We start from the raw sequence: 72,089 nt of genomic DNA on the forward strand, positions 1-72,089 counted from the left end.
CACTATAAAGTAGATAAACCCGCACTTTTGTTGAAATCATGTTTAAGCCTTTTGACAAAAGCCACCAATGTAGATTCTACAGTGAAAATCTTAATTTGTTGATGTGAAATGCATTACCAACATCATGTAAATTCAAATGTATATTGAAAAAGAAAAGCTTCATGCTACTTGGAAGAACATTTCTCATAAAATTTAAGTGGGAAAGGAGCACTAACTTACACGCCTCAAAAATGAAGGCTTTCTGAGAAGCAAGCTCAGGTTTTTAACAGCTTTCAGCCTTCCACTGAACTATAGCGTGTGGTACTCTCAATAGGTGGCCTGAGCAGGCGGCTGTGATGGTCTCCTAGGCAAACGTTACTGGCATCACTAAACTTCTAAATGGCATATGCGCCATGTCAAATGACCAACATATGTTTAGGTACTTCAGTTATCTCAGTAACAGCATGAAAATAACTTGGACCATTTTTTCGTTGGTTTCATACAGTGCTCTGATAAACGAGCAGAACGAACGGAACAGAGGGTAGTCAAGCTTGGCTTGTTTCCTGTATTGAGCCAAACTGAGCTTCAACCCATGAAAAGCCCAAGCTAACCAAACTGAGCACGAACAAGCTCCTTTACAAAAAGAAATATGTTTTTTTTAATTTGAAAAGAGTAGAATTTAAATCTTATACCTACAAAGCCATGCCCAAACTAGCTCATTTAAAAAATAAACTGTTTCAAACTTGTAAGCAATAGGATTTTAACTCTAAACTTATTGCAGGCAAGACAAACACTTCAACCATCTTAATTCTATAATATAAAATATATGTAAAAGTATTTATTATTAATAAACAAGCCGAGATAAACATTGGTTGTTCAAGCTCGAGCTTGTCAAGCCTAATTCACGAGTTCAAATGAGTTCTTTACTAGCTGAACATGGGCCAAGCCACGAGCGGCTCATCTGATTCCCAGCCCTAGTCGCATGCATAACAGCTCAGGTGTATTAAAGCCACAGAGACACAAGAATCCGTCTCCAAGAAAAATCCATTTTGAGACCGACCAAATGACTTTAATAGAAGCCACTCTACCCTTTCAAGACTGTCACTGTAGGAGGTGGGTGACGAACACCATGGATTTCATCAATGTCCGGTATGAACACCAGTGTAAGGCAGCATAGACATATACATGCATGCATGCAAAACCATGGCTACAAGGCCAAGGAAACGAAGAGAAGCCAACACTTGGTCCCCTTCATAAAGGATATACTAAAAGCATTTGGTTAACATCTAAATATCATCATAAGACGTGATAATAGTAAAACATAATCCAATTGAAAGAAAGCTAAGCGTTTTATTTTTTTTTCTCTCTTGCCACACATGGTGGACCTCTTTGTACTCCCATTTAATCCCCTTGAGAAAGGAAATAGCAAAAGCATCCAGTTAACATCTCAATATCATCACAAAACGTGACAATGTAAAATGTAATTCAATTGAAAGGGAACTAACCGTTTCTTTTCCTCTTTCCACACACGGTGCTCTTGTACTCTCATTCTTGTTTACCTGAAGTATATGGAAACCAATGGGATGTCAATGTCATTTTCTTCCTCATCCTCACAAGCCACCACGATATCAAAACGACAACGGTTGGGTGGAACCTCCAACTTAGCAATCTCCCTAGCCAAATCCACGACCCTCCGATCCATCCGCTCTCTGTGCCTGGGAAATATGCTGTTGTAGAGCAGGCTCTGCCCACATGAAATACTGTAGGCAGTCAGTCCTTTGGCTTGGAACCATTGCAGTAATTCCCTCAAGGTCAGGTTCTCCCTTATTATCCAACGGTCCCACACAGTCCAGCTCAGATCCTGATGTTTAATCACCTTGGGTGGAACCGGCTCGGCCATGGTAAACAGGGGCAGTGCCAAGTTAGCGAACGTATTCCTGTAATCATCTAGTTTATGACCTCCACCCAATGCCTTGTACAACTCCAAGCACACCAACCCTGTAGCCATTGCAGTTGTTGTAGCAATTGCTGGGATGATTCTCCCTGCTATGAACTTGGCCTTCAGCTTGTCAACTTCAGGGATGCCATAGTTTCTTGCACGCATGTTAGCAAGACCCGAGATCATGTCTATATGGTAATTTGTATCATCATCCTGCAAAGAACTACATGATGAAACCAGGATAGAGACAAGAAGGAAAAAGATATGGTTGAGTTGTAGTAGAGCAGTTCAAAACCTTTTCAAACTGTATGGGGTTCATTCTGAACCCAGGTGGCAGCACAGAAGCATGCTCTTCCAGTTTCTGTATTAGAGCATCAATAACAGCATCATCGTCAATGGAGACTGTGGTGAGAGTGGTAGCTTTATCATCAGTCACAATTTTCACGCCCTTCTTGGGCTCGAATTCAGGGACTATTACTCTCTTGATTGCTTCAGCCAACTCAATGCTATCAGGCTTTTTAGACCAACCTGGTACATTTATCCCAAATGTTTCAGCTCGTAGGATGGAGGCAGCCATGATGAAGTGACGATGGTCAAGGTCCTCAACTGAAAACTCCAATGGTTTAGGGAACCGCTTAGGAGCAGACCAGAATGGAGCCCCAGTACTAGTGGCAGCATCTTCTGGAAAAGTGAAAGTCAGCTGCTTCACACGATTTGAAAAGTAGTCCTCAAACCTGCAAAAGTTTACCAATGAGCCCGAGGAGAACAGATGAAACAACTACTTCAAGCACAAAATAAAAGAGAAGAAATGTAATTACTTCAGCCGTGACCAAGCAACACAGTCTTGGAATGTTTCACAACGTTCAGCACTGAGACATTCAATAACACGCTCTAAAAGTTCCCTAGCCTGAGCGTCCCCTGCTGATCTCATAGCAGCCTTGTATTCGGTTGGGTTGGATAGGAAGGAGTTTACTTCAATTGGTGTTTTCTCAAGCAAACCTTCAAACTCAGATCTAGCCCAGGTTAGGCAGTGATCAATGTTGTGTGGGAAGGAGTGCACTGTGCACATAGGTGCTTGTTTCTCAGGAGGATCCCTAGAAGCCCCATAGTTCTCTGTGAGATGAGGGATTACCATCTGAGTATTACACTTGGTTCCCAGAGTTCCCGACTCCAAAAGTGGCTTCTGATAATATAGGCACCTAGTATCAATATAAAGTCTCGCATTCACATTATCCAATGCATTGATAACAACATCTAAACTCTCCCAAAATGCATCATCAAACACATTCTCAGTTTCAGGATTAGCACGGTTTTGCAGAGCTTCTATTCGAAGGGAAGGGTTGATCAATACAGCTGCTGCTGCAGCAACAGTAGATTTTGCTTGGCCAATGTTCCAATCTCTAAATAGAAACTGCCTGCTGAGATTACTCTTCTCAATAACATCATCATCTGTAATAACAAGCTTGCCTTGGGTACCACAGGAGACCCCCATCAGGCCTAAATTTTTCAAAAACTCACATCCCAGTGCACCGGCTCCAACCATGAACACTTTGGCTTCCTCAAGTCGTCTCTGCAGCTTGGAACCAAAGACTGATATTTGTGGATCATAACGGCTATTTAGTGGCATCAAATCAGCAGGCTCCAGTGGTTCAGCAGGGAGAGACTCTAAAGAGTCAAAGTAAAAAAACTGACAAAAGTCCACCAAACCCGTCAGATACAAGAGATAAGATAAACAAAGGCTTAGATAAGATAAACAAAGTGCAGAGACAACAGACAAACCAAACTTTCAATTTCCTTGAATAATTCATTATGAAACCTTACCTGGAAAAGAGGATGAAACTTTCCAGTGCAAGCTTTCACAACCTCTTGTCCAACAATTCCACCAAACATAGCAGCCATAGGACTAAGCACTGCCCTTGAACCATTAGCAAAATGTTGAAGAACCTTCTTATCAATTTCTCCTAGTTTAGCATCACCCGCCAACTCCTCATTCATTAAAGTAACCATGGCTATCAGCCAGTGAACATCCTCATCTGATCCAGCAACAGGGAAGCGTCCAAACTTGGAGATGAACTTGTCAAGAGCTTGAAATGCCAAATGCAGCAGAGGTGAACGGAAGGACTTTGCAAAGTCACTAAGAAGAAAATAGCCAGGATCATTGAGGGCAACCCTTAGAGGTTTGAAATTTAAGTTCTTAGGCTGCTTAACCTGGGTTACTATGCCACCTTTCTCATATTCACCAAACTTTGTTGTGTCTTCTTCGAGGAGAAAGGAAAATGGTCTTGTGCTTTTAATCTTTCTAGGTTTCCCATCATTCAGCTCAGTCATACCCTTGACTTCAGAAAATACAACCAGATCTCCGTCTTGGAACTCAAGCCGCTCATCATCAACAAATGAAACAAGTGAAGGATTATCATTGCTGATGGAAGCAATGATGCCTGTGTGTGGTTCCTCACCATCAACATCTAAAACAGTAAATTCAGGACCAAAGTCACAAAATATGCTTCCAAACAAGCCTCGGACTTCAGATCTGATAAAAGCTATTGGAGGCTGATGGTTATGACAATAATCATCAAATTCAATTGCTTTATCTAGGCTGATATTAGTGAAAACTACAGCCTGCAATGAAGAAAGAAAAATGACATGAGTGCTGTTACACATGATACAGATCTGCATCTAAAGAAACGACAAGGTTTGACATTCAAGAACTATTATGAAGTAAACATATAAAGCCCCTCTAAACAAAAAGAAGTTGGCCATAAAAAAGAACCAAAGTGCAAGCAGAGAAAGCCATATTCTGACAATTGTTGCAAGATTGAAAATGCACAAGAATCAAACAGTCAAAATTCAGAGCTGACAAGAACGAAGACGCACATAAGTAGATCCATAAAATTCTTTTATGACACAAAAAGCAAGGAAATACTGTTAAGGTGTAAAAATAGGTCATTGGCACTTTTACAATGAAATTACTTGCTCTGATTGTTATAAAGTATGCACAAACAGTGTACAACCTGCATGAACATGTGAAAACTTGGAATCCATAACCAAACTTTTCAAAGCGGGAATATACACACACATACTAGATTTTTAATATGAGAAACTCTTATCAAAATTCAGTATTTATCTTTTCCTGCGTTTTTCAGTGTCTAACATGTATTATTTCCAAAATTTGAACAGGATAATCAGTCATATGAACTGTTGCATAATTTTCCTGGAACATCTTAATAATAAAAAAAGTATGAAGCTGTTAACTCTGCAAAGATATCTAACTGTGTCATCTTTCTTGAGTATGTACGTTCTTAATCATTGTGAACCTGAAAAAACACCACTCAAAATATTCTGTGAACAAGGTTGTGCATACAGATTCTGTGGGTAAGCACAGATATCTATCTCAACAGGTTTTTTCTACTTGTGCAACTTGACATTCAGCTACACTATACACATACAAGTTTACATTAACTTTGACATGACTATTGCCTTAAATGCCTATCCTTGTCTTTGGTAAGAGTACAATATCTTTTTATGTTAAGACTTTTCTTTTGAGGAAAAAATGAAGTTTAATTGCATTAAAAAATGTGAATGATGAGGGATCATTCCGCAGGCATAATAAGAATATATAAAAATGTGTGTTTTTTTGTTCTATAGGATCATGTTCCAATCTAGTTGTAAGCACGAATGAGCTGCAAACCATAGGGATTAAGAATTTATTATGGGAGACAAATAACCCATGACATCATATGGCCAACTACAGGAACATCTTGGGTGGCGTCTCTTGCCTCAAGGTTCGAAGCTGGGTGTACTCCCTTGGATTATCGAAAAAAACTATAGGAACATCTTGTGTGGGCAAGCCACCACGCTTTTATAAGCAATTTAAAGATTACTTGAGGAGGAAATTTAAAAAAAAGAGGGATGCTGACTCCATGTTATATGAAGACGGATGCAAGGATGCAACTACTTGTATGGAGTTTTCAATATTACAGAATATAATATCAGAGTAAAGATGGAGTATTTTTCGGAAGTTCAACCCCTTACTCCAAGGATCAAAACTCAATTTCAATGATCAAACAAAATGACTCAAAAATAAGTGAATCGATGTGACATTTGGCTACAAAATTAAGGATATGAAAATGTAACAATGAACTTGCAGTGGTCCGAGTGAGCAAAGCAAGGACTATATGTTGACATATTTGGCCTCTACAGAATTGGAGGCATGGTTTACCATTGCTTGGTGGATTCCTGCCTTTTTATTCTTGCATTTTGGTGTTCGTGATTGCCAGATCACTTGTCGCAAAGGAGATCGTTGCATCCATAGTGAGAAGCCTTGCCATTTGCAAGATGAATATTTTAAGGTTCATCTCCCCTCTCTGCAAATCACTTACCCTCATCAGCCCAGTCAGGCATCATATGATATGCGATGGAGATCCCAAAATCTTTGACTTTGATGATGTCAAAATTGTGCACTTTCCCCCTTTGACTTTGATGATGTCAAAAGTGTGATCCTTTCCTCCTCTCTTCACAGACTAAGCACTAGAGACAAATAAAGATGAGGCCTGTCTACTTTGGATGTTATTCAGGGTGGTGAAGATGTTGGGTTTATCTGTTAGCCGAGAGATCATAACAAAGATGGAATTTCAACTGATCGCACAGGAAAAAAGATGATGGCCAAGGAGATTGCAAAGTTAAAAAGCAAGAAGAACAGTGGCCTATCTAGGGTTGTGGATCTTATACGCAATCTATTTCCAGATGAACACCTTGTAAAGGAGGGAATGGAAATCACTTTTACAAAGGAGGAAATGAATTCACTGACATGAAGATTGAAGCTTGGAATAATAGAGGGCTCAATGCCCATGATCATCAGTTATCAAATGTCCAGTGTTAGGGGTTTGATATTTTCATTGTGTCTGAAATGAAAATCGAGATAATTCACAATAGATTGAGCAATTCTATGTTGAGGGAGAGCCATTATTAATTAATCCTATTTGGAGGGAGAATAGTAGGCTTTCAAACCATTTAAGGGGAGTTGCCCACTTATGTTGACAGAGTGCAGTTTGCACTTCAAGAATGAGTTGAGCTTGGCCCCCTAGCACTGGAGTAAGAGAGAAGGCATGAAAGAGGTTAGTTTCAAAGGAACCTAGTACCATGGAAGAAAGGATGAGAACATTGAGAAGGTAGATGTTTACTGGTCAGAGAATTTTCTGTCAATATGCACTTCTTCTGGCGTAGGGGCAAACCTTTTACAATGATGGATGTATATGGTTTAGTGACCAGTTCTTATAATCTCCCTTGATGTGAGTGGGGACTTCAACACAATCTTACCTTGTAAGATGTGAAACAGATATTAATAAAGAAATAGAAGACATACTAAAATATTGAGGAACATGAACTAGTTGGTTGGTGAGGGGCCACAATTATATAGATCAAATAATCATTCTACACCATGCTTGAAGAAACTTCATACATTTATCAATATGCTAGAAATCTCACTGCCTTTTGGTTGGACGAAAACGGTTGATCAAAAGATATTCCCTCTTCCGGTTTTGGCTACTTCAAAAAAGAAAGGTGACCCTTATTCAATGCAATCCTCCTTTGTCGACCTGAAGCTGAAGTGAAGGAGGGAATGGAGCTGTAAATCATCTTGGCTTTTTACACACACCGTACATGGCTTGACTGTAGTTCTCATGGGCTAGGATCCCAATGATTTTCTAGTCAGGCACACGGCGATGCATTAGTTGAAGTGGTGGCTAGAGATAGGGGTGTGAGGGCCCTAAAAGCTCTTCAGCTGGAACCGCTTCACGGTGTCACCTCTTAAGAATGGGAGGAGCTTGTGTCTGGTAACGACTATTCAGATGCAAAATTGGAAGACACATGTCCTTAGAGGACTTTGGGTGTTAACTGGTGGTAGGGAAACCAAGAAGATAGTTGTGCAACATTTAGAATCACGAGAAAGAGTTGGTACATGGGAGGGAGAACCAAAGAGTGGGCTAAGTTTGAATGCTAGGAGAAATCAACTAATATCTGATTATGGGAAATGAAATTGCAGGAACAGCTGGGGAGCTTTGAAGGAAAAGATCCAACAGAAAGTAGACATCAAAGAATGGTAAATGAGACGAAATCCAATTGAACCAACTTCTTGAATATCTTGGATGAAGAAAATGAGGACCAAAACACCAAATTCTTCCACTTAACATCATCAGAAAGGATATGCATCAGTCACAGCAATCCACTGTCATTGGAGGAAGAAGGTTTCAAGGTATCTACATAATAAATTGTATCTATACTTCAACACATAGTTTGGAAAGGATACAGCAGATGATCGTCACTTGGAAGGGTTGTCATTTAGCATTTATTGACTGCTAAGGCTACCATGCTTGAGGCACCATTTTCTAAAAGAGAATTAAACTCAGAAATGTAACATTTAACTGCTGATAAAGCTCTTGATCCTAACAGGTTTCCAGTTCAGTTCTCTCATTTCATTTGGGATGAAAGCAAAGTAGATGACGTGAATGATGGACGAACAACATGCAAATGAAAAGATTCTAAAAGAAATCAATAAAAATAAAACCTCATTTATTTATTCAAAAGAAAATCAGCACAGAAAAAATTATTGCTTCGATCAGTCTACAAGATACCCTTAAAGATCCTAACACAAAGACTTGAAGAAGTGATCAGCAATGTAACATCTCCACTCAAACAAAATTTATTTCTAGGAGGGAAAATTCAAGAATCTGCCATAACGGAAAATAAAAGTCATTTACTCCACCAAGGCACCCATGGATGAAGATTTCATTTTAAAGGTAGCCATGGAGGAAGCCTTCTGCACAATCAGGTGGTTGTTTCATGTTCTCCGCATGCTGGGAATGGTGTATGGTATAAGTGGAGGCCTAATATAATGAAATTTACTCCAAAGTAATTGTCATTGTTTCACTTCACAGAAAGGTTAAGGAATATTTTAGACCTGATTGGGGGCTTTGAGAAGAGATTCATTATCTTTATTGCTCTCTTGTTGAACAATGAAGTGGATAGCAGTTTTCATTTCAGGGGCTTTTAGCACATGGCATATCACCTCTGTCTCACTTAGTTGTTCAATGATGAAATATTTCTGTTTGGAACTGCACATAGTAAGCAGCTTTGAAGGTATTGGCTTTTGTTAAAGATTTTTCCAGAGTTGTCTGGGCTAGCAGTGCGTGAGCCCAAATGAGGACTGCTACTGTTTAACATGGCAGAGCAGATAAAATAGAAGCAGTGTATTTTCAAATGTGATCTTGGTAACATACTGCAGAAATACACTGAAAAATTCATTCAGTTTGGTTCCGGTAAGGAGTTACTCCCGCAGAAATGGAAGATCAGGCCACAAGAGCTTCAGAATTGACCTACTCATTACTTATCACAAATGGGAAGGATCACTTTAATTGATCTCGATTTAGCCACATTCTCTATGATGTCATTAAATTCAACAAGTGAATGGAGAAAGAACATCAATGTTGTTTCAGAATTTGATGCAGCAGGGCAGTAAGTTCTCACTTGTTTTGCACAAAACAAGTTAAATAATGGAGTTAGGGGGCTACCAGTGAAAAAAGGAGAAAAAAAAGGGTCTATTGAACAACCAATTATTGCAAAAAAGGGTGTATCAAGAAGATAACTGGTGGGATAAGCTATTAAAAACCAAAGTATTAGTTGCAAGATTGGCCTTAGAATTGGCATCCATATATAGATGTGCTAATAGGCCAAGGATTTAGAAATGTCAGCTCAAGGTTTTCCATCCTTCAGAAAGAGTATTGAAGCTAATTCAGGCAAGGGTAATAACATTGCTTTTTGGTCGGCCCTTGGGCTGATTAACGCTCTTTGCCATCCATGTTTCTGGCACTAGTTAACATTGGAATATAGAGAGTTGAAAGGTTACTGATTGTTGATCACACCATAGTTCTTCAAATGCTATGAACATCCTTATGATTCAGACTTAGGGGATACTTCAATCATGTCTCTTCTATCTGAATTAAAATTAGACATGGAGGATTCTTTGGAATGGTTAAATCATGCTATCATGCAGGCTTGGAACTTGGCATGCCTGTCTTCCCGAAGATGGGGACTGGAGGCCTCCCCTCATGCAAGGGCGTTGGCTTGGCTGATCTCAATAATTGGATCAACAACTCAAGATAATCTTAAAAGCAGCGGTATTTTCATGGACAGCAGATTTCTTATGTGTGAAAGGCTGAGAAATATCCACTTGTTTTGAATTTGAAACAGCTTTCAAGAACTTTTCAAGGCCCTAGTTAAAACCTGTCACATAGACACTCCATTTTGCCCTCCGTACCTGTGTCGACACGCATCGACACCTGGTCACACCATTTTACCCTCCTTACATACAAGTTTGTATTCAATTTATAGTTTATAATTATATTTTCAGTTTATAACTTTATATTTTCAGTATATAATATATATTTTAGATATAGCATATATATTTAGATTATATTCAGTGTATTTATGTGATATTTAATATATATAGCCATGTCGTACCCTCCGTACCTGTCCCCGCATGTGCACCCGTACCCAAGTGACATAGGTTAAAACTGATAAGATCATTATTTCCATAATTTGTGTCTCGTCTTCTGGTTGATTTGAAAGAAAATTATGCAGCCTCTCTCGGATATGTTGTGGTGTGGTGGCTGCATACAGCTTGGTGGATAAAGACCCTGGAGAAAAAGTCATGCATCTTTCAGGACTCAAAGTCAGAACCACAGTTACCGGAAACACCTATGGACTAGGGGAAACGCGCTTCCCCGAGACTCGCTTCGGAAGCGCGAAACGTGGCGCTTCCGAAAGGCGTGGGGAAGTGCATGTTCAATTTAGGAAGTGTGTCCCCGTTTAAAGGGGGATGCATAAAACATGACGAGTTTGCCCTTTTTAAAAAAAAATAACATGTGAAAAACAAAAAAAAAATTAAGGAAACATTTTCTTAATAAGGGAGCAAAATGGACATTGTACAAAACCCGTGAAAAACACAAAACCGAAAGGGGCTTAGGGTTTTGCTTTTCACCTATCATCCGACTCCTCAAGAGAGAGAGAGAGAGAGAGAGAGAGTTTTGGCCACCGACTTTCGGCGACCTCCAAAAATTCCGGTGACCTCCTCCACCGACGTTCGGCGATGAATGTGTTCAGGTACGCTCTCCTCTCACTCTCTCTATCTCGATTCTCTCCATCTCTTCTCTCACGCTCTCTCGCATGACTGCAACCCCTTTACACATGATTTTTGGATAGCTACTTTTATCATCCTTTGGATAGCTGTAAGCATCACGGCACCTATCCTTGAAAAAATGGGAGTAGTTGGGTAGTGCAGGGGTTGTTGCACCCGCCGGGCACGCGCAACTCATTGGGACACTGGCTGTTGATATCGGCATTGCAGGTGATTCCCCTACAGTTGTTGCTTTCAGGGTTGAATGCCATGGGGATGTTGAATCCATCCACAAGGGATATGTCAAAGAAGTCAAGGTTGTTGAATTGGTTGAGTGCATACTCAGCCAGTGTGTTTGGTGGCTGGCCAAAGGCTTGGCAAGCCAACAGTCCACCACAGTCTCCTGTATGGCAGCTGCCCCGGCCCCTTCCGTCGAAGTTGCAACCGGTGTGGCCCCATATGTGTGCCATAGTGGTGTCGGAGCTGACGCCAATGGTCCAAGACTAGCTGGGGTTGAGCTGGCGGCCACCATCGGGAACGACAGCAGCCCAAAGGGTGTAGGGGCATTGGTTCCTTATCTCAAAGTTGGCTCCATGGGTGAGAGGGGAGAGTGAGATGAGGGTGATGAAGAGGGGGACAAGGCTCATCATGGCTTTGTGTTTCTCTTTTTTTGCTGGAATGGATGAGATGGGTAGAAGGTTAAGCAGGTTATTTATGGTGTTGGGTTGGTTGCTTGCGTATGGTAATTGAATTCTTTAAGGAAAGAGTGTAACAGAAACAAGAGCACGTATTGGAATATGTGGTTGTTTCACATAGTGACAACCAAAAATCATATTTTGATGTGTCTAAACTCTAAAGTCTCTAATCATCGAAAAAACCCAAATCCTACCTCACACAAACACTTCAATTTGCAAGTGCATCTCATAACATGGACAGCAAACATGCCATATCACTTCATGGACACAGTCAAACCTATGGCAGATATGATCAACACGAATTCCCTAACTTCATGTGTTTTTATGGACAGAAATTACATGTATAGTCGTTTTTACCTTTTAAAAGTTTTCATTGATAATGCATTCAACTTGGATTTGGTGTTTACTGTTTTCTGTCATAATGGTTTAGCATCATTGTTCAAGAAGTTGCAATTTTAAGAGGAGTTTTTTTTTTTCTTTTGTTTTTTATGTGAATTCTGAACTTACATGTTTATCAAGTGTATACCGAGCATGATAAAAGAAACAAAAGAGATAATTATAAGTTATAATATATAAAAAACATATTATAGGAAAATTCTTGAATTCATATTATAAAACTATATAAGTTATAATATAAAAACATATTATACAAAATGTATACCGAGCATGATTGAGCTTATCATCCCTATTAAGCATGAATTCTTTGATATATCGAGCCTGGGCACACCCAGGCTCGGCTCATTTACTCAATCAGAAGAGTGGGGGCAACTAGTATGCTGCAGCTAGTTGTTTAAAATTTTAAATAAATATCATTATTGCTAGAAACATTCGGCCAATATGAATTTTGTCTTTCTTCGTTGTTATGTTGTCTTTCTTTAACATTTTTTCATAAATGCAAACTTTTGAAAGAACTTCCTTTCTTTTTTTTCTTTTTTTTTATTTTGTCTGCTTCATTATAGTATATTATAGAATCATAGATCTTTCACCTCCTTGAATGAAGTTTATTTTTTTTGTTTTAGTAATTGGTAAATTATGAGAGTAATGATTTGTGTTTTTCACTCTCCACCCTTTGTTGTTAATAATAGCTTTTTTAAAGTGTTCTAAAATGATTCCTACGCTTTTATAATGCAGGTATATTTGCTTATTTTTTGCTTCACTAATTACCATCACAAACTACGATCACGACAATTATGATGACGATAATGATTTTTTTTGTAATTTAGAGCATGAATCGTCTAGTGGTGTTGGGAATGACAATGCAAGAAAGGGCAAAGGGTATTCAGTTTGAGGACAAAAAAGAAAATTGTTTTGATGAGAAAGATGAAGAAGAATATGACTTGAATGACTACTATTCTGAAAATGACCTAAATGATGAACTACCTAGCATGCATAAAACAACAGTGTTATGGCGCCATGTATTGAAACAAAAGAAGAGTGGGCAAGGAAAGCAAGGTGGAACTCAGGTTTTTCACTGCAAAAATATTTATCATGGGTCATATACTTGAGTTTTTTGCAAATCTCATGGAAGCTCCAAAGGGACAAAGTGTTGGGATTGTCTTTTGTCCTGTAGTGGCAACAAATACAGAATTGGCAAGAAAAATTAAGAGGCAAGTTCGATGAGTGGAGCTTTCATTAAGTGCATTTGAATTTAAGAGATCAAGAATTGATAAACCGAAGCTTATTATTAGGACTACATCTTCTAGTGGAAGCTGAAACACAGTTGATATTCGTGATACCTTTAAAAAGGTAGAAAGAGATGATGTAGATTATAAAATTATCAGGTTTTTTTATGCAAATGGCATACCTTTCAATGTGTTCGAAGAAGAAAATAATATATTTGAAGATACAGTTCTCAAAGGAAAAAGGAATCTTACGTATATCATGTGAATATACAAGTATTTCATGCGGCTAGAGTAAAATGATCATGAAAACCACATTGTGGATTTTCAGCCACAACTAACATCCAAGTAACCGTGCAGCAAAAAGATAGCCATGGAATCACTAAGAACATCTGAATATACTTTCTCATCTCATGTATTTCTATGCATGACAAAGGGAAAAAGGCAGAGAAGCTACAAACACAAGAGCCCAGATGATATTGTGTGAAGATACAATTAAATGTTCAAGTCCACAAATAGTATGATAATGCTATAGATCCACAAAATTGATAAAGGCCAAATATCATCATTAAGATAAAAAAAGGAAAATTCTTGGCAGTAACTTAAACACGTATATCAATAATCATTGACTTGATCAAAATGATAAGGACTAATTCTGAATGATGCAGTTGACTATCCACAGCATGATTGTTCACTTATTATATAGATAATACTGTTGGAACCCTAAAAAAATTATTATTGAGTGCCGGGTTTTATCAGAGTTACCGGAAGCGCCTATGCCTGAGGGGAAGTCCCTGATACGCGCTTCGGAAGCCCGAAACGCGACGCTTCCAAAATGCACAGGGAAGCACACTCTTATATCAAGAAGCGTGTAGCCCTTTAAAGGGGTACACGTACCCCTTTAATGGGGTACGCGGAACCTATTTTACTATTTTACCCTTTTATTTTAAAAGAAAGAGTTTTTTTATTAAGGGCAAATGAGAATTTTAAAAAACTCGTGAAAACAAAACTTAGAAGAGGGCTTTAGGGTTTTTTTCATGCCTCTTCTGAGTCTCTCTTCCTCCCTCTCTCTCTTAGGATTTTGGCCATCGACCGGCGACCTTCAGAACTTCCGGCGACCTTTTCCGACGTCCGACGACCTCCACCATCCGGTGATAAGGATATTCAGGTACGCGTATCCCTTTTCCCTCCATCTCTTCTCTCCTATCTTCTGTCCATCTTGCCCACGAGATGCAAATTCACCGTTCATGATTGTGAGCGTGCATCTGTGCATCTTCTCTCCCAGTCACGTCTGATTTTTTTCCCCATCCACCGTTCAGTTGCATTGTTCCTAGTGGAGCTCGTCGTGAACTCCTCCCTCTCCACCCCTCCCCCTGCAGCCCTGCTATCTCAGTCACTTGAAAAAACAGTGTTACCTATTTTTTCCTTTACTAGCCATTGCAACAGACCCGTGAAACATTCATGGGTGTGATTTAGAATCAGAATGATTTGAAATCACAAGGCAACCCGTGAGAATTGAAATCGCAGGTGACTGAAAAGTGAAATCTCATATTCGGCTGCTCCTGAGATTTTAGTGATTTTAGAATCACTTTCTCAAGGAACCTGAGAAAGTGATTCTAGAAGGAAAGAACAGAAGGTGCCCTGAGATCAAAAAAAAGTCAGAGGTCAAATCAAGCTTTTTTTCTTGGTTCTGGCAAAGCTAGAAATTGGTGTCGGCAAATAAAGTGTATACATTGCACATTTTAGTATGTCGTTGCACCTGATCTGCCCTCCATCTTCTATTAAGCTTCACAGTTGACACACTGGTTCCCAGAGATAGCAGGCGGCCAGGTGTGGTGGCACACTATAAGTGAGTAATGTGATTGCACCTTGTTTGCCCTTGAAATTTGTGGAGATGGTGCAGCGATGGCTTTCTGACCCATCGATTGTCACAACTCACAAGGATCTCCGAATTTGCTCAAAATATTATCATATTGCTTAACATTTGTAACCAGAGACGATCAGAATTCTTTGAAATATAGAATTGGCTCTACGTGTTGTCGAATTATTGACTAAGTTTCTAAGCTTCTATATTCACTTACTATGAAGTATGAAACTATGAACCACCCAATGCAAACTTTTGTCTTTCTTTTTCTTTAACATTTTTCATAAATGCAAACTTTTGAAAGAACTTCCTTTCTTTTTTTCTTTTTCTTTTTTAAAATTTTGTTTGCTTCATCATAGTATATTATAGAATCATAGATGATAGATCTTTCACCTCCTTGCATGACGCTTATTTAAAGTGTTTTAGGTTGATTCCTATACTTTTATGATGCAGGTATATTTGCTTGTTCTTTGCTTCGTTAATAACCATCACAAACTACGATCATGATAATTATGATGACGATGATGATTCTTTTTGCAATTTGAAGCATGAATCGTCTAGTGGTGTTGGAAATGACAATGCAAGAAAGGGCAAGGAGTTTTCTAATTGTTCATATCTGTTTGAGGACATAAAAGAAAATTGTTTTGATGAGAAAGATGAAGAAGAATATGACTTGGATGACTACTGTTCTGAAGATGACCAAGATGATGAACCACCTAGCATGCATAAAACAACAGTGTTATGGCACCATGTATTGAAACAAAAGAAGAGTGGGCAAGGAAAGCAAGGTGGAACTCAGGTTTTTATGTGCAGGCACTGCAAAAATATTTATCATGGGTCATATACTCGAGTTTTTTGCACATCTCATGGGAGCTCTAAAGGGACAAAGTGTTGGGATTGTCTTTTGTCTTGTAGTTGCAACAAATACAGAATTGGCAAGAAAAATTAAGAGGCAAGTTCGGCGAGTGGAGCTTTCATTAAGTGCATTTGAATTGAAGAGATCAAGAATTGATAAACCGAAGCTTATTAGTAGGACTGCATCCTCTAGTGGAAGCCGAAACATAGTTGATATTCGTGATACCTTTAAAAAGGTAGAAAGAGATGATGTAGATTATAAAATTATCAGGTTTTTTATGCAAATGGACCTTTCAATGTGCTTTGATCACCTTATTGGGAAGATATGATATTTGCAGTTAGTAAAGTGCCTGGATATAAACCTCCATGAAAAAACGCGAACAACGTTGCTTGACAGTGAGAAAGAGTGTGTTTACAGGGAGTTAAATGAATTTCGAGAAAAGTTTGAGGAGTTTGGAGTTTTCATTGTCTCAGACGGTTGGACAAATATCAAGAATAAACACTTGATAAATATACTTGCATCAAATTGTTTTGGCTCGATGTTCTTATATGCAAGCGATTTTTCTAATGTACAACAGTCAGCTGCAAATATTGTCGAGTTTTGGAAGACGGGATTTAAACTTGTGGGGCCTTCTAATGTAGTGTAAGTGATTACAGACAATGCAGCAAATTGCAAGTTAGCAGGTGAAGAATTAAAACAAATGTATAAGTATATTTTTTGGTAACCTTGTGTTGTGCACACACTTAATTTGATCTTCAAGGATTTGGCACATGAGTTTCATTGGTTGAGAGAAACATATTTGCAGAGTAAAGAAATTGTGAAGTATATAACAAATCATTCAAAAGCACTAGCAATCTTAGAAGCAATGAAAAATTAGAGCTAATAAATATTGCAAAAATAAGGTTTGCTTCACATTATACTACTTTAAAGCGCTTGCTTGATGTGAAGGAGAGCTTTAGGCTCACAGTCATTTCAGATAGATGGAGCGAATGGAAGCAATCATGCACTGATGAGACTGAAAAAAAGAGTTGTTACAACATAAACAAATGTTCTTGATGAAGAATATTGGGATTATATTCATTTAGCATTATTGATTACAAAACCCATATATAAGATGATTAAATTTTGTGATCAAGAAGGCCCTATAATTGGTGAAGTGTATGAAGGCATGGACAACATGTTGAGGGAAATCAAAGACAATCTAAAAGGACAACTAGATTTGTATGAAAAGATTCATAAGATTGTCTCAAATAGATGGGATAGAATGAATGTGCCTCTCCATAGTCTAGCGCACATGCTTACTCCAAAATATTACGAGTCAGAGTATCTCAAGATCCCAGCAGGAAGAGTCAAATTAGTTTCTCCTGGTAAAAATTTTATTCTATCAATTTAATAAAGTTTAATGATTTAATTATTTTATTATTTCATTTGCATTTTTTTGTTATAGTTAAACATTTTTTCCTTCAGAAAAGGATAATGATATCTTAGATGGTGTAATGCTCGCGCTTAAAGTTATATCTGCTGAAAATGAAGAGCTCTCTACACTTTATAGGTTAATTGGTAGCGTTTTTATGGTAGTGATACACATGAGTCGAGAGCGTTAACCATTAAGGTTTTATCTCAACCTATTAACACATCTTCTGCTGAAAGAGTGTGGAGCACCTATAGTTATATTCACAATGTTAAACGAAATAGGCTCAATGAAGATCGTGTTGATACCTTGGTATATATTCATTCCAATCTTCGATTGATTGACAGGTATAATTAAAGTGTTGTACTTTTGTTTTGACATTTTCTTTTTCTCTTTTTCTATCATTGATTATTTATTAGCATTCATATTTTATATTCTTGTTATAAAAAGGTGCAACAATCGCTACAAAGGACTTAGTGGAAAATGGGATATCAATCTAGAACTTCCTATTGTAGAAGAAAATATGTTAAGATTAGAAGACATGCATTAGAGAGATTTAGATAATAGTGCACAACAATCAAGCAATATTTTCAAATCCAAACCCAAAGATGCACAACCAAGAGTTTCATTGCCTCCAATAATCATACGTACAAATGAAGTTAAAGAGGATACAAATCAATCCAACAGAGCTAGTAGAACTAGTGCAGATATACAAGAGCGACCATCAGTTCCTCAAGGCCGGATTGATCGTTCTTTTAGCAGAAGACTTAGGCAAGGTATATTGATCTTGATCATGTGTTTTTGTTTACTTTCTTCTATATATGTATTTTTTATATTTTAAATTAAGGTTTTTGAATATTTTAATTTTTTAACATATTCATTATAAGAAATGAAGAAAGAAGCAGAAGGCATGGTCGTGGAAGACAAGGAGGACGTGATGATGAAGAAAGTTTTCGATCTATTGCTGACCTGAAGGGGAAGAGAAAGATGACATATTATTGATTGTTGACAATGAAATGAACTCTTGAATTCTTAATTATTCTTTTGATGATGTAATTAGAGTAGTCCAACTTAGAAACTTTTATGTTACTTTTTTTGTCACGGTCTTGTAATATTTTGTTGGTTTGATATGTACTTTTTATTTTGAAGCTTGCATGATAAAGTGAAGTAGTGGATTATGTTAATTTTAAGTTTACACTTTACAATTTTGAACTTTATAGCTTATAATTTACAATGTAGGACTTTATAGCTTAAAAGTTTAACCATATCTCTATGTAATCTTTGAGTTTATTGATTTCTCATTTTCTATGTTACAGAGATCACAAGATTTACAACAATCAAGTCATTTGATTCTTTCGTTGAAAAATGTACGTTTTTTAATCAAATTTATTAGTTTTATTAATGCATTATTTAGTGCTTGCATGCATTTGTTAAATTGTTGCAACAGGAATGTGAATTATGATCTTCTCTTGATGTATTATTTTTTAAATAATTGAAAGTTGCAATAGAATGCATTTGTTAGATAATTGCAACTTATATTATTTATTATCTTAGATATATGTTTTATTTTGTGAACGATGACATAAATCTTATTTTTTACAACAACAACAACTACGCCTTCATCCCAAAACATAAATCTTGTTTTTTATAAAATAAAAATATATAATTACATTTTCGCTTCCCTTTCGATCCTTATTCGCTTCCCACTCAAATCCTAGGTCGCCTCCTTCTTTGCTTCCTATGTCACTTCTGGTTCGCTTCCTAAGTCACTTCTGAGACGCTTCCTAATTCACTTCTAAGTCGTCCCGCGCTTTCGCTTCCCTTATCGCTTCCCGCTCACGCTTCCTCGACTGACAACTCTGGGTTTTATGCTTCACTTGCAAGAGGCTTGGTTCTTTATTGATGCAAAGGAGGGATATAAGAAGGCAAACCACACAAGTGGGTGGAAAGGAGTCCAAAAGGTTGCTTCACTAGAGATATCCTACTTTAGTATATAAAGGAATCTAATGACCTCTAGAAATACTTTATTGTTTTACCTTTAATACAAGTAATAAATAAGAATAATATTATACGTGAAAATTACACCATAACATAATAAAAGCCCAATTTATTACACTTAATTGAAACCAGCTCAAAAGTACCAACTGCTTATTCCTCTAGCACCTAGGGGTGGGCATCGAGCTAGCCCGGCCCACTAATGGATTAGGCCAACTGGGTCCTGTTTACTAACGGGCCAGGTTTTGGCCTGGTTCTTAATGGGCTCGGGTTTGAAGAGAAGTCCATGGCCCGGCCTATTGGCCCATCGGGCCAATGTGAAGTGGGTCGGGTATGGCCTGGCCTAATCTTAAAATACATAAATGCTTGACTGAAATTATGGGTTAATGACAGAATAGCAAGTTCCCATGCAACTAATTCCTAATTAATGTAATTAATTAGGTAAATAATAATAATTAAAAAAATAGTAAGTTCCCATGCAACTAATTAGGTAAATAATAAAAGTTATCCAAGTTACTATGTAATAGTTATTTTTTTAAAAATTTATATTATTAAAAAATTTAATAAATAACTTAGGCCCATCAGGCCGGCCCGGTAGCCCGCGGACCGGCCCGAGCCTAGCCCACGTATATAACGGGCCAGGTTTCAGCCTGGTACCTAATGGGTGCAGGCCTAAAATCATGGCCCAAACCTGGCCCATGGCGGGCTGGGTCGGCTTGGCCCATCGGGCTGCCGGTTGCCCACCCCTACTAGTACCCAATGTTATTAAAAGCAAGCAATCACATACCAAAACATGATGCATTGTTATCGTTGTTCAATGTCAAGCCGAATTCAATTAATTTTACAATAGAACACTGACCAAACTAACAAACATATGCCGTGATGTACTGTCAACCATTCAAATCCATAAAATAAAGCTAAAGTGACAAAAAAACAAGATATGGTATAGCCTGTAGATTAACATGAAATGAGTTGCACCAAGGGAAGTAAATAAGTTCCAAATTCTCGACAAGGGAGAAAATAAATCTCTAACTCAAGGTCCCTTATTCAAGGTCTCTCCATACAATCACAATTCACATGTTGAAATACATTCCAAAACTCTACAAACCTCCATATATATTGCTATATAAACCATAAAACTGCAAAAATAGCACGCATGCACGCACACACTCACGTGTGCACGCACTTAATGAACGTTACAAGCATAAAAATTTCACCCAGAATATCGAAATAAGCATATCTTATGTGGCATCAGACCCAAAATTCACAATAAACAATTAAAGAACACAAGAACCTAAAAAATAAAAAGAGAAAGAAGCATAGAGTAAGGAGGAAAGAAAGAGAAATTTAGCTTTTGCAAGGGATGATGGAAATTGCCTGAAAACAAGATAGCTGATTTTTGGAGATCTGTGATGTCAAAGTATATATAACTACAGCACTATTTAGCTCCTGTAACTTCTGCACAGAGGCCAATGCACGATTCTTGCCAATATCTTCCTCGGAGAACAGAAAGTTGCTAGATAAATCCCACAGCTCAACTGATCCTTCATCGTGCAAAGTGACAGACTTCACACCAGCAAGTATAAGGTTCTTTGCTGCACCAACCAAGAGGCTAAATCAGAATCACTGTAAATAGACTATTGTTGAAATAAACACCTAGAGAAGGAGAACAGAGAGGCACGATCACAAGGTTATTTGCTGCACCAACCAAGAAACCATATAACAATTACTGTATATAAAACTGTATAGTTGAAATCAGTGTTATCAAAAATGCGCCTTGAGGCGCAAAAGGCACGCTTCGCCTTGAGGCGCGGCCCTCTGTGCCTCAAGGCGCAACCCTGAGGCGCAAAAAATTTATTTTTTTTTACAACAAGACTTTTGAGACATAATCAAAAATATTTTTGTAGGTTAATCTCATATATTTTCCAGTTATTTCAGTTATGTAATAAGTTTCTTAGTATATTACTATATTTTAACTTTTGTTGGTTAATCTCTTATATTTTTCAGTTATTTCAGTCATGTAATTAGTTTCTTAATATATTTTAACTTTTGTTGGTTAATTTCATATATTTTTCAGTTATGTAATCAGTTTTTTAGTTACTTTTATATGTTAATCTCATATTTTTTAGAATAATCTCATATATTTTAACTTTTGTAGGTTAATCTCATATATTTTTCAGTTATTTCAGTTATGTAATCAATTTCTTAGTATATTTTAACTTTTGTTGGTTAATCTCATATATTTTCCAGTTATGTAATCAGTTTTTAGTTACTTTTATATGTTAATCTCATATTTTTTAGAATAATCTCATATATTTTAACTTTTGTAGGTTAATCTCATATATTTTTCAGTTATTTCAGTTATGTAATCAATTTCTTAGTATATTTTAACTTTTGTTGGTTAATCTCATATATTTTCCAGTTATGTAATCAGTTTTTAGTTACTTTTATATGTTAATCTCATATTTTTTAGAATAATCTCATATATTTTAACTTTTGTAGGTTAATCTCATATATTTTCCAGTTATTTCAGTTATGTAATCAGTTTCTTAGTATATTTTAAATTTTATTGGTTAATCTCATATATTTTCCAGTTATGTAATCAATTTTTTAGTTACTTTTATATGTTAATCTCATATTTTTTAGAATAATCTCATATATTTCAACTTTTGTAGGTTAATCTCATATATTTTCCAGTTATGTAAACGGTTTCTTAGTATATTTTTTCTTTTATTAGTTAATCTCATATATTTTCCAGTTATGTAATCATTTTTTTAGTTACTTTTATATGTCAATCTCATATTTTTTTAGAATAATCTCATATATTTTAACTTTTGTAGGTTAATCTCTTATATTTTCCTGTTATTTCAGTTATGTAATAAGTTTCTTAGTATATTTTAACATTTTTTGGTTAATCTCATATATTTTCCAATTATATAATCAGTTTTTAGTTACTTTTATATGTTAATCTCATATTTTTTAGTACTTATTTGAGATTTTTTATTTCTTATTGGTTGTTATTTCATCAATAAAGCATTTCTTAATTTATTTATAATTTTAGATATTTTTTATAATTTTTTAAAAGTTTTCAAAAAAAAATTTGAGGCTTACACTTGACGCCTCGCCTCTGTTTTTGGTGGAGCACCTCTCTACGCCTCAACGCTTTTCACAACACTGGTTGAAATAAACACAAGAAGTTGAACAGGGAGACACAATCAGAAGTACAAGGTTGTTTGATGCACCAAGGAAGAAACCAAGTAACAATCACTGTATATAAAACTGTGTAGTTGAAATAAACACAAGGAGAAAGAGAACAGAGAAAACACACACACACACACACACACACACGTGTGTGTGTGTGTGTGTGCACGATTTACAATCATGCAAGTTGATAACTACCAAACCGATTCTTAAATTTCTTCTGCTTAAAGGCGCCCTAGTAAGAAGCAAAGCAAAGTCATTAACTGCAGTGAAATTAAAAGCTCATCCCCAGGATTTTCTTTTGTGGATTATAGAATTCATATTCCACATAAAACAAAAGATGTACAGCCTTAGGTACTGGTTAAGATTCTTCCTACCTCACTTTTCACGAAATATACACATTCAGGAATCAAACAACAGTATCGATTATGTGGAATAGGCTTTCAGTTACATGAAACAAAAAAGTGTCAGAAGCAACATTTCATCATGCAATCTGGCAATGATTTGAAAGGTAAGATAATTTCCCAGATCACAAAAGACCACAAAATCATAAAAAGATCCCTATAAAACAGCAAGGTTCATTCCAGTCCGAAATTTTAGACTAAAATTCCCTTGAACAAAATCGCAATCGTCTAAAACAAATAGCAGATCATGGAAATACACTAAGAAGCATGTTTCACAATTCGAATTGATCGACCACAACTCGAAAAGTTTTGATATACAACTACGTGGAATATACAGAGAGAATGTAGGAGCAATTATGCAGATCCATTTTCCAAGAGCTGGCCAATTTCATAGACAATCACAACCTTCCATAAATAGCATCAGAAAAACAAAAGAAGAGCGCGATCGGCATATACAACCCTGAGTGTCTCACATCACTCAGATCAACCACAAACAATTTGGGCAAAGGGAAAAATAAGAGAAGTTCAAGAACGCACCCACTTCGGTGCCAAGGCCCTGCATCCCGGAGATGAGGATGCTGGACGCCGCGAGCCTGCGCATCGTCTCCCTCCCGTAGACGGCGAGCTGCCTGCTGTGCAGATCCTCGTCGATGTCGGGCGGGTTCCCGTCGTTGCAGGCCATCCCCTCCAAGCTGCGGATGTTGATGTTGCTGTTCCCCGTTGCGATCAAGCAGTCGACGCGCGGCTTCTTCACCAAGCTTTCCGTGTTGACGTCGCCCTCGCCGTCCCTCCTTCTAGGAAGCATATAGTGCAACAGACTGCTCAAAACCCCACCACGGGACGCGGTCACCAACACTATTCCCGCGAGAAACCCTATTCCCAACCCCAACCCAAACCCTAACCTCCCCAGGACGCTTCCGACGCAAGGATCTTTGAACACCATTTAAGAGTCAATCTAGATGGACCCAAAGGGAGATGCTAACCCTAGATTTCGACGACTAATTTATGGTTTTAAGGTAACGAAAAGGGAAGGGGGAGAGGGTGAGAAAAGGGGGGAGGAGGAATAAAGGGGAAGACTTACCAGAGATTACTTGGAGTGGCGGTGCGGGAATGAATCAGATTCGACGGCCGGCGGAAGTGGCCGGAAATTGGCCGCTAGTGTTGGCCGGAGACGGTGGTGGCCCTAGGGTTTAGAGCGACCATCTTCGCACCGAGCGTCAGCTTCACAGTGGGAAATGGCGACGAGAGAGGAAACTAACAAACAACAAGAACTAAACAAACATTGTTGCACAGCATAGTCACCAAGGGAATCATGCACACAAAAGTAGGCTCTTGCACAAAAGTAAGCTCTTAAGATATCTACCCAAACACTAGGCAATAAAGTAAATACTTGTATTTCATCGGTTTCCCGGCAACGACCTTAAAAATTTAATATCTTTTTAAAATTTATTGTAGTTTTGAAAATATTTTTAAATAAAAAACATATGAAAACTAGACATCAAATAATAAAAACCGATTCTCACTAGTGGATGAGACTGGATCGAACTCAGAAAACGAAAATATTTTGTATTCAAACAAACAATTAAACTATTCTTTATTGCCGAAATGAAAAAAAAAATACAGAAAAAAAAAATCTAAATAACTACTTATTACAACAAATGAATACCCTACACAGAGGGCGTAAAAGACATTATTTACAAACCCAGAATTAAATTCTTAATTCTAAAAATAAAAGCAAAAATCTTTTACTCTCATGCTTCTGTGTTATTCGATCACTTTTGCTTCACTCTTGTGCGATCCTGCACAAGTCAAAAGAACACGAGCAGTACAAGAGATAGAAATAGCAACTATACTAAGAAGATTATACAAATCAAATGCTAAAAACATGAAAGAAATCAGGAAAAAATTCTAAACGACAATTTTAAATGAAAATGATTTCTAATTACATCTAACTAATAACTAACTAATTACAAACTAATTAACACTGAGAATTATCTTACTTAACTAACAACTAATTAATACCCCATTAACTAATATCTAACAGTAAAGTAAACTAATCATGAAAGCATATGAAATCAAAACGGGATATTAGAAATTTAAGAATTGAAAAATCACAAAAGATGCAATGAAAAGTAAAAAACTTAGAATGTAAAAGAAATAGGCAATTAGTAAAAAAATCAATAAATCAAAGAGTTGAAAAACAATACTTCAAAGCATGAAAGAAAACATGAAAAATGTAAAAACAAAGATGGGAAAACTAAATGTAAAAGAAAAACAAAACAAAAGATAACTTTGTAAAACAGGAAATAAAGGATTAAAAAAAACAAAAAAATGAAAGGAAAAACAAGAAAATGAAAAAGTTAAAAACAAGGAATTAGAAACAATTAAACAAAACAGGAAATCAGATTTTAAGAAAAGATGGAATTTACTGAATAAAAAAACAAAGAATTAACAAAATAGTAATTGAAATGTATTGAAAAACAGGAAATTAAAAACTGAAATATGTAAAAACAGGAAATTACAGAGAAAAATTTTTTACAAGAAATTCAGGAATTAATCAACAAGAAATCACTTAACAAATAGGAGATTGAAAAACTTAAGAAAAGCCAGAAATGAATATCAGTAAATGAATGAAATAGGGATCTAATAACTGATCGAAAAAATTATAATGAATGCAAGACTTTACTGCAGAAAAAACAGAGAATTAATGAAATAAAAAAATTAAAAGAAGTGAGAAAGAGTGAATCAAAAATCTAATGCGATGAATGAAAACATGATGCAAAACAACTAATGAATGAAAATTTATGAAAACGAAATGTGATGCAGTAACCAACAGATCAAACAGAACAACGATTGAATCAAATAAAGAGCAGAAAATCAAACGCTAAACATAAATTATGAAAAACGACAAAACAGGAAATTAAAAATGCAAAACAAGAGTTTAATGAACTATGCAGGATGAAGTGATTATGTGCAACATTGAAGATTGAGGATGACGATGAACATAATGTGATGCAGAGAAGAAAACAAATGCAATTCACGGTAAATGCTTGAATGAAATTGATGCTGGAATGAAATACGATAATGAAAGAGGGAAAATGCAAACTGATTACAGGATGAACAGATGAGAATGATGAAAACAGAATTAAAAATTAACAAAATAGGAAATCAACTCACAACATGAAAAGAATGAAACAAAATCTAGAAATAAAGAAGCTTAAACAAAAACGATTGAATGATTGAAAAGAAAGAAAACAGGGAAACAGATGCAGGAATAAATAGCTGAGTTACATTTTTTTTTCTTTCGTTTTTCTGTAAACAAACTTAAACAAGAATGATTGAAAAGAAATAAGAAGAAGATGAACTTAACGTGAAATCAGAGGGATTAGAGGAGAGGTGGCCTCCACCACATACGCCGCCATCGGACTTAACAATCTCCACCGGATTGAGGAAGAAGAGAAAGAGGGAGAAGGGAAATCCTGACAGGGAGAAGAGAGGGGAAAGAGAGGGGAAAGAGAGGGAAAAGAGGGGGATGGGGAAAGAATTGGCGCAAGAGGGAAGACGAATTGGGTTTTTCCCTTTCGTTGATTTAAAACCATCAGATGGTTTGTTTTGAGATTTTCAAAAATTCTAAAAACTACCTAAACAAAAAAATTTATTTACTAAAACCTCATTTCGACTTATATTAGAAAAACTAACTCTAATTTTTTTATTTTTAAAAAGAACTAAACTATTACAATTAAGCCAACACCTAAAATGCATTAAAATGTAAAATAAAGTTATTTTTCATGCATTTTCTATTTTTAAATCATTTTAGCTCATTTACTAAAAACTAGCATAAAATAGGGTTTTTAAATCATTTTCTCATGAAATCATGCATATTTTTATATGAATTATCCCTAAAGTATATGCATGATCAAAATGTCTTCGTCAACTCATTCTGCTTGTGTCAGTCTCAAACAAACTGATAGGCGAAGGATGACCTTTCCTTTTCTTTCGCAGCAAGAGTGTGCAGGGTCAACGATTGTTGCCCCGTGGCTATTTAAAACGGGTTGTGGCCTGAAGACTCGCTCTTCTATAGATTGTAACAGAATTATGTCACGTCAAGACGCTTTACCCATTTTTTCTGATTGGCACTAACAAAGTACCTAAAGTACTACTCAAGTATCTCGTTGATGTGCTCTGTTTGCCTATCGGTCTGTAGATGGAAGCTTGTTGAAAACCATAATATACCAGTTTGCACCTTATGAAACCATAATATACCAAGATTCAATATATCAACAATACATTTACTCCCTAACATATCTCCAACTAAATTCATCTTTGGGCACCCTAGCTTTACCAAAGCCAGCTTAATCATCGTCACCAACTCCTTTGTACCAGGATGTAGTAATTGTTGGACATGGTGCAAGATCCGCAGGGTAAAAGTTTAAATATTTTTATGCATGTTACAGGCATAATGTCAAAAGTTTAAGGGCACATTTGGAAGCAAAAAAAAAATATCATAGGAAAAAAAAATTTGTCTATGAAAAGTTTTGATATGATAACGTTTCTAAATAATTTTTTTTTTACTTGTTTGTGTAGTGGTTGCCTTAATCAAAAAGAATTTTTTATAGGAAAAATTCCTCCACCCCCGAGGTAGAGGAAATTTTCCTATAAAAAAATTACACTTTTTAGAAAAAAATTCTTTCAAAAATTTCATCTCATTTGGAATGTTTGGAAAAGTTGTCATTTTTCTTTCTTACTTGCATTTTCTTACTATTTTTTCACTTCCAAACGTGCCCTAAAATGGCAATAAAAGAGCTGTAAATTTCTCGTGAGAATTTAAATTTTTTTATGTTCCTACATTTTATTTGGAAAACTAAGAACATTTAAAACTTAAAACATAAAAGCAAAAAACAAAGATATATATAGGATGATATACAAATATGTTTTTCTCAAGAATTTGCCAATAGAAAAATGAAAATATTGCAATATTTTTCAAAACATTGGGATCCTTTTGTCCATATAAATTGGGCCACAAAATGAGCAAATATCCACAGTATTTAAAAAATATCATGGCATTTGTCACTGTGGTCACATCAGGTGAACCTATGGAGAAAAATTTGAAGTTTGGATCGCTTTGCTGCCATGCAAGATGATTCAGGAAGTTGCTTAACAAGTTTTCACTTTGTAATGTGGTTCTCACTGCAGGAAATCTGCGTTTTGCTGGCACACCCAGGCGGTAGCGTCAATGTAAAATGAGGTTTACTAGCGCATAGTTACTGTTGTATCAAAGAAAAGGCTAGCGCTAGGGAAAACCCAGCGCCAGTAAAAACATCATTTCTGGCGCAAAATACATTGCGCCAGTAAATGTAGTTTTTTTTACTGGCGAAGCTCCCATATGCAGCGGTAAAAGTGTTTTTTTTTTCGTCCAAAAAAACCCCTTCTTCCTTTTCCTTTTTCCATTTCGGACGCCCTCCGCCTCGTGATGGAACTTTGCCCCTCGGCCGACCTCTTCGAGTGAGTCTCCAAGCGGGCGCACTTCAAGCCGAAGGTGGCGACCGTGATGTCACCGCTGATGGAGGGAAGGAGTACAGCGAGAAGGTCGGATTCGCGCCAGTGGGAGCAACATTTGATCGATCCTCCAAACCCTTCGATCCACTTGTTCGATCCCCGAAACCCTTCGAAATAAAGAAAAGAGGCAGCAGACGCCCCAAAACCGTCTCTCTTTGTATGCAATGGCGGGCCGCCATGAGAAGGAGATGGGGGTCAATGTTCAGGTTCTCCTCCATTGCAGGCAGGGTCACCGGGATCCCTTTTTGTTTCCCTCTTTGCTTGTTTCAATGTCTTTCTTCGGATGCGGGATCGGTTCGATTGCGTTTATCGTTTTCTGATCTTGTTGAGCGAAATTCTCAGTCCGTTTAATGATGAGGAGTTGAGATGCAATGCCCCTCAGGTCATCACCTGCAACGAGTACCAGCGAGAGGTCGCCGTGTCACAGAGTATCACTGGCAAGCAGATCGATCGCCTATTCACGTTCGACAAGGTTCGAATTTTTCCCATTTCTTCCTCTTTCTTTGGTGAGCTTTGGTTTGTTATTTTAGTCAAATTTATGGTTTTCTTTTCAAAATTAAGGCTTTTGTTTACTTTGTCTTTGTGGATGATTGAGCAGGGCCACGATGGTTTACTAGTTCGCTTAATATATAAATATTTTGATGATTTTGATCATCTTGTTTCTATTTTTATGAAATCTTGATTTATTTTCTTTGAGTTCAGGTTTTGGTTAGTCTTTTTCATATAGCTGATTGATTCTCTTCATTTTTTATTATCGTGTGATAGCATTTTCCTGATTAAGTTTAGCATATAAGGTTTGTGCTTGTGTAATAAAACAATGAAATGTAAAAATATACCACAAAATTAAACAGTTTACATTTTAGATCTAAATATATACCTAAAAAACCCTCATCAATCTATTTTTGAATTTTTTTATTTTCTGTGAGTTTGTGATATTTTACTTTATTATAAAGATTTGTTTGAGCTATTCTTCTATATTGAAGCAGTTAATTTTGAGTTGCATATTGATTTAATACTTCATCTTTTGGCTAATGTGTATATGATTAATTGTTTATCTTTGTTTCATCTTTTCATTTTTTTTCTTTTTGGAAATGTAAGAAGAAATTTTATTGTTGATAGGAATAATTAAGCACAGTAGAGAAATATAATCGAATATAGTGTTGGTACCACTGCATATGTAGCTCAGACAACATGGATACAGAATGGGACTATCCAAGATAATATCCTCTTTGGATTACCAATCGATGTTGGTAAATACAAAGAAGTGTTGAGTGTGTTTTGCTTAGAAAAGGATTTAGATAGAGTTTGGAGATCAAACTGAGATTGGAGAACGAGGGATCAACCTCAGTGGAGGCCAAAAGCAGTGGATCCAGCTAGCTCGAGTTGTTTACCAAGATTCAGATATCTATCTTCTAGATGACATCTTCATTGCAGTTGATGCCCACACTGGTTCATATATCTTCAAGGTAGTTATAATTCTCCTCTCTTCAATTTTATGATAATAAGTTCCTGATCAGAGATGATGAGCATTGCTGGAGTAAGAATGGAGTGTCCAACATCGAAGGTGGTTGTTATGCTAAATGTATTGATCTTTCTCGAGAAAAGGAGCCTGATATCTAGAGCCATTAAATTTGGAACTGGTAAGGTTGAGCTCTTTCAAGGCTCAAAACAAATGATAGGGCATTACCCAATTCAATTTGGACCTTTTGAGTCTTCCTAGCAATTGGTAAAATGTTTTTATTACACACCAATAATAGAAACTTAATCTACTTCAAACTGGCTTTCTTGCAGTTTTGGTTTTGGTCAATATGTGGTCAAATTATTTCATCAATTTTAAGCTAATGATGGAACAACTTTCCTTTTTGTTTTGCAGTGCTGAAAAATGTAGTGTTTGATGAGCACACCAAAGAAGTAGATTATGCAAACAAGTCAGTCACAAATAATCTACCAACTAGATGTCAGATCAACATTTTTAAATAGAGATCTTAAAGAAGTTTATGTTGAAAAGCCTCTTGGATTTGAAAAGAAAGAGCAAGAAAAAATGTTTATATATTTAAAAAAGGCAATGTATATATGACTTGAAACAAACTCCTTGAACTTGGAACACTAAAGTTGATCAATATCTTCATAAAGCTTATTTTAAAAAATGCCCTAGTGAGTCATCACTATACGTGAATAGAGAAGGAAAATAAGATTTTTTGATGGTGTGATTATATGTCAATTATTTGATCTATGTTGGATCAAATCCAGAAATCACATACCAATTCAAGGAAAGAAAAAATATGAAATGACATATTTGGGGATTATGAAATACTTTCTTGGGATTCAAGTCAAGCGGAAAAAGAAATTTCTATTCATCAAGAAAAATATATGAAAGACTTGTTGAAAATGTTTAACATGTTTAACTGCAAAGTATTGAGCACACCAATGGCTATAAATGAACAACTCTCAAAATGCGACTATATCATAGTCTAGTTGGGCCTCTCATATATCTCATAAATACAAGATCTGACATTGTATATGATGTGAGCCTTGTCTCTAGGTTCATGAGCGGCAAAAAGGATCCTAAAATATCATAAAGGAACTAAGAATTTTGGAATCAGGTATGCAGCAGAAAATAATTTAAGGCTGGTTGGATATATTGATAGCGACTGGGCAAGATCCATCGATGATTAAGAAAAAGCACCTCAATGCTATTTTTGTGTCTGGGTACAAAAGTCATCTCTTAGTGTAAAAAAAAGAAGATACAATGTCACTATCATCTGCCGAAGCTGGAATATATTTCTGCCACCATTGCTGCATGTGAAACAAGTGAATCCTTGCATGCTTATATCAGAAGCAAGATAGGTCAACCAATAAGTCAGTCATTGTCATGACAAAAAGTCCAGTGTTACACAGTAGATGGAAACACAGAGAAATGCAACATCATCATATAAGAGAATTGATAGAAAATCAAGAAATATAACTCCCAAGTATGTTCATCCCCAGCAAAGATCAAGTTGTTGACATGTTAACAAAGCTGATCCCAGTAGACAAGTTTGTAGATTTTAGAAAAATGTTGGGAATTACAAATTAAAGGGGATGTTGAAATTAATTTGTAATTACTTCTGTTAAATTAATTTGTATTTACTCCCAAGTAAGTCGGCTATGTTTGGGAGGTGAATGGCTTCATGTACGAGACTCATCGATCTTTATGACATGGTCTCTTTAATGCTCCCATATGAGTCAGTCATGGGGTGACATGAACGTCAACGTATAGTACCTTAGAATTTGAAAGGGTGTCCTGAGATGGTGAGAACTCATTGGAATCTCACCCTCATCATTTAAGGCAATTAATTCTTAAGCTTAATGCAAGCCAATAAATACCTGTGTATCATGTTTCTCGATCACAGAGTTGGAATGAAAACATTATTTTTGAGTGGAATAGTACCTAGAGAGTGCCTCGTGTATTTTTTGCTTATTTTCAATTGGGTCCCTAGAACCAAATGATATTCTTCCGCTGCTGCACCAACATTAATGGTTGGGACGACTAGATAGGTTTGGTCATTGAACTTTGTGAGACCTTTCATTGCCCATGAGTAAACAGTTTCTAGGCCTTACTTGACAAAGTTTGTCTTTTTGTAAATGTGATTCTGTTTATTAAAAATATGGAAAGGTTGGGAACTAAAAAATTATAGACATTGTATTTCTTTTTTTCTTTTTAATTTTTTTTAATGCTTAAAAGTTTTTTAGGCCTTTGGATTCTCCCACAATAAAGATGGTTTTCAGGCCTTTGATTTGCAACAACTGTATAGGATCACTTCCTGCATTATATATATTAGTGTTTCTAGAATGAAGTGCTCTCTTCATCTCACGGATGTTCTCTTTCACTATGATAATCTATACATTACTTTATAGACCAATAGAAAGAAAGGAAACCGACAAAAGAAATTATGAGTTTGGTTTTAAGTATTGTTAGCGGCTTGGGGCTTTATAACCCAATGAAATAGACAATATGGAGAAGAGGCCTGTCACATAGAGTGATTGTTTTCATGGATAAAGTCTCCTCCCAAAGAGTTTCTTTCCTTTCCATGGGGGGGGGGGGGGGGGACACCCTTTCATGGTAAGTGCATAACTTTTTAAAAGTCCTACCTACCAGTATAACCTTCCGGTGAAAGTTTTTATTTTTTATGTGGAAGGAAGTGTGAAGGACTTTTCATGTGAAAGGAGAAAGGTGGTGAGAAAAAAATGGAGCCTGCATTTCCAAGCATGGTACTTTTCCACCGAAGCAGATTATATGCCCCCCCCAACAGGGCATCTTATGTTCGGGGGTCCCAAAAAGCACCATGTATTTAAGCCTGTGCATCTCGTATCCCTATGTTTGTCAGCATTAATTAGCATTGGAGTTTAATGCGATTGCAAAGACTTAATTACCCTCTCCTCCATTGGTGCAAAAAAAAATAACGATGGTAGAAAATGAGTGATTGTAAAGACTTAAGTGCCCCGAAAATGATTATTTAAGACTCAGTCTTTGCATTGCAGGATTATCCGAGAAAAAAAATCTCTCCTGGAGGAGGCCATTAACACCAACCCTCTCACTCACTCTCTCCCTTCTCTTTCTGCTTCTGTGCACATCCAACAGAAGATCTTACATTGCTCCATCAAGCACCGACTGACCTGCACATTGATTGTTGTGGAGCTTGATTCAGAGTTTTTACCCTTACAGGAGGAGGGTTTGGAGGCTCCTCCTAGCGTGAGTAACATCATTCAACTAAATGAGTTGTGGATCCTGATTCAGAGTTTTTACCCTTACAGGAGAGGGGTCTTGGAGCTCCTCCCAGCGTGGGTAGCATCATTCAACTTGAAGAGTTGTGGAACCTGATTCAGAGTTTTCACCCTAACAGAAGAGGGGTCTGAGGGTTCTTCCCAGCGTGGGTAGCATCATTCAACTTGATGAGTTGTAGAGCTTGATTTAGAGTTTTTGCCCTTACAGGAGGAGGGTTTGGGGGCTCCTCTCAGCGTGGATAACATCATTCAACTTGATGAGTTGTGGAGCCTGATTCAAAGTTTTTGCCCTTACAAGATGGAGGTTTGGGGGCTCCTCCCAGCGTGGGTAGCATCGAAACAAACCTTAATCGTTTCGCCGATGGTGATCCGGCGAAACGATGGTGAGCCGACGATCCAATGGTTATCCGGCGAAACGAACATGAGCCATCAAAAATGTTTGTTTAAACTTTTCATCGTCATCGTCTTCTTCTTCCTTTTTCGTAAAACACTATAAAACCCTCTCTCCCTTTAGAGAAGAAATCAAGGGAGACAAAGAGTTCCCCCTGGAGAAGACCATGAACATCAACCCTCTCACTCTCTCTCCCTTCTCTTTCTACTTCTGTGCACATCCAATGATTTGAAATATGACCTCCGGTTAGGGAGATATGACCCTGACAAGTTTGTTCTAATTAAGGTAGCGATTTACAACGATTTGCTTACTGAATAACACTACAAATCACTATAGTGATTTGTGAAAGACACTACAAATTGCTATAGTGAGATCTAACAACACTATAAATCGCTGTGGGGCTCGATGACCAAAAAACACTACAAATCGCTATAGTGATTTGCGGAAGACACTACAAATCGATGTTGGAAGACCGGATAACACTATAAATCGCTATGAGGCTTGTTGGAGACCCAAAAACACTACAAATCGTTGTAGGAAGGCTCGACAATACTACAAATCGCTGTTGAGAGGCCGGATAACACTATAAATCGTTGTTGAGCTTGTTGGAGACCCGAAAACACTAACAATATGATTTTCCGATCTATTAGCTGCTGGGTCCGTCTGGCCCAAATTGGATCCTAAATGGATTGGTGATATGAGGATTGGGTTGTCTACTCCTCAATCTCCTATATTCTGATTGTATTCTAGGTTGGATGAATGACTCCATGTCATCTACTAATATTTTTCTTTTATTAATGAATTATTTTTCTTATTCCTCAAAAAAAAATGAAGAAATTTTTTGGTATATATCGTTAACGCATATTCCAAAATATTTTCTTAACAAAGGACATTTTTACCAGAACTTGTTCCATGAAACTAGCTAGATTCCAAAACAGGCAACAATAAAAAGCACCGTAGCTAGCCAGCAATATTCCTACCAGTTATCAATACCATTGGGTTTTAAACCTGCAACCTCCCAACACAAGGTGACGTATACTAGCTCCTCCTAGCAGTCAACTGGAGCCCCCTTAGTGTTAGTATAAGAAATTAGAGTATATAAAAGAGGACCATCCAATAAAAGAAGGTCCAAAATATACAACCAGCGACCATTGTTGAACTTTTTGTCCGCTGTTTTTTCTCTTTTTTAACATAAAAGATGATTTGGATTGAGTCATTTCAACACAAAAGCTCAATTTTTTCTGTTGTAAAATTTTAAGGTTATTAGAAGATATGCATAAATATCAAAGCGTTGGAATGTAAAACGTACTCTTTAGTATGAAAACATTATAAGATCAAATATATAAAGACTGAACCAGGAAACTCTCAATAAATAGAGGACATTCACATGAATATTGTTGGCTGTAGATTTGGGACCTTTTTTTGGTTTAGTTGGACCCCTTTCTCTCCTCTCTGGCTATATATACATAGAGAGAGAGGTAGCTACTAACCACTTTTCGCCACCGTGACCGGGCTTTCGAAGGAGTTTTCATGTTTTTCTTAAATCTGTCAGTACAGATATGTTCTACATGCTTGATTTTATAAGAATCCACTTTTGAATCATCTCAATTTGATATGCAGGTAGATTTTTACAAAATTTAAAAAATGGATCGTCTAATTTTTTTTTAAATATTCAAGGCTTAAAAAATTATGTTTATCATAAAAAAAAACATGATCCCGATATAGTTTTCTAATAAATATATGTACGATCAGATTTAAGTAATAATTGGAGAAAACCCTTTAAAAGCCTGGTTAGCACTTTGGTTAGCATAAAAAGTGGTTAGTAACTACCACCTTTTATATATATATATATATATATATATCAAATTTGTCCTTGTACCTTATTCTTTTTGCAAATCTGTCCTGGCATACACAATAATTGCAAAAAAGTACTTCCGTTAGGTTGACGTTAACCTAACTATGATTTGGCATTTACCCTAGTTTAATGGGAACAGAAATTTACTTTTATAGCCCCAGACTTGAGGATGACTGCTCGACACTATCTTTTGCATTCTCCAAACCCTAAATTACTCTCACCCGCACATCCATGCTTGTCCCACCCTCCTTACTAAGACCATTGGGATCTTTCTCTCTTTCAAATAGTGAGTGAATGGGATGAATAACAGAAAGTTTTCTTGTTTTCTTCTTCTTTTTTCCTTTTGGTTTATTCGGAGTTGGTGATGATTTGTGGTTTTATATTTGGCAGATTAATGGTTGATGAATGGACCGATTATGTGTTTCACCCATGAACAGAAACAAAAGATATATGAAAACAAAAGTACTTGTTGGGAGCAAAACATCCATGACAGTACCATAGTTCATCGTTAGCTATAAAAATTAAATGTTGGATCTTGGTAGTGGATTCAATGTGGCCTTTGGGGCTTACAAACTAAACCACAAAAGCCAATGATGGGTTCATTAAGCCAAATTATGAAATATAATTATATGTTTTTTATGGGTTGCATGTAACATAAAGAATGGTTATGAAGGGGGTTATTAGATTTTATAGGACACTATCTCTAATTATTGGTGGATTAAATTCAACCATTGAGATGCCTATAAATAAAGACCATGGCCATAGTAGTTAGATAGGAAGAGCACTCTTTGTACTCAGTTAGAGGATTGTAGAGAACCTCACAATTAGAAATGGACTTTGTAATACCTCAATTGAGAGAGCATGCGTTTTCACATATATAGAGGTTTGAGTCATCCTCCTAGCATATGCCCCATTTGATTTAGTGACCCCATCCATATCAAACTTTTGGAACCACAATGTTCCATCATTGGTATCAAAGTTAAAAGGATTCGGTGGACCTACTGGCTACCATCATCACCATCCTTATTGTGTTAGGTCCCAAGTAGAGGCAAGTGAACTGAGCCTAAGGGCCATAGTTATATGCAACACCCTATATAAAATAGACTGACAATGCTCTCGAAAGATCATCGACAACAGTGGGCGCCGCCCATCAAGAATTGTGATTGAGTAGCCGAACACAACAACAATGAAAAAAGGAATAGAGTAGGTGGCATCAACCTTGTCATCTAGGGACATTAACTTGCAGAGTTCTGTGTTCAAGTCCAACTGACCAGCCACAAAGGTCATGGTGGCCCATACAGAGGGGGCTGATCCGATCGATGTAAGCTCGGATTGGTTGACAGAATTAGATATGTCAACCAAAATCTCGATCGCCAATAGAGGAGGTTTGACTGACCACAAGAAACAGTTGGTGCCTTAGTGTAGAAAGAAATAGAAGGAAGCATAGAGAAAGAGAGGGAGAAGACCTGAGGCCACTAGCATGCTTAGGCGGCTGCAGGCAGGCACCACTCCACTCTCTCTCATATGCTCATAGTGAGAGGCTGTCAATCGTCGACAGTAATCATGGAGTACAGAAGCTTGCCTCCTCAACACGTGTCACTATCGAACGGTCGTGCTTCCCCAACAGAAGAGGTCCTGTCAAGAATACTTCTCTAATGTCCCAAATATTTAACTAAAAAATTTTGGAATAAATTTTTTTAAACCACAGTGGAAATATGTTATTAATCCATCGATCAAATAATTTGGGCGGGTTACACATGATAACACAAACTCAATATCATTAGGCGAATTAAAGCCTTGCCTTGAAATATTACAAGTTATAAATAATACAATTAATGAATTTAAAATCAGAGTTCCTCAAGACATCCACAGAAGATATGGTCTCATGGCACCGCCTGTAGCGACAATCACAATTGCTCTGATATTTTTATTTGTTTACTAAAAAATAAAAATTCAGATGGGGTCAGACTACTCCCCATCTGAGTAAGAAGTATAATATCAATATGAATGTACTCAGTGTCATGTGTACAAGTAAATGTTCAATATATTTAAATAATGATACGAAAATGATAAAATTCATGTAAGTTCCATGAGATTCACCCAATACAAAACAACTCATTGTTTATTACATAAAGAAAAATATTAATGAGTGATGCATCATATAAATGAATGTTATAACAATTTAAATATAAAGGAAAACATTACAAAGCTACGCATCACATGAATGGATCATATTTATACTATAAGAATTGCAACATCAAGCATTGTATGTACTTAAAGACATATAAAAGTGGACTGACTTTATGTTTCTCTTGTTAATTACCTTGTAGGTACGTACATGCATTCGACATTATAGCGAACCGAGACCACATAGAGAACTATTATGCTTTTTCAATTAATACCTCGTGTGACTAGCCATACGAAGACTCAAAGAGGACAATTCATGATCGAGAGAGTACTCCTCATGGCTAGAACTATAAATATGATACACCCTGAAAACTTTTGCAGAAGACTTAGATCTAATACCTATGATGTATTGGTAGTCCTAGCACCCTAATTTTGAGGACTGCGGATCGGGTAAGACGCCTCACTCTCACAAAACATAATTGTCCCATAGAGCTTGTACCATGTACCCTCTCCAAGGTAGACTATGAGTCTGGTAACATACATTGTCTTTCAGGTGTACCCAGAATCTTGAAAAATCGGTAACATATACCGTTTTTAGGTATACCCAGAATCTCGAGAAATCGATAACATATATCATCTTTGAGGTATACCCAAAATCTTGAAGTTAGTTTATATGTTCATATATTAAATCTTGTTTATTTCTTCATGCAAGTCATTGCACCACAAAAGATTTCTAAAATCTCAAACCCACACTCGGGGTGATCAAGTGTATGCACATTACCAACCTAGTGCGCATTAGGCACCAACAATTTTTTTTAGAATCATAGGCTTATATATGAGCCGAGCACCTGTGCATGAAATATTCAATTTTATAAGTTTGGGTGTACGTATTGTACCCCATTAGTCTTTTTTATCGTACGCCAAGTCCTGGATAAAACACACAGGTACAAGTATCACACGATTTCATCATAACACATGCATAGTATGTCACACATATAAATCTCATAAGTGCTCGTGTGACACTACAAAGGTTCTGTGAAACCACATGCTTTGTTTCAAGCTTTAGTATACTCATGACCTTGAATTTTTTATACTATAAAAATATCAAATATATGCATTTAACAATAGACAGTTTATACCTTGAATATGGTCATGACATTTATATAAGAATCATATACCAAATTTACAAGTGAAACAAATAGCATTATTGATATCTCATTCTTTCGCAAAGCTCAGTAATAGCATAACATTTTTTTTTCATGTGCATGTGATAAAAATTGCATTTGCAAAAGCATACACCGGCACACTCATTCTAATAACAAAATGACCATAACAATAAAATAACATTCTTGTATCATTTTACCAAGTTTTCGATTGTAACAACTACCCGGGTTAGTGCATAACAACACTTTTGAAGATCCACACGTACAACTAGTCCATACTGGAAATAAACATTTTATTTCAAATATATTATTCTAACTTTTCTTTCAGAACCTTGTGATTAAAAAAGGTGATATATATATATGTATGTACTTCCCACATACTTATATAAATCAACTAGGTTGCAACGGACCACCTTTGGTCCTATTACGCATCCATCATAGATATATGTATTGTGTCGACAATCAGTAATGAATGTTAACAGTATATATATATATACTAGGCTGTGGTAGCCAGTGGTAGACTTACTGCAGCCACAAAATAGGCGCACCAACAGCTTCTATAAACAACCCAGTTCGGCACGGCTAGCCACTACGGTTGTGCCGAACTGAGTTAGACATATGTACTAAAGCGAGTCCTGCCAAAATTATGTGTGTGTACCACATTTTTAGACTTACATTAAACAAATGCACATTAATTTCACACTCTATGCTTGCACATATACACAACACACATATTCAAGTATGCATGTGCATGGGCACCACATGACAACACAACAGGGTTTATGCATATACATGGCACACATGAATAAGTGTGCTTGTGCAAGTGCTTGGTACATTCTGCACACTCACTTTCATAACATAAGAAACGTTAATGAAATATTCAAACTTACACAAGTTTTTTTTTTTGAAATAGGTAAAATGGCTGAATTGATTTGGCCTATCCGGAAGCACACCTAGACAAGTGCAACAACTCCTATGCATATGCACAACACACATATTCAAGTGTGCCTGTGCATATGCACAACAAGAAGTAGATGTCCAACCCTACCAATACATGTATAATTTTTTTTTTTCAAAGATGGACACAGCACATGCCAACATGCATCTCTCTGTCGGCCGACCTATGGTCTGCTGTCATGGGCAACAACAACGCCCAACAAGGTGCTGCATAGCCTACAATGTCCTGCGACATCCTCTATGCCCAGCTTGGGTCAGTTAAACTCCGGCTATGCCGATGCAGTCCTACTTGTCATGTATGGAGTCCTACTTGTCATGTATGGTCTGACAAACAAAAAATAATATAGGACAAGAACCCAACATGCAGGCATTTGCAGATTCGTATTTGGAATACATGAATATGCACATTCAAATTTTAAGAGTGTTAGCATATGTAGATTCATTATTACAATACATGAATATGAAATTTTGATTTTCAGGAGTTCTACCATATACAAATTCATGAATATGCAAATCCAAATTTCAACTCTAGCATATGCAGATTCATGAATAAACAAATTCCAAATTTTAGGAGTTCTAGCATACGCAGCTGCATGAATATGCAAATCCAATTTCGAGGGTACTAGTATATGCAGATTCATATTTATGAATACTTGAATATGAAAATTTGATTTCGATATAGCTACAGACCGACAAGTTGAGGCTACAATAGACGCCAATTGAAACAACACTATGGTATTGTTCAGGTCTGCAGGACCTAGCAGGGTTACCCGATACTGGCTCAAATGTGCATAACTGACTGGTCCATTAGTGCGCAACATGCTTGTTCCAACAGACTGATTCATTAGTACGCAACATGCTTGTTCCAATAGACTGATTCATTATTGCACAACATGCTTATTAATACGTGTGCAACATACTAGTTCAAATTGACGTACATATATATGCAGCCCACATACACAAATAGTTATGTGTATATGCACCACATATATATACCCCCCACCATAATCTGTGTATGTGAACATCACATATGTAAATAAGGGGGGTTGTATTTCCAATGCTAAAAACCACAAGTATTAAAGTCTGAAAATATTTCAAATGCATGCTAGAAAGAACCTACATGATACCCTTGCTAACCATCATGAATAATAGAATAATTTAATACATACGTATTCCAAAGTATAGTCCAAAATTTAACATGAAAATGATATCTATTCATGTATAACAACCTACACTAGATATTGATTCATATATGCTCAAACACAAAACAACATGTATATGCATCTTCATGCATGCATTCAAAGGGTGCTGCAACATACGTGTGCTACATGGCACCAAACACATGCATAAAAATACAAGCCCCTTACCTCTCGATAAATTGAAAATCTGAATAAAATCGATAGGTTGGTCTTGAGGTATCGTCCATCTTGGTGCTTCTTTCGAACCTGATTGGTGCCTATCCTAACGTGAGATATACGAATGGAAGAAAAATGGAGGTTTTGAGAGGGACGAGTGAGATGAGAGAGAGAGATTAGAGAGAAGAGAGATCAGAAAAGAATCATGTAGGATATTTTGGCAACTTCTTATTCCCTTTTGGCTTCTTGCCAAATTCTTAATTCTTGAAACTGTTCCCCTCTCTTTATTCACTCTTTCAATGGCATTTCAACACTTACCATATTTTTTCTAACCACGCAAAACTATACCCCCCCTTAACTCTAAAAACGTAATTGGCAAGGGGGAGGTCGAGTTTCCTTGATTGCATTGTCAACCTTCCCTTTCTTTGAAATCTATTTGCAATCTTTATTTATGTTTCAAAAAGATCTAAATTCAAATCTCATACCCTTATTGAGTTTCTTATTTTGGAACTTTCCTTCTGATTAGATTAGCTTTTAGTTTAACTTGCAAATATAGAAAACACAAATAGTTTGGTTAAGAAACCATGAGCTGTTGTGGCCATCGGTTTAAATCTTTAAATATGTTAATAATAGTCTTTATAAACGTAGGTTATCCTTAATTATCTACAATCATTGAAATACAAAGGTTACGAGAATAAATTTCAAATCTGTTCAAATAATTTGCAGCCACACAACTGACATGATATGTCATGTGGATATGGGGATACAACCCTTTTTGTGGAGTTCTTTGTCACACATACTATAGAAAGGGACACAACATGGGTGCCAATTAATATGTTGTTTCTTTTGACTGAGGACCGTCCTCTATTCTACCACCAGCCTTTATCCGTCATAATTAAAACATGTGGTATTACAATTTAAACCCAGTTTTTTGATAAAATGATTAAAATAAAAGAGATTATAGTGTACCACAATAAAAAAAAACCCCATGTGCATGAGGGGATTTGAACTTGGGTTACTCCTCAAGGCAATGAACCTCATCACTACACTACATTTCATTTCGCTGCAAGTTAAGTCTATGTTAATTTATTTATAACTATGTAGGAGTTTTATCATTGTAAGGATTTCAAAAAAGGCAATATAATACTTCCTTGCCCAAGCCGTGCGAATGTAATGAAATTTGAACTTGAGTTGCCTCACAAGGAGGCAATACACCTCACCACAACACCACTTTACATCTTGTTGCATTTTTTTACTACATTAATTCATTTATATACAAATGAGTTTTCTAACGGATCTCGAATCTGGGTTAGATTTTCTTAAAATTTTGGATCCTCCGAGACTTCAGAACTAGACTTCAGATCTTGATTGAGGTTACACCATATTGGATCTATTAAAGTTCCAATCTAACTCCAACTGGGTTTTGGATCTGTCCAGAATCCAAACCCACTTGCTACATTCAAATGCTCATATTGGATTCAATATGCTCATATTCAGATCTAAGATATTTAATATAATATTATATTATCCTTCATTTTTAAAGAAAATTTTCCTTTTATTTATTTCTAAAATTCTTGAAATTTTCTGGGTTTTACAACTTCGGTGACAAAACATGGTGTTCAAGTCTAGCCCTATCTTCTACGGTGGGATCGTAGTGGGAGTCAGCCTTGACAGAGTCAAATTTGGTGTGATAGAGAAACACCTCCTATTAATTATGTGTGAAGATCCCACTGAGCGATCGAGAGTCGGCGACTCGATTCCTCTTCCTTGAGAGAAGGCTCCTTTAACGAAAGAAGTCTTGACGACAAGGACCTTAGCATGGACAACAGACTGGCGATCATCATTGACCAGATATAGCATAAACTCAACCATTGTGGACTCGTCGGCAAGGAAAGATAAAGGGGATGAATAAAAAATAACAAAATAAAGTGCCACTATGGTGGTGCGTGCAGATGACCCCAATAGTTAGTGATATAGGTGAAAGACCCTCCACCAGTCAACCTATCGAATGAAGGTTTCTGGTAGAGCTCGTTACTGGAAGTGTGGCGACTGTGAAGGAACTATAAAAAAAAGGAAGAGGAAGAGGAAGAGGAGGAGGTGGAGGAAGTCATCTTTGCCCGAATCGACCTATTGGCTACCCCTATCGGAAGGGCAGGGCTATGAAAGAAAGAAGAAAAAATGGAGAAACACGCTGACAACCTGATCCTCGGCTACCACAAGCAACCAGTAGTGCAAGTGAGACAGAGGATTCTCCTTCACCATCTAGTCCTACTCAACCCCTACCGATTGGTCGTGCCCTATAATATGTCAGTAGAAGTCAGCTTCTGCCAACGGTTTTGATCCCTTGAACGTCGTTGACACATCTCTTGCAACATCTTTGTTAGAATCAACCAACCCTATAAGGCTACCCCTCTTTGAAAACACCATCAAACTCAGTCATCCAACATGGATGTCCTTCTGCTTCCTTCTGGCAATGAGCACCATCAGGAACTTTTGTTTAGTGATGGCATTCGGTCAGACTCCGAGACAAGGTGCCCGACAATTTCATGTGACCAGAAATGGCAAGTTTTCTGGTAGTGCACACCAAGTGATGCCTCTGACGAATCTCAAGTGAAAAAAAAACACAAAAGAAAACTTTTTCGGTGAAGGGGTTTTCAATTTGTCATTGGTTTTTTCTTTTGTTCGTTGTGTTTTCCTATATTTGCTTGATGGGATCCAAAATAATTGGGATAATTAATTCATATTTGATTAATACATGTGTGCATAGTATGGTTCTTATTTGAATTCTTTGATTTTACGGATCCAATTTTGATCTAGTTTTATAATAGAATAAAAAAGTATAATATCGAATATGTGATATGAATCCATTTGAATTTGGAGCCTAAGGATATGGATGTAGACTACACTTAAATCCCTTGTGATGCATGGTTTTGCATGAACAATTTAAGCTTGCATGGAGATTCATTTTTCATATGGCTAATGTTGGACTTGGTGATAACATCTCAAGTCAGGTTTTGGATATGGACTCATATAAATTTAATAGATTTGAATATAAATTTTTATGAATTCATAAATGGATCTGAACTTATATGTTGATATGATTTGATTTCTTATGAATGGGTTTATAATATCTGGCATATCCAAAGGTAATGAGATAGTAAAGGATAACTCATATTAGATCTGGATCTGATTCTGGTTATATCCAAATTAAATCTGGATACAAGGATTGAAGTTTTATTATTAATGTATATTGCTTCTAGATTATGATAGCTTAATATATAAATATTATTTAATTGCAATGCATTGAAAAAGTGAGAGCTAAATTACAATTTGCATAAGCATCTAGATGTTTGTTTGCATATGATGATCATCACTCCCTATGATTTGCTTGTATGAATGTATGAAGGTATTTTTTATGTTTTTTAATCTTTATGTATGATATGCAACATGGTGATATTTATATTTCTGGTAAACATATTTATAATTATCTGGATTTGGATATATCTATTCAAAATGATCAGGTGGTTAACCTAATGAGATCTAAAGAATGTTGTATGTGATGATGATGCATACAGATAATAAGAGTATTGACTATAGTGAAATCTTAAAAAGTAAAAGCATCTGTCATGTGTTGGCAAACCATAATTTAAATTCATAGTACTCCACTAATGTACATAATGACTTTTGTGCAAGGTTATTAGCAAAGTGCAATATCAAACACCATAATTAAAGCTCAAAAATGTTGCTTGTGGTGCAACAACAATGAATGTTGTCTAGATTAACCACTTCATAAGAGACTTGAAGCTGAAAGTAGTCGGTGAGCAATAAGGCTGCAATTTTGCACATGGTATTGCACATTAAGAGTTATAATTGAAATTTTGACATAGTTGTGTGAAATGAGTGCATGAAAGGATCATGATGATAAAATCAACTTAGTTTGTGAATGGCCTCATGATAGAAATATATCATAAAGGAGAAGTCCATCTAGTGTAAAAAATCTCTTGATGTTATAAGTAAATTCATACTATATGTGATAAAGAATTATAATTTATATAATAATGAAATCATCTAAATGATTATGTGAGAAAAATATCATACTTAGATATTGATATTACCCTTGATATTATACAAGTTTATTTGGTGCATATTTTAAAATGAAGTGTTATATGTTATACATGATGCATCAATTAGCCCTCATATGAACAAGTGAGAGATGTTGGATCCTATGTTGCCATAGAGCCTCATAATTGGAATCTCAAGATCCACAAGAATGGTGAGCTCATTAAGCCAAAATATGAAATATAATTATATATTTTTATGGGTTGTATATAAAGAATGGCTATGGAGGAAGTTATTAGATTTTATGGAGCAATATCTATAATTATTAGTTGATTAAATTCAATACTTAGAGATGCCTATAAATGAAGGCCATGATCATGGAGTTAGATATGCAAAACATTTTTTTGTACTCAATTAAAGGATTGTTGAGAGACCTACTGTTAGCTCAATTGAAAGAGCATGTGTTTTCATATAGATGGAGATTCAAGTTATCCTTGTAGCACATAGTCCATTTGATTTAGTGACCTCATCCATACCCGACTTTTGGAACCACAGTGTTCTATCATTAAAAACAATAATAAACTATTGGTTATGTAATCCTACTTAACTCCTAAAAGCAGAATGACAAACTAAGTCTCTCGCCAAATCTTGGGCATCATTTTTGACTCGCAAAAAAGAAAGGACTAATCAGTTTTTGCAATCTATCAAATCTCACCTTCATTTGGCAAAATCTGTGTGTGGAGATTCGGTAATCTTTGATAACCAGCAGTGTGAACAATTTCTTAACTAAATCCCACCAATCATATGGTGTGTTACAGGACAATGTTATTAGTCTGTCTTATGTGTTTCTTGCACAATGGTCCTTGTAAGGGTAGAACTATCATTTTGCTTATCCTCAATGGATAGGGCTGTTAATGGATCCACTTTGTACTGTATACCTGACCCATCTTGAACCTAATTTTCTGGGTATGGGTAGGGAAAGTACCGACGTGAATGTTATTAGGGTCAACCCAAACCCGACTCGCACAATATGCTGGTCGGGTTTGGGTCATGATTTTTGCTAGGTACCCGACCTAACCCGAGTATTATATATAATAATAATAATAATAATAATAATTAAAAAAAAATTACAATATAAAGGTAGAACATGAACCTGAACCTGAACCCTGTTAATACTTATATGGGTGGGTTCAGGTCAACCCTGACCTGACCCATTGACATAAGTAAAGACAGACAGCTGTTAATTAACCTCAGGGACCTTTTTGCAAGAGTTAATAAAAAGGTAGGGACTTGTTTGCAAAAAAATTCTTAAGGTAGGGACTAATTTGCAATATATATATATATATATATATATATATATATATATATATATATATATATATATATATATATATATATATATATACACACACAATTGACTTAGCAAAACCTCTTTTTTTTAGTAAATCTAACTGTTATCTACCTGCTCCATTTAATAGTGAACAGATTGCCAAGATCGGACGCGTGTATAGGTTTTTCTGTCTATACAAAAATTAACAACTGTAAATGCAACCATTTTTTTTGTCTAAATTAATTAAAAAAACAAGATCAATCCCAGAGTCTATTCCCATTAAATCGGCCATGGTGAATTCAACTTTGATATTAGATTGAGTCAAAATGACTTGCACCGTGAGAACCTTAATTGTAGGCCCAACTGGTTGCAACAACTGCGTATCAACTATGTACCAATGGGGGCACTATATCTGGCAGGAGCAGTTAGTGCATGTCACCATGTGTTGGGGGCGTTACAAGTTCGAATCTCAATGGTATGGTTGTATAACTGGTAAAGGTCTGACTAACCCAATTTTCTGTGTTGAAAGAAAAATAAAAAGAAAAAAACGGTATCAACTATGTATCCATATACATGCTTTCAACGTACATGTGCACATTTTTTACAATAGAGAATTACTACAATGGAAACTAATGTTGCTTATTTAAAATTCAAAGTGATTGCTATTTATACCTTGAGTGGCGCGGGCTAAGGGAGAAAGTGCTGACTCCTTCGTCTCAGGTTCGACTCCCAATCTCGTACCAGTGTGTAGATGCCTTTTAACTGGTGGGCTCAGTAAGGGCTTCGGTGTCAGTGAGCCCACCTACGGTTTACCTCACCGGAGGTGAGCCCATTAATTTATCTGGTTCCTTAGACGAGGGTTCCTCAACATAAAAAAAAAAAAGATGGTAAAAGAGACAAACTACCCTATTATTATTTACTTCAAAGGCTCAATGATCATCCTCCAAATTGTCACATCCGAAGAAGACATTAATTATGAATGTCGTAGATTAATTAAAATAACAAAAAATATGTTTGCATAGGGCAAATGTTTTCTTTACAAATATAATTTATTTATTTGAAATTTGATTTCCTAGCTTATTGCAATGAATGATGGAAAGAATCGTCGTGGTAGGGACACAGAGCCAAACATTGCATGAGGTAGAGCTCATCCTCTTGACATAATAAGATTTGATCTGGGCCGTCGCGTTTTCGTAAAATAACCATCGTTACCATGGATCACGTGCGTTAATGGGCCCATATCAGGTTAAAAAACAAGCCTCTAGATTTTGAAGAACCGGCTACCATCAACTTCAGATGACCCAATGGGACTGTCGGCCATGTGATCAGGACCCAACCCACTGACCATGAAGGTGGCCTCCCAAGATCTAGATCTCATATAAGTTGATTGAGGCAGGAATCATGCCGCTCAAGCAAGAAAATGAAGGAAAAAAAAAAGTGGGGACACCTTGTTGCTATTGGGTGGGAGAGGTCAGGGGCAATGGATTCAAAACAATTTTTGTAATATTTTGCATGCACCGTACGATCCAAGCACCTACACACGCCACTTAGTGGACGGATCATGTTGACCCACAAGAATAAACTAACATAAATGGTGCATGCCACTAAAAGATGCCACACTTAATTATTATTACTACAATTATTATTATTATTATTGTTGTTGCTGCTGCTAGTATCATTGTTTGTTGTTGTCATTGTTGGTGGTTAGGCAAAACCTTACCGGTTATACATCTATATATACCATTGGGATTTGAACCTGCAACGTAGGTGACGTGCACTAGCTGCTCCCACCAGACTAGCTGAGCCTAGGTTGGTGGTGGTTGCAGCGAGGGTGCCGGTTATGGTTATTGGTATTATTTTGTTTGATTTACAGTTTAATTGTGATTAAAGAAATACGTTTATTATTGGAGTTAACGAGATAGCTGAATGGTTAGGTCATACTATCATAATACATTCTTTCTCTGTTACCATTGGAAAACTGCATCCGAAGTGAGAGACCTACCGCATTGAAAATTCTTTCGGAGCAAGGTTGCTTGCTTCTTGGGTAGCATAAAAATTTGGTGTCCTCTTTCAAAGAGACATCTGTTTTCACTTGCTTAACGATGGTACCCCCTTATCAGGATTCAAATGCATGATAAGGAGTAACTTGACATCAAAGGAGTGGCTAAGTGCTATGCCATTGCCAATCACATGACAGAACTGCATAGGGCCCAGAGCTAAAGATTGCATGCAGGCCTCACATGGATCAGTTGTCAGAGTACATGCTCACGATCGGCTAGACTTCTCACGTCTCTCACGATGGACTCTCAACTTCGCACGCAAACGATGGACTCGCTCAAGTGTCAAATGCTGATCGAGTTTCCAGAAGCCTTCACGATAAAGCTGATCAACAGTCCGATGTTGATCGTGTTCCACGATAAAGTTGATCAAGAGTCTTTCTCAATGAGGGTTTCTTTTAATCCTCTATCTACTGTTAAAAATGGTGGAAATAAACCTATACAGTTGATCAAAGTTGGTGCTCTATATTTCCTTTCCAGACCTGTGAATCGTCAAATCAACCTACACTATCTACGCCAGCCTTTCAAACCGAGCATCCTGAGTGGGATTCACGCATACCATGAACCTGTTGTTGACGGAGCTCCCTGCTCATCGACAGAATCTGAACAACCATGGCTTCTCCAACCAAGCTCTCCAATCGTGAGGTTGTCAGCACCTTTGTGCCCAACCCGATCCAGCCCCTGCAGCGTCCTCAACCCGTTCAGCCTTCACCTGTAGGTTGTCAGCACCTGTTCTACGGTGGCTACACCTAAGACATCCCAGCCTACTTGCTTCATTAATTGCTTCCATCTCCCCTGCTTGCCAGACCACAACGCCTAAACACCTTGTCAAGTTTTATCTAACCGAGTAGCCTATTAGCATTATCTGAGCATGGTTGCTGCAATAAACCTGGCCATCCATCCTATGCGTGGTCCTTAACTCTGTGCCCCTAATTGCTGCAAGGATCTTGTGTATCTGTCCTCCCCACCGCTTCAAAGTTGATCCTTCCTCGGCACTCAAATTCACAGCAAATATAAATTATCAATCATTGTCGGAGGTTGGTAAGGAACAAAATGCCATACCTTCTACCAATTGGAATATGAAACTTTACAATTAGTTGAATGAGCTCAAATGCTGCTTATAGGCATCAAATTGCACCTGATTGCCAAGAATAATATCACAAACGATATAGCAATGTCCCCTTCTAATGTGGGCTCAGAACAAACCTTTCTCAAAGAAGGTTAGAATGTGAAATATGTGTGGCTTGGGCAGCCATGACAAACAAGAATAAAGCAAGAGGGCATTGACATTTACTGTGTTCGAAACAAAATTGAAAGTTAATCGAGATGCATTGTATTTGTAACCCATGGTGTCACAATGATTTTCAGTTTATTCCTTCGAGAGTGCACTCCCGTGGAATCCTAGTTATGTAGAAGGTTGTTTATACCTCCTCAAATGTTGTCGAAGGGAACTACTCTTTTACAATGGATTTCCAATTGTCATCGCATCATGAGGAGTTTCGATCCCGATACTAAAAAAGGAGATTCCAGTTTGAATTATCTACCTCATCCCGATATTATTAATTTTATAGTCATGGTGGCTTCAACCTCAGCAAGGCAATTGGGCTGCACAAAGGATTCTCAAGAAAATTGATTTTGTAAGAAAGAACCTTATTAAATGGTCCCGGGAAAAAGGCAAAGCTAAATTTCAAGAGGTTGAGAGCTGAGAGGATCAACTTTGTGGTGTGTGGAATCTTGCCCTAATTAATGAATCTGCTGGCCTAAAAGTGAGACATGAGCAAATTGCTTAATGGCAGGTTCGTAAAGAAGTCAAATGGAGGCAAAGATCGATCAAGAATCACTTGGTTAAAGGAAGGGGATCTCAACACACGTTATTTTCATGCCTATGCATCAAATCGATAGAAAAATAAACTATATTTCATTCTTGGATCCCAATGATAACCATATTCAAGAATCGACTTTATTCGACTACTTCACTCGCCAACTTCAAGCTAGATTTACATCTCCTCCTGGACCGGCAGTAGACTTGGGTAACTTAAGGTTATGAGTAATTAAGTCTCATTTGAAGTAAAAATGGTTATTTGGTCAATGTCTTTGGATAAGGCTGTAGGGTTGGATGGATTTCTTATTGAAGTATTTGAAAAGCAAGCAAAGAAAGATAGTCTTCTTATTACAAGAATTTCTTGCCAATATTGTCCTTCCTAGAGCGCTTGGGAGATTAATTACGGTTCTCATCCCCAAATATGGTTCTTGTGGCAGCATTGACAATTTTTGGCCAATATCGCTTAGCAACATCATTTACAAATCATATCTAAAGTGCTAGCCTCTCGCCTTCAATCAGTCATTGAGCATATCATTTCGGAAAATCAATTTGCATTTATTTCGGGAAGGAAGTTGCACGAAAGATTTATTCTATTACATGAAGTGGTATACTCAATCTAGACTTATCTAAAGCATTTCATATGGTGTGATGGGACATTTTGCTTGCATGTATGGAGAGAATGAACTTTGGAAACAAGTAGTGCTCTTGGATCAAGGAGCTCCTTAGTATTTTGGCTTTGGCAATCACCATTAATGACAGCTAAGGTACATTTTTTAACTTATCTCAAGGGCTTCGACAAGGCGACCCATTATCGCCCCTACTCTTTCTCATTGTCATGGAGGCTCTCACTTTCATGATTCATTTTGCGACTAATGGTGGGTTGTTTATTGGCTTGGAGTTATTGGGCCTTCCCACTTTCTGTCAAATCTTGTTTGCCGATGATATTCTCATATTTGGAAAGGCCACTAAAACCAACATAGCAAATTTATGGGTATTCCTGTATATGTTTTTCGAACTCTCCTGATTGTCTATCAATAGCCTCAAGTAGAGTTTTGTTCCTTTCAATAGGTGGGGGAGGAAACTGCATTATATTTGCATCTACAATTTTTGGATGCCAAATCGGAACGACTCTGCTCAAGTATCTTGCCCTTCCCCTTCATCAAGTTGTCAAAAGAGATAGATTTTGAAAAAATATCGAGAATAAAATTCTTTTAAAAATTAACTCATGGGTTGGATTTAATATAGCAATCGCAGGAAAAGTGACTCTCACGAAGCATGTAATCACTACTTACCTCCTTCACTTTGTGCAAATCTTTCACATCCCAGATAAGACAAAGAAACGACTTAATAAGACTTTTCAATTCTTCATCACTTCTGAGAAGGCACAAAAAGAAAAAACTCATTTGGTATCTTGAGATATCTTTACTCGAGCCAAGAATGAGGGAGACTTGGGAATTCAAGAAGTAGGAAGATGGAACAAGGCCCTATTAACCAAATGGATTCGGTTAATCTTAACCATGGGCAAGCCATGAGTGCTGTTATCAAACACATATATATATGCTCCATGGCTGGACATGAGAATGGAGTGGTGGGTCAAAACGGATTGGAGGATCCAGAATTTGGAAAGGGATGATTAAACTCATTCTCGAGTTTCTTGAAGCAATCGTTGTTCAAATAGGCGATGGTTATAAGACCAAATTTTGGAAAGATGCTTGGCATCAAGACGGGTGTCTGAAAGATCTATTCCCTACCCTGTATTAGCCCTCCCGTGGTAAAAAAGAGCTAATATTTGGGAACAAAATCATGGTTAAAAAATACAACTGCGAAGCAATCCTTCTCAACAAGTGTTTTAAGAGTGGATGGATCTAATAAAGAAATTGTCTACAATTGAGCCTACCAAATCACTAGATTTCTTGCGTTGGAAGCACTCCCAGGATGGTAATTTCTACATTGACTCATGCTATTGGGTTCTTGGTCAGCCTATTGTATCTTGGCTGCCCACTTTGACATTATGGGACACCACATTTTTCGTGCTTGGATCCATTAATGCTTGGTTGATCCTTTACAATCCGTTGCTCACCCACAAAGTGCTCAAACCTAGAGGTATTCATATTTCTAGCATGTGCATTCTTTGTATTAAGGATGAGGAATCTGCGTTACATCTATTTTGGGAACATGAATTCACTCGAAAGTTCTTCAAATTAATTTGGCAAGCTGCAGATCCATAGTGGATTACCCCATCTAACCTGAGAGACGTCCTCATAACTTATCATTTCTAATTTTAAGGTCAAAATTTTATCTTTGTTTTGTGACGTTTTATGCTTCTTCTCTGACGCTTTATATGGCTGCAAAGGAATCATCAAGTTCATAGGGGTGGCAACCACAACTATATTTTCATCATGAAGGTAGCTCTTTGTGAATTTTTTCTCCGCTGCAAATTTAAATTGGGTGATAAGAATGTTTTATTTTTAGAGGACCTTAGGTCCTCTTAATTTCTGTTAAGTGATATCTCATCACTTTGTGATGTAATTTTTTCAATATAAAATGAATCTATGAATACTTTTCCTTAAAAAAAAGAGTCAAACCTCAATCACACCTTGGATCAAGGTCCTATAGTAGTTAAGATAATTGAAACCTCTTATAACAACGACTCTAAGTGTAAAAATAGTGTATCTCAAAGGACTCTTCTCGTTGAGGAGCTTCATTGTTAAAAATAGAATAACATAAGGCTCTCAGGTGATCTGCAAAGAGAGCCATTTTTCTCGTGGACGTAGGAATTGTTATTGCCAAACCACGTTAAATTGTGAGTATTTGTGTGTGTATTTCTATTCTTTTATGGTATCAAAGCCATCATAATCGGCATTGTTTCATAACCCACACCAGTTGTTCATGATGGATCATAGCTCAAGCTTGACTCTGCAGGTTTTTCTTCTTCATCTGGTATGTTTTTTCAACCAGTGTTCTTCTTCTATGCTTGGTAATGTCCATCATTACATGTTCATCAAAGAACTATCTTCTCTAGGAGTCTCAATTTATTTCAATATTGCACACCCATGGTCTTATAGTGTATGTTGATGGTAGCAAACCCACACCTCCAAAATTTATTGGAGATTCAGTGGCTCATCTTACGTTGGATCATATATCGTTATTGACTGAGCTCATTCACACCCAAATAGTTGGGTTACAATCTGCACATGTCGTGTGGTCTACCCTTAAAAGGTCATATGCTGCCCAAACTGGATCTTGCATCGTGCATCTCAAATCACAGTTGCAAGACTTTACGAAAGGAAATCAAACTGTAGATAAGTATTTTCAGCAAGCCGAAGCCCTTGTGCACCAATTGGCAATTGATTATATGCCTGTGGATAAAGAAGATCAACTAGGTCAATGAGTGGACATGCCATCTTTTTTGGGTCCAGCCTAATTTCATGGAGCTCCAAGAAATAGACTACCGTATCCCCGTCAAGTACTGAATCATAATATAGAGTCATTGCTAATGCCACGACTGAAGTAACTTTGCTCCAATACCTTTTACAAGAACTGGGTGTCATGTGTGCATCATACTTAGCTGCTCATCTAGTGTTTCGTAATCACATCAAACACATTGAAATTCCTTTTTCACAAGCTCAATGTGCCCCCTATCCTAATGAACTTAAGAGGGGATGTTAGAGTACATGCTCACATTTGACTCTCGACTTCTCACGCAAATGATAGACTATCTCAAACGCTAATTGAATTTCTAGGAGCCTCTACGATAAAGCTTATCAAGAGTCCAACGCTGAACTCCATGATAAAGTTGATCAAGAGTCCAACCTCAATCACACGTTGAGTCAAGGTTCTATGGTAGTTAAGATAATTGAAACCTCTTGTAACAAGGAGTTTAAGAGTGAAAATCGTGTATCTCCAAGGACCCTTCTCGTCAAGGAGCTTCAATGTTATAAATAGAATAACATCAAGACCATCAGGTGACCTGAAGAGAGAGTCATTTTCCGGGTGGACTTAGGCACTATTATTGTCGAACCACGTTAAATTGTGAGTCTTCCTGTGTTCTTGTATTCTTTTAGGAATATTATATATGGGATTGGCATGTGCCACATGCGGGCAGGTTATATGTTCTCCTTAAGAACACGCACTTTAGCTACAGTGAGTGTTCTTGGGTCTCCACTGAGCGCGAAGTGGCACCCTCATTGAGGGTGTATGGGAGAGCCGTACACTGATGTACGGCAGTGTACAGACTGAGCGCCACCCGAAACATGCACTGTAGCTACAGTGCATGTTCCGGGGTGCACACGCAACACCCTCTCGTGCCACATACCTAGTCACTTAACCGCTCGGATCCCCTAAAGTGGTCGGCAAAAAATGTGTTCTGTATTGTGGGGCCCACAACTACTGTGTCTGCTGTAGAAGACAGGTATGATAATTAAACACTGTTGTACCTGATTTGTTCATGCCGAGAGGGAAAAAAAAAGGTTATGGATGACATATATTTGGGTCAGAGGAGGTGCAGTGTGCATGGGTGAGCTTTTACCCACGAAACCTTCGGAGGGGTTGAGGGTGAGGGGGACTCTTCCCCAGAAACAATCAACAGAAGGGGGTGTCTGCAGATCAGGTTTGGCTCCGGTCTAAGTGGAGCTAAACCCAAATCTGATTTGAGATGCTCCTATCGGGTCTGGGCTCGGATCTAATCAGACTTATCATAAGAAAATCCTTAGCCTGATCTTATACGGATTACATGGATGAAACCCTAATCATACTTGGTAAAATAGTATTTTTTTAATCTTTTTTGCATTGAAAAATTATGGATGATTCCTGGTAAAATAGTAAGGGTTCGGGGGCCCCCGTTATATCTGGGATGAAAGTTCACAAACCATACCCGATTTCATTATTAAATAGAACCCTTTAAGTTTGAATTAATCGGACCTCCTTGTTTATCATCAAACTCTGATCCTATAAGGTTTGATACGGGTCGGGTCCAGGTCAAACCCGACCCATTGAGGTCCATAATTAAAAGAGGAAGCAGCATCCGAAGGACCGAAGCTAGTGGAGGGTCGCTTTCTCGCTCCCCCACATGAAAGAAAGCGCATGAACAATCAATAATGGGGCTCTGTTGGGTCGCCTTACAATAAACACTCCCTTGACTTACGGAGAGTAAATACTCTCTCTCTCTCTCTCTCTCTCTCTCTCTCTGTGTGTGTCTCTGACATTACATGAGACATGCTTTTTCTGAGAAAACTCTTCATCATAGACTATACGTTAGCCGAACTTCTGTTGGTAAAAACCATTGAAGTCTCCCTTATTTATCAGCAGTACACACGATTTTGACATCTTACGCCTCCTGTAGGTTTCGAACCCTGATCACCCCCATGTCAGGTGCAAACCATGGTCAGTCTAGGGTTGTCAATGGATCGGATGTGGTTTGAACTCATGTGACTCCAAACTTGAATCTGACTTTGAGGATCCATACTCGGTAAAAAAATATAGGGTCACCAAACCCTGATCCTATAGGGTTTCGTAAGGGTTGGGTCCGGGTCAAACCCTGACCCTATAGGGTTTGTAGAATGTTTTCGAAAACCAGAAAGGCTAAGCTCTCATGGGTAACATGAAGCTTGTACCTCAACGATACTACAATTTTCTCTCGTTTTGATATAAAAGTCTGAAATAGCTGCATGAGTTCTTAAAACAAGCACAAACTAGCGGCTCTCTCAATAACTCAAGCTGAAGGGGGGTTTTGAATGCAGTTTGGATCTTGAGTGCATAATGTTGGCTTGATCCAAATCTACACCAGGGCCCGACTTTGATGATGAAAAGAAAAAGTTATTATCATGGGTGCAAGCGGGTGTACAAACCATAACATGGCAGATATGAATCCAAATCCAAACATTGGGCAACAAGTTCATATCTGAATCTGGATCTGAACTAGATTCAATGTAGGATTCTTGTATCAGAATACAAATTGCAGTAGTGGGTCTGATTTAACAAAAAAGAAAAAAGAAAAAAGAAAAGGTTGAAAACAAATGTTAACTTATATAAAGAACTGCAAACAGATTGGATTTTACCTGGATCTGAATGTAGATCTAACAAAAAATACCAATCCCAATTCGATTTGAGTCCGAAAAAGTTTGTATCATGTAAGTCCATTCTGAATATCATTCAGACATTATTTTAAGATCCATATGCTGGATTTGGATGACACTTTAAAATGGTCCCGAACCAGTTCAGAAGTAGGTACAGTAGGCACCATCCAAACATAATTTGGATCCTCATTATCCGACCTGATGCTTATACGGGTCCCACGTGGGTCCATTTGGATCCGAACCATGTCACCTCAGAATCGGGTCGGACCCGGGCCTAATAAGTTAAGGAGATCGACCATGTCACAATCTTGAGTGCTGCTTCTGATTACGAGATCTGGGCATGTGCCCAACCCGAATTTACCGCAACCTTGCCTCATTTGTTCCTTTTGTCCGGACAGACACGTGGCGCCTAGGTATTGGGTGAATGGACCCCGCAAATTAAAAAACGAAGTGTACAAAGCGTCCCATCATCTGTTGAATCATTCAAACATTGAAATTAGGTCAGGATTTAGATTTCTTTTTCTCTCGCACATTACCCTTTTTTTTTCAAATATTGATAATTATGGGTGTCAACGGGTCGGGTTTACCCGGACTCGATCGGTACCAAACCTATAGGATCCGATATGGTGATAAATAAGAAGACCCGATTAAGACCTGGGTCCGGACCTGAATGTCCGATTAATACATGGATCTGGGTATAGTTTGTAGAATTTTGTACTCGACCTGAGTTCCGATTAAGACCAGCAGTTTTTCAATGTATCTGGATATGATTTCTCTTATGATGAGTCTGACTAAACCTGGGTCCGGACCCGATATCATACCCGAGATGATTTCATTTGGGTCCGAACCAAATCCAACCCGTTGACACCCGCTATTGATAATGCTTGCTACCTTGTGGGTTCCAAACGCTGTCACAAAGACACAGGGACACGAGGATGCATGCAGATTCAACTCGAAAGTTAGAAAATCTTTTGAAAAATAAGATAAGAGGACATGAAACTTTTAATTTTTTAATCAATAAAAGTTTTTTTTATATTTTAATATTAAAATTATATATTTTAAAAATAAAACATTAACGATAATAAAATAATATTAAATTATTGTCCATATAAGTCAGCTTCAGTGTCTACGTGTCTGAGCATGTCTACTTGATGTCACTAGGAACATACTACCAAAATGCGGAGCAGGTTATATGTCCCCCCCCCCCCCCCCCGAACAGGGCCGGTACTCCATCTCATGTTCGGGTGTTCCTGAAGAGCGCCACGTATAAGATGCAGACCGGCATGTATCCCCATGTGTGTCCGCATCATATTGCATCGTAATGTGGTGTCGTCGCAAAGACTTAAGTACCCTTTACCGCCATTGTCTTCCTCTTCCTCGAACGGACATAAATGCCCTATATCTAGAAAATTGAATCGGCGGTTCGTGAAAAAGACAAAAATGGCCTTCATCGTTATCGCACCAAAATGTTTCACAAAGTTTGCGTATGCGGCAAGCTGTATGTTGTAGGATTTAAATAGTTCAAAACAATCCATTCTCGCCCTAAGCAGAAAACTCTACCGGAGCATACTTTGCTTTCATCTGTGTACAACAGAGCATCATTTCCTTTGTTCTATTGCATTCTTTTCCGTCTTACGCGCAGTCGCAGCATCGTTGCCACCTTCTGTTGCGTATTAGTTGTTACTGTTGCTTACTCTACAGTTGGAATATCCAAAATCCTATCATTTCGGTGAGTTTTGTGTAAGGTTTTGTTATTCAATCTGTAAGTTTCTTCTTATACAACAACTTGTAAGTTTGAGAAAACTTACAAAGATGTGTACTTATGAATCCAAATATTGCGACGATTTGTAATCATGATGATCGTTTAATGTGTTGTGCAGGTTAGCAATGTCTGCGCCTCATCAGAGAAGAGATGCCCCGTCGTTCTATGGTTTGTGTATTAGAGAAATGATCTGCCAATCCCATCTATCTAAGGTTTTTGAAAATACCAAAATATACTTAAGATTGAGAACGATAAAGACAAGAAAAAAGCGTTGGAATTGTATTATGCGAAGGATTATCCATCAGATATCGAGGCTACGGACCAAAGGAAGAATGCTGAAGAACAAAAGATGCAGAAGAAGGATGATGAAGAGAAGGCAAAGCAAAGAAATACAGAGGAGAATGAAAAGAGAAGGCAGAGGAAGATGGCAGAGCAGAGGGAAAGGGAAAAAAAGAGTGAGGAGGATTGACAAAGGTATTTTAACAAGGTACAGATGGAGTCAAGGGCAAAAATGGATAAGTGGATCTTGGAGAATAAAGCAATGCGAAACAAGGCAAAGCTACTAAAGGAGGCGGAGGAGAGGCAAAGGCAAATGAATAAGGAGGAGGAAGAACAGAATAAGACTCAGGATGAGGAAGAAAAGGAAAGGCGAAGGAGGGAGAAGGAGTTTGAGGAAGGTAAGGAAATGCAAAGTCAGGAGAAGGAGGATGAGGAGAAGGAGGAAAGGCAACATAAGGAGAAGGAGGAAGAGGAACAAAAGGAAAGAAAAATGAAGAAGCAGGAGGAGGAAGTACAGAAAAGAAGGAAACAAGACTTGGAAGAGGAAGAAAGGCGACAGAAGGAGAAGGAGCAGGAGGAAGAAAAGAAAAGAGAAAGAAATAAGCAGGAGGAAGAAAGGCGGCAGGAGGAGAAGGAGGAAGAAAGGCGGCAAAAAGAGAAGCAGGAGGAGGAAGAAAGGCGGCGGAAGGAGAAGGAGGAGGAGGAAAAAAAGGAAAGAGAAAGGAAGAAGCAGGAGGAGGAAGTGTTGGAAAGAAGGAAACAATATTTGGAAGAGAAAGAAAGGTGACTGAAGGAGAAAGACGAGAAAAATGAGAGAGAAAGGAAGGAGGAGGCGAAAAAGGAGAGAGAAAGGAAGGATAAGGCGCAGAAGGAGAGAGAAAGGAAGGAGAAGGAGGACGAGAAAAGAAAGGAGAGAGAAAGAAGGAGAAGGAGCACGAGAAAATGAAGGAGAGAATAAGGAAGGAGAAGGAGGACGAGAAAAGGAAGGAGAGAGAAAAGAAGGAGAAGGAGCTCGAGAAAAGGAAGGAGAGAATAAGGAAGGAGAAGGAGGATGAGAAAAAGAAGGAGAAAGAAAGGAAGGCGATGGTGGAGCCGGTAGTGAAGGAAAGGGAAAGGCAGTTGGAGGCAGTGGACCCACCAGAAAGGCCTAGGTTGGAGGGAGAACAGGAGAAAATAGTGACCAAGGTAAATAAATCCGTCCTATCTTTGGAGATTTAATAATATGTTTAGCGATTTTGGTATAACGATTACTGTGTTAGGTATTAATATGTATAGTGATTATTGTGATAGTTTGTGTGCAACCAATATTATTTATAGCGGTTAGTAGAATAGTATTTATAAGTACAAATGGAACTAATTGATAATTGGTAGGAATAATATGTTATTTTGTGTTACAGGGAGGTCGCAGGAGAAGTAGATCACCAGGTGAAAAGCTCGGAGGCCGCTGTTAATGGCCTGTAGTTCTGTCATGGTATGGTCAACTGAGTGCATATCAGAATGACCGATTATAAAATATGCACTTCGGTGCCCTTTTGGACTAGCAATATTTTGAAACTTGCTGGAATACCATGACCCACCTGGTAAATAAGTGGAATGATAAGACTAACACATTTCAGTTTGATTCTTTTGAGATCACCATGACTCTAGAAGATGTGGCAAGGATCACTGGCCTTAAGTGTGATGGCAGTGCTATCCTATTACGACATTCAAACTATAACGCAAGGGAAGAATGCACGACCCTTTTAGGAATGTCGATGGACGAATGAAGTCAATGTATTTCTGGTGGAATGAAGTCCACATCAGTGAAAGTTTCATTTTTCCGTAATAAATGGGAAGGTCGCTCCGCTACTTGTGCATCTGAAATAGCTGACCAAGAGTTGCGCGACTTCCTTCTTTATTTTTTTGGTCTTACATTATTTTCTGATTGTTCTGGTTTGAGAATAAGTTCCATGTGGCTGCAGTACTGGCAGACTTAGACGAAGTCGACAACTATGCCTGGGGTGCTGCCATGCTCGCACACTTGTACAGTCAACTCTACCGTGCGAGTAATGATACAAAAACAGTTGGGGGATTTTGGCCATTTATTCAGGTATTTGTTGATTGCATAGTTAGTAATTATAGACTAATTTCATTGAAGGTTGTAGTGTTACTAATAATATTGTTTTTGTTAGGCTTGGGTGTGGGAACATATTATCCCATTGCGTCCACGTGGTGCTCCTGGGAGTTGTGGTTTTCCAAAGATCAGTCGCTGAGCTAGAATAAACGTCACAGTGCATAATGCTAAGTCCATTTTAGATGGGCTGCAACTGAATGAGGTAAACGTTCTAAAATTGTTTACTTATCATTGAGTATTATAAATTGTTATAATGTTTAGCATTCTTAAGTAATCATCGTTGCAGGAATGTTTTCCGTAGTACATATCGTTGTCACCATATCATGCTTAAGTAAATTGTAATATATTTGTCACTCGTTATTAAAAAGAATTACCAATGTACAGGTTTTGTGGAGACCTTATGAAGATGGGGAGGCCGATGACCAAGACGTTGTTGCAGAGACTGCTAGATTGTCTGACCGCGATTTGTGGCTGTTTTGCAATTATGAAGCCGAGTTGCAGCATGGTAGTCGAGTTCTCCTATAATCTGGCTTAGGACAGTCCATCCCAAATATGCCTTTGGAAGTGAGAAGGAAGATGAATAGTGGTGGGTGCAGGAACGTGAATTGACGCGAACGCTACAGGGATGAATTATTCATTTGGAACTCGGGTGGTGTCCCTGCCGTATCGTATGATTTTAACGGACGACAATTTGATCCCTTCTATTTCGAAAGCTATTGGGAACCAATGCGCCGAAATCTATCGATTGATAAAATTGAGAACCCATGCATCCCAACTGCCCCCTCACATGTTGCAGCTCAACCTCTATAACCAAAAGGTCATCTCTCTTTTGTTACAACAACAATTCCCTCAGTAACAAAGCGCGATGAGGAGCGAACAATTGTTACAAAAGAGCACATTGTCTCTGCCGCAATGTTTGATCTTATGAAGAGGGAGAATAAGAAATTAAGGACAGAAGTTAGCAATATGGGGATACAATTGAACTCAGTTGTAGAGATGATGACCAGCTTTTTTAGTAAGATGCACGCAACCCAGAGGCTACCCAGGATAGTGGGTCCACCAATAAAAACAGAGAGACAAGTGTATGATATTTTATCTGATTCGTCAAGTGCCTAGTAATAAATCCTAGGCATTCTTTTTTATCACGATAGCTATTTGTTGTAATTGTATAATTAATTGTCGTAACTTGACATTCTTTTATTGTTTAATTTTTTATTATTACATGTAACATACACGTTTTGTCTGTGGATCTCGTAAATAAATAAACTTTAATCGAAAATAGATGTTTGTTGTTCAGAATGCGTGACATTGAATAAGGTTGCCATCGTTATGATAAAGCATTTCTGCCTAGCAATCGCTGTATTTGTCTCCCCCTCGAAAATACATCGCAAAAAGGATTTGCGATGTAGGCCGTGAACAATAATTTATTCAGTTCTGACATCGTAAATGACATCAGTGAATAGCGATCAGAGAAGATTGATGCTCAGAAATCGCTACTGATAATCATAAGTAAGCTGTAAGTAAATTGCAATCGCGCAATAGGATGCCGGCCAGCCAAAATCGGTACGATATTGTTCTCTGCTAAAAATCGCTCATTTGTGGGGACACCTTCAATTCAAACCGCGAAATAGGATTGCAATTCATGAGGTCAACAACGCAAACGACAATGGCTTGTCCCTTTGTAAACGTTGTAAGTCAACAAGGATTTGTGGTGTTAAATGATACTAGTATAAAGCGACAATGAACATTGTTAAAAAACCGACAACGGCTAAGATATGTGGCATGAATATATCGTTGTATCCATGTTTGATAATCAATTGAGTAATCGTCAAAGATTATTCATACATGGAAAACGGGTTTGTTCGGGTCGGGTGAATCTCCCATTCAACCATTGTTATAATATGAAGTCGAAACGATAATTTTTTAATTATTTAAAACCCAATCATTTAAGTTGTGGGTTGTCTTCAATAAAGGGCGGTATTCGAAATGATGGTTTTTAATTATTTAAAACAAAATCATTTAATTAGTGGGTGGTTTTCGAAAAAGGGCGGCATGGGAAAAGACGTATTTTGTATTATTTAAAACGCAATCATTTAATTTGCGGTCGTTTATCGAGCAAGGGCAGCATGCGAAATGACATATTATTAATTATGTAAAACACAATCATCTAGTTTGCGGGCGATTTTCGAAAAGGGCAGCATGTTAAAGGACGTTTCCTTTATATTTGACTGACGATCTTGAATCCGTATCTGCGTTGCAAAGGTGGCATCGATATCTTCGTCCAGGCATGGCGCCGAAGAAGAGGACTATGAGAGCAATACGACCAGGCATGGCGCCGAAGAAGAGGACGATGAGAGCAGTACGACCAGGCATGGCGCCAAAGGAGAGGACGATTAGAGCAATACGACCAGTCATGGCGCCAAAGGAGAGCACAATGGGAGCAATACGACCAGCCACAACGCCGACGAAGAAGACAACCACTCCCACAGTACCAGCTTTAGCGCTTAAGACGTATATTTTTGCCTTTTCATGTCATATTTTGTCTTTTGTTGTTTACTGTAGAAAATAATTTCAATGGCGAATTCTGAATACTATGCTCATGGTGCACTCAGTGCAACATCCATAGATAAGGGTGGGCGGCAACTCCCTAAGGAGGTCCTAGATGACATCCAGCAGATGCAAGATGAATTTGCAGATGGGAACACTATCAGTAATTTTGTACGTACGCAACCACTATCATTTACTAGGTCTTCGGTTTGTATGTTCTGAAGTTTGTAAATTTTTGCAACCAGACAATGTGTGATTTTGTCAATTATATTCAAAGCAACGCAACGAGCAATGCAGTATGCATCATCACCCCTTATTTCATGATATGTCTGGCCTGTCATTGTTTTATTTGCTTTTATGACTTACTCACTTTTCTTGGTGGTTAAACCTTACTATTTCGTGCAACAGATGTACGTCCGGTGAAAGCCATACACCAGTGGATTCACAGATGCACTATCTTGTTGGAACAACGGTGAAGAGTTCGTAGACTTTGCGAATTTTGATAAGGTAAGTTAATAAACCTCTTTTCAAGGTTTAGTCGTTACATCCCCATCAGGATCTGTCTATGGAATTATAAATTATTGTATCGATTCACAGATTTTACTTCCTACGCTGTGGCAAAATCCAGAACATTGGGTCTTATACGAGATGAATTTTGTGGAAAAACAACTATGGTGCTACAACTCATTGGACTGCCACAATGGTGTAGAACGTGACGCTATGTATTTGGTAAGCTTCTGCCCATAAGTGAAGCGTAGCTATTTGTGGTGGACCGGACTGTACTATATTTTCCCTTTATCACAGGCGGGATTCCTGAAGGACTATTTAGGTGTCGACATTGCTGAGTGGATGTTGCTTTGTGATGACGATGCTTCTGTATAAAGTAATGAGTTCGATTGTGGCATATTCGTAATGAAGCATATTGAAGCAATATACAAATGAGAAGAAGCTGTTTTTGACACTGTATGAGCTTTGTATCCGTTGTTATTGGGGATTCTTGTTATATATTGGTTTCACATTACATATTTTTGTTGCAGGAAGATATACCGGATTTACGCGATGAAATATGCAGAAATTTGATTGAGTTCAAAAAGAACGGGAGACAAGATATGTAATGTGAAACCTATCGATTGCTCTCTCTGTACAACCTAACGAGCTCCGCCATCACCGTTCTCGCCCAACTACGGTGGTGCAGTCGCAACATGGTGAGGAGCGGTCGGTGGAGGTGGAGTTGGCTGACATGGAGCTGTCGGCGGTGCAGTTGCGGGAACTTTATTTGCGGTCGTCAGCGGTGGCGAGGGACGCGGTCGCCGCGCCGAGGGTGGCCATCAGGAGCTCCATCGCGTCCTCTTCCTCTCGCGAGGAGGAGGTTTCAGAGGAGCGATCGTTCCGGTGACAGGGGTTCATCTAACCCAGTTCCGTTGACGGGGGTTCATCTTCCGGTAGGCAAATTTTGTAGGACTACAAATATTGTAAATCTGTAAATCGTTGTACTGCTTCATCTACGAAAACTAAATCGTATAAAGACATAGTTTTGTGTTGTATGCTTTTAACCAATGCTGGTAATGCTGGTCTTCGGTAATTGAAAATACTGTACAGCGAAAGATATTTTGTTGTTGTTCCGAAATCGTTGTATAGCTCGCATTCCGTGAACGAAAAGTGCGGAAATTGATTACCGCGATTCCTAGTAACAAAGACACGTAATGTTCGCTCTGAACAAAGTTGTGGTTTTATATAAGATCAAAAAATATTTCTATAATGAAACCCACCCGCTACGTGCTACCGTGATTTGAACTACCAGGTCCCATCGTATTGATTAGTTTTGAGAATAGCTCTCTGGCATGCCATTGTTCAAATTCATTAATGCAGAGGGTATTTTATTTGAGATTTGCTCTTTGTTTATTAAAATTGTCGTATTTATTTGAAAACTGACGGAGGGTGATAGGACGTTTCATTAATATTTGAATGACATATCGCACAGGTTAAGAATGTGTTCCATTTTGCTTCGCGAATAAGGAATCGACAAACCGACAATTCTTGCAAAAGCAACTTTTTCTTTAATCGAGTGTATAGCCGCTTCGACGCAGTTGTTGTATCCGTGTAGACTTTTTTCATATATATGCAATATCATAATGAAAGGAAAAGTCGTTTCAAATTCAAAAAATTTACAAATTCTTACACAAGATTTCATGGTAGTAGTAGTGAAGCTGACAGTAGACCACCATTTCTGAACAGCAAACCCGTCTTATCGTTGTGTACTATTTGTAATTACGAAAGCGACATTATTGGCTCTTGTTCACCACATTCATCTTGAGTCTCTTCTGCGATTTTCATTCTGTGCGTGTCAGCAATAAGGCGATGTTTTAAACATCAAACATTTCATAACGATGTTGTCTATTATCATTTCGAACATTACAAGGCTTCGTTCATTGCATACATCGTAATCTAATTTTGTGACTGTCAATCATGCGTGTTGGGCACCGCTAGTCGCTGCCTTTTACATCCTCGTGGCGGCTCTGTTAGTTTTGCCTCCGCAATTAGGAAGGACGTCAATATTTGGCAGAGTTCTTCGCGGAATCCAGGTATATCAACCTGCAAAAACAAATTGTAATGTGGAACCAATAGACATGCATTTAATCACTAATAACAGAGGACTAGAAATGGCATACAACGTCGAAACAGGGTTCTGCACCATTGTATATCGCTTCAATGTACTTCATTACAAATACGCCATAATCAATGCCATTATCTTGTAATGGAGCATGGTATGTCGTGCGATAGATCCACTCGCTAACATCGACTCCCAAAATGGCTTTGACGAAACCAATCTGAGAATAATGCGACCCAAAGTAAATTTATGACCCCAGTACACGACACAATACTCATATAGATGAAATCTTACGAGATGGGAAATGTCTAGCCGTAAACCACTGTCGACTTCCAACGAATTGTAACACCAAAGTTGTTTTTCGTGTAAATCCATCACGTATAAGACCCAATGCTTTTCTGATTGCCAGAGTGTAGGAATCAATATATGCAAATGAATCGAAAAAATGCTGTTAGCACTGTCATGCTGTAACCTTGCACTCTAGGTTTGTTTGCTTACATTTTCACTTGACAAAAGGTCTCTGCAATGATTATCGTTAACCCAATAAGGTAAGTCGTCTTTAAATCCACTGGAGTATGGCAAAAGGCGTAAGATCGGCTGCATATCGAAACATTGCTAACAACAACGTTAACATACGAATCAATTGGACTAAATCAATAACCAAAAGCAACATAAAATACAACCGATATACCATGAAATACGGGCTGACGATGCTTATAGTCTGGCTTGGTGCATTGCTTTTAATATAACTGACGAAATCGGATATAGTCTGTTTGCAGCAAATATGGTGTTGTTAACGCACGTACACATGGCTTACGTATATAGACAATTCCTACTACTTTCATACGAACAAAATTACTGATCATGTTGCTTTGTGAGAATTCATTGCGCATTCGTTTGATGTCCTCCATGAGTGATTGACTAAGTTTTCGCCCAACTTCGTCGGTGGATGTTCTACTGAAATGAATAAGGACATTGCAATGAACGATATGAAAATTACATTATATAGTACACAACACAAATCGCAAAAAATGGCATGAAAGAGACGGATTTTGTTGAAAATGGGACGATGTGAAGACAATATACGCATGATTCGCCATTGTTGGCCGAGTAGTTGTCTTCGTCTGCCTCACCGACCATAATTTTCTACATTCAGAGGATGAAGTCTAGGTTTATGAAGGAACTGTCGGTTTGATTGTTGCTGGTTCATGAAGTAGAAGCTAATCACACCGTCCAGTACTTGTGCGACTATTTATGACCCAAAAGATCTACTGCTCAACCAATATGATCAATGAATAATGTACGACAAATCCAATTTTTATGGTCATCGGTTGGAATTGCGTAATTCGACTAAATATTCGCTGCATAGCGAGTTGTGGTTATCGCGGGAAAGCGATTTGTGCCGTAATACTCGGCTTTTTTAAACAGTGTTAGTCAACACCAAATTGCGGTGTTAAACGATAATAGTATAAAGCGATAATGAATGTTTGTTGATAAAAACCTGAGGGATCTGAACGATCCAACGTTAAGAACTCCAAAGCGATTGTGAGAAATTGTGGAGTACCACTCACACTTGCACTTCCACTGTTAAAGCGAACAAAGCTCTCCCTATAACAAATGAAGAGGTTTACTTACCTCTTAAGAAATGAAGTGATGAAGAGAAAAGACACATTGATTAGCCTTTTATTTACAACATATGGCTAAAAGTTTTCACAAGATAACAATTTGGAGGTGTTGAGAACACGAAAGAATTGCTGGAGAAGAAGTTGAATCGACGCTACGTCATAGCTTTACCAACTAACGTTGGTAAATTGATCGGAATTCCTTCTTTGTTCCATGGTTGATCTCTCTTCGTCCAGGAATGGCGCCGTTGAAATGTAAGCTTCGATTAGTGTTTATCGCTTGGAGCTGCGTAAGTAGACTTCGTATTCACTGCATAGCTAGTTGTGGTTATCGCGGGAAAGCGATTGTGCTGTCAGCTGGACAGGAATCTCGTGTGGGCTATTAGTTTAGTTCTCATGCCTCTTTGCATGACCCGATTTCAACAATGTCGGATTTGTTACGAGTTTATAGTGATTTGTCATCGACGACTTGTGGTCCATACTTGTATTTTTGCTTAAATTGATAGATAGCGATTTGTGGCTTCTGCAGAAAGTCAATTCATGACATCACTGAATGGCGATTTTTTGGTTATCGTTGAATAACGATATTTGGCATCGCAGCATAATGATTTGGGGGTATTGTTTGACTGTCAATCTAAGCAGAAAGCGAAGGGTTGTTCAAGTAAGTTTTTTTGGGGCATTGATTAAGGTTGCGCTTCATTTTATGATCTAAGTAGGATTTCACCTGCGCGGTGATAGCTTACTCAGTTCATAAAATGAATCACAACCTTGATCAATGCCCCATAAAAACTTACTTGAACAACCTTTCTCAGCCCGCTTAGATTGACATTCGAACAATACCTTCAAATCACTATGTTGCGGTGCCACATATCGCTATTCAACGATAACCACAAATCGCCATTCAGTGATGTCATGAATTGACTTCCAGCAGAAGCCACAAATCGCTATCTATCGATTTAAGCAAATACAAGCACAGACCGCAAGTCGTCGATGACAAATCACTATAAACTCGTAACAAATCCGACATTGTTGAAATCGGGTCATGCAAAGAGGCATGACAACTAAACTAATAGCCCACACGAGATTCCTGCGTCCCATACCCATCTGTCGAATGCGTCAGAGCCTGTCATGATAGAAAAAATATAAGACACTGCATTAAGTTTCACAAGAAATGCATACCTCCTCACCACATTGATTACATACCAATAGACTTGTAAAATTGAAGCGATCCTTGCCATAAATCTGGCCGGGAGGAATGGAGGTTTCAACGTTTGCTGGTACTTCTGTAGGGTATTGCTGCATGTTTGACATTACACGAGTTAGATATTGACAAGTTTCACGTAATGGGAAGCAATATAATGTCTTGCATACCTGTTCATTCGAAAGGCTTTGTTGTTTTTTATTATAGGTTGGTTGTTTCTTAGTCCTTTTCTTGCCAACCAATTCTAGTGCACCCTTTGCCCTCTGACGACTGCGATCAGAGGCAAGTTTTTTTTTGATACCCTGCGCTTCATGAATATGTCCATCATAATCAACAACGTTCACTACTGACTTGTTGAAGATAATGTTTACGCTTCCGCGCAATTTCTCGGGAGTGTCAAGCGAAACATGATTTTCACCTACGTTGTTCGATCCCATTATCTTCGACTGGTATTCATTCGCTGCAACGGACTTAAGGTGAATTGACTCCATGTTTTCAAGTAACTCCATTGCAACTTTTCTGACAGATACATAGCATTCTTCACTTCTCGATGCCAAATCAGCAACATGCATGAATGACCTACACAATTGTTAGTAACGAGAGGCTATGTGACACTTCTGGTCAACACCAGATTTACTCGCATTGTCCATAACGAGCATTTTAATCTTTGCACGTCTCTTCCATCTTCGCATTACGTAAGACTTAGGTATTTCTTGTATCTTCTCTTGATTGAGTGCCTTTAATGCATGACAACATAGAATACCTTTGAATTCATACATTTTGCATGAACATTCAACTATTATGTTGTCAACATTGTACGTGACATGTGCTTCTTGCCTTTCGTGATGGTTTTCGCCCCGTCATAAAATATGGTATTTGTGCATATTCTCGGTTTGCACGAGTCCTTCTATTTTGTAATTCGTGACATGTAATACCTCTTTCCTGATCCATTCAAATACAATTAGTGTATACAGAGCTGCAGGTCCCATCGTTATTTTCATGCCAAGAGTTAGAGGTAGTGTATTGAAGCATTTTACGTCTTGTTCAAGCTCACTCTGTCTTAGACCGTCTACAAATAAATCATATTGTTCCATGAAACGAAACATTGTTAAACATGAATACAAGGTTTTCTTCTGTGTGGCATGCATAGATTCAACTCTTTGTGTGCTTATCATACCTGCACAAAAGTATTGTCTTCCATATGCCAATGCCCACTTCGCCTTTTCTGCATATAAATTTTGTAACCACGGACAATCAATAAGGTCGTATGTCTTAATCATTTGCTCCCAATCTGACTTAAAGGTAACCTCGTCTACGCTATGAAGTACACACCTTGTAAACTTTTTGTCAAACCCTGTATTCTGATTAAATATGTATCCTATGTTCCTTGCTGCATTTTGAAAGATATACCACAAACATAGGCGATGATGTACATCTGGCCACACATGAAGCACTGCAGCCGCAATTGCGTGATCACCATCTGTAAGTATAATTTCAGGATGCTTCCTGTTCATTGCCTGTGTAAATACTTTGAACAACCACTCAAAGCTTTCCTTGGTCTGGTCATACAAAAACGCCCCGCCTAATATACAACTCTGTGCGTGATGGTTCCCTCCGACAAACTGCGCAAATGACTACTGTCCAGTATTAATCTTTACTGTAGTATCAAACACAAGCACATCATTGAAACATTCATAATCTACTCTTGACTTTGAATCTGCCCAAAACATATTCACAGCATATCCATCTTCGTCCACTTGCATTGCACTGAAGAAACCATGTTCATTGCTTGATTTATTCTGTAAGTAATGAACCAAAAAACATATTTCTCTATTCTTCATGTTTTCTGTCCTCTTCCTTCTCAAGTGGTTTCTTAGATCCAAATGTGTGAATGACACATTTTCGCAACCACCATCTATGCGGGTAAACAAATTGTATGTCTTTCTTGGTGCAATGTCGACGCTATTGGCTATTTCAACCATTGCAGCATGTGCTATAGTTACTTTACGATGTGACCTTAGCATAGGAGTCATAAATGATGTAGATAATTCATGATTATGATCCCTGATTAAAGTACGCACGACAAATTTCCCATTCGGATGTCTTCTCAAAACCATTCTCGCTTGACATCCACATCTTGATTCTCGCATGCTCCTTGTTGGATTACCCATTGATTTCTTCCAACCTTGCTTGGAACAAACATATGTCTTTCTAACCACGACACCCTGTGCATTTTTTGACCAAGAAAACCTTCTCACACTGAAGCCAACTTTTAAGGCATAATCATTATAAAATTTATATGCAGCTTCCTCATTATTAAACTGCATTCCTTCTACAGGAACAGAGTCAAGTGTTATTCCATGTACATTCCCAGTTTCTACGCTTTCATTGTGTGTATTGACATCAAAATCTGCCTCATTATTGACTTGTATTTCTTCTATTGTAACATTCAAGTCAAGTGTACTTCCATGTACATTCCCGGTGCCTACACTTTTATTGTGTGTACTGTCATGGTAGTCTACCTTATTATTGAATTGCATTTCTTCTACTGGAACATTCAAGTCAAGAGTGGGTCTAATGACTGCACCTTTCTTTTCATGTGCATCATTAGTGCAAATGTTCAATTCTTCGGTTGCGTCAATAGTATAGATATTCAATTCCCTAGATCTTTCGATTGATTGAGCTACATCATCTTTATTACAACCTGATGATAAGCTCAACAATGTTTTAAGCAATATATCAATCTGTGTTTGCAGCAAAATAGCAAACAAATCGATATTAACTAACAAAAATGTATCTCACAAAAATGGAAGTATGTTACTAATACAGGGGTTTGAGATACAATGCATATAATGAGTTAATGTAGGATACCTGATGGGGTAGAGGCCCTTCCTAGCATTTTTAAACAAGCATTCTTGTCAACAGGTCCCAGCGTCTTACAAATATCGACAAGTTTCCAACCATCGAAAGAATAAGATCTACCTGCAATAAACAAACAATGCCTTAATGGCACACAACACAACATGCCTTCTTCCTCGATAGCATGATGAGATGAAAAGCTACTCACGCCGCCTTAATGGCACTGGTTGGAATGTTTGTGAATCATTGCTTTCTTTCATAATGCCTACCAGCAACGAAAAAGAAGAGAAGATAGTGGAATGTTTTGTAAGCAATATATCAATTTGCGTTAGCAAGCGTATACGTTTACTACGATTTAATCAGGATGCATATAACAACGGATACCGATAAGGTTAAGCAAGTCAAAGCAACGATTTAATGAATGACAGTATCAAAGCAAGTGCGGTTTGATGTTTG

The 72,089-nt window shown here is 37.7% G+C and overlaps 1 protein-coding gene and 1 pseudogene across 2 annotated transcripts; both read right to left on the minus strand.

The window, feature by feature from the left end:
* Window positions 1-1,253: 1,253 nt before the first annotated feature.
* Window positions 1,254-24,464, minus strand: LOC149846370 (ubiquitin-activating enzyme E1 1-like). 2 transcript variants are annotated; one of them, XM_089996331.1, is made up of 7 exons: window positions 24,214-24,464; window positions 23,670-23,926; window positions 20,905-21,122; window positions 3,740-4,537; window positions 2,737-3,605; window positions 2,214-2,652; window positions 1,254-2,131 (listed from the first exon to the last, which is right to left on the minus strand). In XM_089996331.1, exons 2-7 carry the CDS (start codon window positions 23,812-23,814, stop codon window positions 1,535-1,537), a joined length of 3,066 nt encoding a protein of 1,021 aa, XP_089852457.1. In that variant the 5' UTR covers window positions 23,815-23,926; window positions 24,214-24,464; the 3' UTR covers window positions 1,254-1,534. The 2 variants fall into 2 exon arrangements, with proteins under 2 accessions (XP_089852457.1, XP_089852456.1); XM_089996330.1 differs by having other exon boundaries at window positions 23,670-23,950; window positions 24,214-24,435.
* LOC149846371 (protein P21 pseudogene) lies at window positions 10,393-11,734 on the minus strand (annotated as a pseudogene).
* Window positions 24,465-72,089: the final 47,625 nt, after the last annotated feature.

This window comes from Nuphar pumila, chromosome 2 (assembly GCF_984573655.1).
Source record: "Nuphar pumila chromosome 2, dmNupPumi1.hap1.1, whole genome shotgun sequence".
NCBI classification, from domain to species: Eukaryota; Viridiplantae; Streptophyta; class Magnoliopsida; order Nymphaeales; family Nymphaeaceae; genus Nuphar; species Nuphar pumila.

Excerpts from the sequence above, each read along its gene's own strand:
- LOC149846370 (XM_089996330.1), bottom strand. The coding sequence starts at position 23,937 with ATGCTTCCTAGAAGGAGGGACGGCGAGGGCGACGTCAACACGGAAAGC. Across the intron at positions 21,123-23,669 it reads GGGCCTTGGCACCGAAGTGG|CAAAGAACCTTATACTTGCT; the intron begins GTGCGTTCTTGA and ends TGGTTGGTGCAG. Across the intron at positions 3,606-3,739 it reads AGTTTCATCCTCTTTTCCAG|TTTTTTTACTTTGACTCTTT; the intron begins GTAAGGTTTCAT and ends GACTTTTGTCAG.